General features: G+C 45.9%; 1 protein-coding gene across 1 annotated transcript; it reads left to right on the forward strand.

Moving 5' to 3' along the window:
• The first annotated feature begins 11,052 nt into the window (after positions 1–11,052).
• Positions 11,053–32,503, forward strand: LOC137358853 (probable G-protein coupled receptor 139). Its single transcript, XM_068025071.1, has 2 exons — positions 11,053–11,233; positions 31,584–32,503. The coding sequence occupies exons 1-2, from the start codon at positions 11,053–11,055 to the stop codon at positions 32,501–32,503; spliced, it is 1,101 nt and encodes a 366-aa protein (XP_067881172.1).
• Positions 32,504–72,089: the final 39,586 nt, after the last annotated feature.

Raw genomic sequence — 72,089 nt, forward strand, 5'->3', positions numbered from 1 at the left:
AAATCGTCTATCTTTATAGAAATGCTGTTTGCATTGAGATAAAAAGCCTTAAGCTTTGACTTTTTACCATTATTATTCATCCTGGTTCTAATTTTAGCTTAACGCTTCAGCTTATATTTTCTGCCCCTTCCTGTCACACTTTGATTACTTATCGCTTCCTCATGACCCTGCAGCTCTTCTCTCTCGCTTCTTCCTTGACTTATTTAAACTTCCCTTCAATTGAACCCTACCACGACCCTCCCCGCCCTCCACCTCCACCCCCCCTCCGCCCCCCAACTAATAATTTTAAAGTCGGATCTACAATCCGAGTTATACGATTCGCCAGGACACTGGTCCCAGATTGGTTCAAATTAAGCCTATCCTAACGGAACACCTCTCACCTTACCAGTACTGGTGCCATTGTCACATGAATCAGAACCTATTTCTCCCACAGCAATCTTGGAGCCACGTGTTTACCTCTTTAATCTTATTTTCAAAATACCATTGTGCATGTGGCTCAGGTAGTAATCCGGGTACCTTTGTGGTTCTGTTTCTTAATTTAGCCCCGAGCTGCACATAGTTCATTAGCAGAACCTCTTTCCTCGGCCTACATATGTCGTCGGTACCTAAATGGATTACAACAACTGGATCCTTCCCCTCCCACTCTAAGTTCCTCTCTGGCCCAGAAGAGATGTCCTTAACATTGGAACCAGGTAGACAACACCGCCTTCAGGACTCATTGTCTTTGCTGCAGAGAACCATATCTATTACCCTAACAATGCTACCCCCTATTACTACTATATTTCTCTTCTCACCCCTCACTTGAATGGCGCTCTGAACAACTGTGATGTGCTCAGTTCATTCATCCTCCCTGCAGTCTGTGCCCTCGTCCACACTGGGAACAAGAACCTCATACCTATTGACTCAGCGGACTGGCGAAGTCTCCTCCAAAGCTAAACTCGGGATCACCATACCTTCCTCAATCGCAGTCACACCCTCATGTCCCTGACCACGGTCCAAGTTTGATTTAATTAATCTAAGAGTGTGACTGTCTCCTGAAATACTGTGTCCAGGTAACTCTGTCCCTCCCTGATGGGTCGCACTGTCCGCAGCTCGGACTCCAGCTCATCAGATCTGAGTCGGAAGTACCTCGAGCAGCCAACACTTGCTGCAGATATGGTCACCGTGGATCGCACCAGCGTCCACCAACTCCCACATACTACAGCAACACATTGCCTTCCCAGCCTTTTCTATTCTATTTAATTAATTAACTTGGATGTTAAATATTATAAAAGTGAATTTCTTACCTGTACTCTTCAGCTGTAATAATTTCTTGATTTAAACCACTTGACTAATCAAAAGAGACACCGTCAAGATACCCACCAAACACCTACATGTTTTCCTGAGATGTCACACCTCGGCTCTGACAGGTGGAGAGAGGTAGAAGGGATTCTCTGCCGCCGCTTTTTATCTCCCACCGCCGCTGCCCTTCTCACGCAGGTCCGCTCTCCATGTCGTTCTCCCGACTGAGTAATGATTATGCTGTGCTGATGAATAACTGAAATATTTAGAATTAAAGTGCAAAAAACACTTTAATTTCTGATCAGATTCTCCTGCTCTCCCAACATACTCCGGAATCCACAGGGAAAGTCTGGCACAGCAAAACAACAATATATTGTATCGAGGAATTGGTGCATATTTAGTACTTGAAATACAATATAGGCATTAATATTGACAAAGGCACAAATTCCAGCTCAAACATTGAATAAATGTGTTATTATTATTTTACGTTATTTCCATTGTACAACAACACATACATTATATACTGCAGCGATTTGTCCACATTAACTATATGGCAGTGGCGGAAGCAGTTACAAGAAATGCAGATTAAAGAGACAGATTTGTTATTGGTCACCCGATGTATTCTAAACCTTCTTTAATAGGAGATGAAAATGTGAGGCGGTTACAAAAGGACCTTTGCATAAACTCTTCATTAATAAACAATGGTTTTAATCTCTGTAACAGTGTTGGTAATTGCATGTGGAGTAATATATCTCAGTATTTGTATCGACATAGAAATGGTCCGAAATCAATTCTGTTTGGAATTTTAATTAAACAGAAAACACACACTGTCAGACAAAATATAGAGAAAAAACAAATCTAGTTATTTCAACGCAAAGTAAAGTGACGGTTGATTAAAACAAAGTGATGTTTATATAGTAAATCAAAGCACAATCATCATGTTCACACTGTTGGGAAAGTTCATGCCATTCTCTCAGGTTTAACACGGAATATTTTCCACCAGTCTGTGATCCACCGCCTGCAAACATCATATGCAGGATTTGAGACTGAATTTTAACTTAAAAGAAAAAGAAAATTACTTGAAAGTTTTACAGCAATGCTAACCATCAAACAAACACATCAAATGCACTGTATGATTTCCTCAGAATATTCCTGCTTCAATCAGCCTCCTATTTCCTCAATAAATACAGCAAATGTTCTCTCTGATATTTTGGAATCAATGACCGTTGAAAACACCATTAATTATCATACTAATATCGGTCACAGCCGGGACTGCACATTGTCAGCACAAATACATGTAACAAATAATGAAGCATTGGTCTTACCTGGCTGATGGAGATGTAAGATATTGACCGATACAGTCACTGTCCATCGTTGGTGGAATGTCTGCTGTTGTGAACGTGTCACAGTGAACTTCCTCATTGTTTTCAGGAATGGAGGGAACCAGTGTTTACCGGGATCAGTGCGGGTCTGAGAGCTGTATACTGTGGAGAGAAAGTTTATGGATTAATGATTGGACTGAAAGTGGGTTCAGTGCGGGTCTGAGAGCTGTGTATTGTGGAGAGAGAAAAAATAAGAATTAATGATTGGACTGAAAGCGGATTAGTTGCGTGTCTGAGAGCTGTGTACTGTGGAGAGAACAAAATATGGATTAATGATTGGACTGAAAGCGGGTTCAGCGCGGGTCTTCGATATATGTGTCAGTCACATAAAGGGGACTGGAATTTGTTGGCCTTTGAATGTTTTCAAGCTTCATTCACCGTGTTGTTATATTTCCACTGGGTGATAGCAGATGAAGTGGATCTGCTTTGATTGAATCAGGGTGTTCAGTGTGAGCACTTGAAGGATTTGCAGTGGGAGTGTTAAGAAGAGAGATATCACACACAGAATAGCATCAGAATGTATTTTCTAAAATAAGTCAAGCTTTGTTTATTCTAATTTCCTTTAATCACAACATGAATTTAAATCAAGCAGCGGTCAGTGAGATCGCCGATTGGAATGAAATTCAAAGTAGTGACAGAGAGCTGGTGACTGTGGGAGTTTAACTCACCGAGCGTGGAGAGATCACTGCCGGCACTTGTCAGTGTGAAGAGATCATCAGGACCACTGTCCAGCAACAAGTGACCATCCGGAGTGTCAGTGGCTCCAGTCTCAATATCATCATAATCACCCGGAACCAGACCTGAGAGGAAATAATGATTTTCACAGAAATCAAATGGTAACACTGAATACTTAGAATGCTATTATTAAATGTTAATCTATTTGGGCCGGCCTGGGTAGATTGTGATCTTCAGCTGCAGCAAGATTAGATGAGAGCGAATGGTAGGACCATGTCATGTGGCGGTAGTTGAGTCTTCCTAGGCCATTGACGTGTTTAAAAGACAGCCAGCAATCGATTGAACGGCAGGAGCTCTGAAGGACATTGTGTGGGAGGACTGACAACTGGTGTGCTTGGCAGATGGCAGCAGCCAGATCAAGGGTGGCGCCCAGGTTTTCTCCTGCCACGCTGCAACTGCTCATCCAGGCAGGAAAGGCAAGGAGGGAAGCGCTTTGCGCTTGGGACAGGTGGAGGAGACCAGCTAGGCAGGCAGGGAGGGCATGGCAGGAGATTGAGCAGGAGGTGAGCAGCCGTGAGGTGGTCCCATGTAAGAGGCTTCAGTGCAGGAACAGGATCAATGCCATGATGTACTTAGGCAAGGTGAGTGAGGTATTGAACATTAGCTGGCAACCTTAAATGCCAGAGAAAAATGAAAATGAAACTGGAGAAGGGGTCTCCCCACTGAGTCTGCAACAATAACCAGGCAGCAGCATTGGCTGCCAGAGGTATATTAACCTCTATGTGCAGGACACTGGACAGTCACAGCTGAGCCCTGCACCTCCAACACTGAATGGCTGCATGCAGCAGGCATCGTTGTTGTGCCATGATGGACAGCGAGGCTTCCACGAACAAAGGTATGGTGCATGTCTATGACGAGTAAATGCCAATGTTAATCTGTGTGCTTGGAGGGGAACTGAGTTCGTAATGTGCACGAAAGAAGAAGGACTGGAGGTGGCGTTCCATACCTCATCGTCCTGATGCCAATGGAGGAAGAGGCTGTGGAGCGACGAGGCCTGGAGGCAGAGCAGCCTATGGCACAGATGTTGAGCTGTATGCGGAAACACCAGGTAGTGTGTGCCCTAATGGATGAGGGAAAAACAAATGCTGGTGAGCAATAAGCATAGCGTTGATGTGGTCATCATTGGCCTCCAGCAGCTCCAGAGAATGAGTAGTCAAAGAATGTATGCAGCACCCTCTCACCATTCCTCTCGCCCTCTCTCTCTCACAGATCAAATCGAAGCAGAGGCAGCCTTATGGACTGCTCAAATATCATTGGAATTGTTGCATGACAGCTGTTGCAACTCTCCTTTGCATTTGCGCTGGGACTTTGCGCAGGCATATGAGGCATGTCTTCAGTGGGTAGCCCTTCACACCCATTAACCAACCTTGAATTCTCATGGGAGGGCTGAAATTCTCGTGCACCTCAGACTGCCTTAGAATGAATGCATCGTGACAGCTTCCAGGGAACTTTACACAGACACATAAGAAGAACTTACAATGTTCCCAAACCTTGCGCACAGAGGGTAGAAGCTCATCCTATTGCTGCCTGGACTATGGAAGTCTTGATGGCCACATGCATGAATCGATGGCACCCTGCATGTAACGATTTCCCCAAATACCACAACAATTTCACTCTGGCTGTCCAGATTAGTGTGAAAGTGCATGTATTGGCTCGCCTTCTTGAACATGGCATTTGTGGCCATCTTGATGCACTGATGTGCCACAGACAGGGAAATCCCGCAAATGTTTCTCGAGGATCTCTGTGATGATCCTGAGGTGTAATAATTCAGTGCCACTGTGAGTATCAGTGTCGCAGGAAATGGGTGCCTACCACTTCTCATTGGGTTCAGATCCTCGTCCAGCATAGGACGCACCTCAGTGGCCGCCTCTCTGGAGAGGCACAACATTCACTGACACTGCTGCTCTGACTTGTGCAGGAAGCAGAACCTCTAATGGTAAACCCTCTCTGGTCGGCAGCATCTTCCTCAGTCAAGACACTGGCTGTGTGCTATATGCGCCCTGGTCATCCACACACTCTTGCAGCCACAAGATCATTTTCCCTCTCTGGTTGCTGCAGCCGAATTCCTGGGGACTGCAGCTCTCTCCATCTCGGATCTTCCTCCACAATGGAAGGCCTCAAAACTGGAGTCGATGAGACCTATTGTAAATTGTTGCCCTCATTTCGCAAGTCCTCTATTCTTTTTACTCTTTATACTTAAGTTGCAAGCCGGAGTGGAATCTCAACCTGAATATCTCCGATGTGCTCGCCAAGATTGGACAGCCTCCAGATAGTCCATACCGCGATTCAGTATCTCTCACCCTACCCATGCTGCCACGATGATTCTTACATCGAAAACTGACCTTCCACTGAGCTTCCCCCTCCTTACAGATGACCAGGCTCTGAAACGCCATTTTCTTCGCGCGAATTTCACTAAATTGTGAATAGCTTGGAAAATTACCTTGCATTTCCTGTTCTACAGGCTCAGTTACCAGCCCGTCGTCTTAGAGTGCGGCCTTGACCCACCAGCTCGGGCGACTCTGGGAATATCACCCAGCAGCAAAAAACGTTGGGATTCCTTCACACTGCTATCCACCAGCATTTTGCCTCCCAGACTGTCGCCACGGTGTGACAACATTCTGCCCTCCGTTTTAAAGTCACATGCATCCCATTGTATCACCCATCCAACATGCACACAAATTTCACATTTCACCGCCCAGACAAGTGTCAGAAAACATAATAATTGAATATTTCATTCCGTTATAGTACTGGGTGCAATCAGGATGATGTTTTAGAAATCCTAATTATTTCTCCATTTTTAAAAGCAAAAATCACTCTGAAAATCTCCATGTTTTCAGCAGCATCATTTTAAGTTCTGATATATTTAGTTGCTGATTTTAGATAGCAGACAGTGTGATGGATTAAAAAAGTGATGGTATTAAGTACAGATGTACCCACCCTGAATACTGGAAGAGTTCCCTTCAGGATTCTCTGATCCAGGATCCGTGTCACTCAAACTGTGACTGGTGTAATATTCAATCTGACTGAGGGACTCAATGGAATCAGTAACTGTTAAACACAAGCATGGATGGTTATTGGAGAGATTGAAAAGGACGTTCGAGCAAATTGCATAATACCGACATCATGTCGCTGGCAACAATTACTATTTTAAAGGGATAAGCAGAATTCGGAGCAGCTAACACTGGCTCTATGTCAAGATTTCCTTCAGCTTTTCAAAAGCTGTCTGGCATTCATTTGAGCATACTACATTGTTTTACCTTTTTTGCAGTAAATTTGTTAATGGAGCAGTCACAGTACTAAGAGACTGGATATTTTCTGTAAAAACGGCACATCCCTAAAAACCTCATTATTTCCCGCCTAGATTTCGCGATAGATAGCTCGAATAAGGCTTGTACCTTTGCCGTATCGGCAATAACTGTCCTTGCCCCGCGATGTGTCTGAGCTAAGTTACTCTTATTTTTCCCAGTTCGATTTTTACCAGATGTATCACTTGGTCCATGGCTTGTAACTTTTGAAACATAATTTCTGGATGGTTTAAGTGCTGTTGCCAAGTGTTGCTGTATATTCGTACATCATTGAGATACACTACATAGTCGGGAACACCTGAATCATTAAATATTGAAAAGTGGCTGAGGAGTTCGTTTAGCCTGAATGACATCAAGTGGCCTGATAAAGACCGTCAGGTGTCAGAAAAGCTGATAGCTCTGTCTCGAGGAGAGAAATAAACTTGATCGTATTCTTTTAACATGTCGATCTTGGGAGTACATCTAGTACTGCCGACCCTTTCAATACAGTCTTCTGAACGCGGAATTGGGTAGGAGTCTGCCATCATTACCTCATTGATTTTTCTGCAGTCCATACAAAATTGGGTTCACCCTTCAGGTATAGATACTCGCCCAAAATAAAACCAAAATACTGCTAAATGCTCGAAACCTGAAATAAAAACAAAAAGTGCTGGAAATAATCAGCAAGTCTGGCAGCACTATCAGTTTAGTCCCGTCACTCCACAGGTCGCAGCCCATTATTAAGCTTTCACACCCAATTGGAAAACAGCCAAAATAAACACCTTGGTAACCCCTGAATAAAAGAGACCAAGCCAAATACCTTTAGACACCAACAAATTAACTATTTATTTTTTAAAAATCTTAAGCACTATTAAGATAAACCTATGACTAAAGACCTTTTTATTTTAAACTCACTCCCCACATTAGCACAAAAGCATTCTAAACGAGCAGGAGTTAACTAGTTTTACAATTAGTGCGTTTGAAATTCAGCTGCTTCTCAAGTAGGAATGAAATAAGGAAGCCTGTGGATTACATTCCTGGTGGATGAGGCATTATTATGTGGAAATAGTTAAAGGCCATTCGAAGCCTTCATGAGGATTGGATGCAGTGGTTTATTCTTAACAGGCGTTAAACTTTTCGGCTGCGGTCGGCAACAACAGTTCCTTCAGCAATACAATTTCTTGAAAAAAGAAGGCATTTCTTCTTTAGGCAATTAATTCGGCTGGAGCTCTCTATTGAATTTTTGCCGAGACAGAATAAACTGCTCTTTTCTCTTCAGTACGTTTCGCTGGTGAGTCTGCTTTCAGCCGCTTTTTTTTTCAGTTTTACACACAGTTAAGTAGCAACATTATACCATGTGACCTTTCTCTCCTGTTGCCGCCCAGGTAACAAGAATGCAATATAAGCTGGGGATGTTGGCCGCCTCGAGGACTTCTGTGTTGGAGATATGGTCCTGCCACCTGATGCCAAGTATTCTCCGCAGGCAGCGAAGATGGAATGAATTGAGACATCGCTCTTGGCTGTCCCTATACCCTCTTTAAAATGGTACCTTTTAGTTTCTATTTCCTCCCCTCATTCTTGCTCTGAAATGTATCCCTCAAACTTCACCAATTTAAATTTCAGCTGCCACGTGCCTGCTCATGACATCATCTCTCTATGTCTCCCTGAAGTTTGCTGCTATTTTCCTCACTGTTATATTTCGACTTGTGTGTCATCTGAAAACTTTGAAATGAAGCCCTTTATAACTTGACATTCAACGGCATGATGATCGATTAATCCTCCACTATCAACATCCTGGAGGTTGCCATTGACCAGAAACAGAACTGGAGTCGCCATATAAATATCATCGCTACAAAAGCAGCTCAGAGGCTAGGAATCCTGTGGTGAGTGACTCACCTCCTGACTCCTCATAACCTGTACACTATCTAAAGGTACATTTCAGGAGTGTGGTGGAATCCTCTCCACTTGCCTGGATGGGTCCAACTCCAACAACACTCAAGAAGCTCGGCACCATCCAGGACAAAGCAGCCCGCTTGATTGGCACCCTATATATAAACCATCGACACACAGTGGCAGCAGCGTTTGCCATCTGCAAGACACATTGCAGCAACTCACCAAAGCTCCTTTGACAGCATCTGTCAAACCGGCGACCTCCGCCACATAGAAGGACAAAGGCAGCAGATGCATGGGAAGATCACAACTTGCAAGCTTCCCTCCAAGTCACACAACATCCTGGCTTGGAGTTTATTCGACGTTCCTTCACTGTCGCTGGGTCAAAATCCTGGAACTGCTTTCCTAACAGCACTGAGGGTACACCTACCCCACATAGACAGCAGGAGTTCAAGAAGATGGCTCACCATCACCTTCTCGACGGCAATTAAGGATGAGCAACAAATGCTGTCAAACCAGCGATGCCCACATCTCATGAACTAATAAAAGAAAACTGTATTTCAAAAGATCAGTGGCCCTAATACTGAAGCCTGTGGAACACGACTTCATACTTTCAATCTGAAGAACACTTGCCCCCACTTCTCTTTGCACTCTCTTCCTTAGCAAACATCATAACCAAAATGTCATTGACCCTTTACTCCATCGGTTTCATTTTACCAGACACGTTTCGTAAATGTTACTTCATCAAACACCTTTAGAAAGTCCATCTACATGACATCAACCTTGGGTTGTTCCTCAACCCTACCTGCTACTTCATCAAAGAACTTGATGAATCTGTTTATCATCGAATCATACAACAGCTCCAGCAGAGGGGCAGGCATTTATACCATTTTGTCCGTGCCAGCTCTTTGCAAGTACCACTCACCTAGTCCCACTCCTCTGGCTTTTCTCCGCAGCCCTGTTTATTTTTCTGCATAATTGCCCAATTCTCTTTTGAAAACCACGATTCAATCAGCCTGCAGCAGCCTCTCAGACGTTTATTACAGAACCTAATCACTCGCTATGCAAAGGTTTTCTCTCATGTTGCAGTCATTTCTTTTGTCAATCACCTTAAAACGGTGCCCTCTCGTTCTCGATCCTTCCAAGAATGAGAACAGTCTCTCCCTATCTACTCTGCCCAGACAACTCTTAATTTTGAACACCTCTATAAAATCATCTCTCAAATTTCACTTCTCTAAGGAGAGCAGAACCAACTTTTCCAATCAATTCACATAACGGCATTCCCTCATTCCTATAACTATTCTATTGAATCTTCTCTGCACCCGCTCTAATGCATTCAAATGCTTCTTAAAGTGCGTTGCCCAGAACTGGGCACAATACTTCAATTGAGGGGAACCAGTTTCTCATGCAGGTTTATCATCACTTCCTTGCTTTTCTACTTTATGCCCCAATTTATAAAGCTCGGGAGCTCGTATGCTTCCTTGAACATTTTCTCAGCCTGCCCTTTGAACTTCACTGACTTGTGCACATATAACCCCAGGTCCCTCTGCTCCTGCAGCCCCTTTAGAATTGTACCCTTCATTTTATATTACATGTTCTCGTTCTTCCTACCAGAATAAACCACTACACATTTCTCTGCATTAAGTCCATCCATTTTATATATATATATATATATGTATATATATATATATATAAAAGAAGGGCTGCTATCACTGACTCCTGAAGATCTCCACTGTATACTTTCCGACAGTCTGCACTGCTTTACGTTTCCTGTCACTCATCCAATTTCATATCCATTCCGCTGCTGCAATTTTTACAAATGTGTTCTAACTCCACCAACAAGCCTGTTATATGGCTCATTATCAAATGTTTTTTGGAAGTCCATGTATAGCACATAACCCCCATCAAACCTCTCTGTTACCCCATCAAAAGACTCAAGCATTTATTATGCCAGGATTTCCCAACCAGCCAATATGTCTTCCTGGAATATGGTCTCTGAAATTTCCCCCATCACTGACATTCTGCAGACTGACCTGTAGTTACAGGGTTTATCCCCCTCCTTTTTATTCTACAGGTTTTCATTTACAACCCTCCAGTCCACTGGCAATACTCCCATATCCAAGGAGGATCGAAGGATTCTGGCCAATGCTGCTGCTTTTTCCACATTTCCTTCCCTCAGCAACGCTCAAACATCTCCTCCAGACTGGGTAAATAGTCTACTTTATCGTTGTACAAACAGTGTTGAATTGAAAAGAGTTAACTGAACCTGCTTTTTCAGTCTATAATTAACATCAGTCTCCATGGACCCTAATTTTTCCACTGGAGAGTTTCCCTTTTCTATTAATAAGGCACTCTTATCAATGTGTTATCCCACAGTGTCAGCGGAGACATCACACCTGGCAGTAACAGGGATCAGCGGCCCTGGAGACAGGGAGAGGACAGAACAGAATCTGAGAACAACAGATTGAAGTGTTAGAAAAATGGGTCCGAATCTGAGAACAAGAGATTGGAATGTTACAACAATGGTCAGGAGTTTCTCCTGGGCCTTTGACTTTCTTTCTGCGTTTTCTTATTGGCTATCATTGGATCGCCGAATCTATTTCGTCCTTTTAACGATGCAAACGATTTATTATCCCGCCCTTGCTATTGTTGGTGTCCCTGGTAAGTGCCTTTCACAAGTAATTGATTCTATAAATTAAGCTTAACTTCAGTACTGTTCTTGTCATTTACTCCATCTTGCTTGTTGATATAATTGTTCCTGGCAACTCTCAGTATCCAGCTGTTAGATCTTTATATTTGGTTTAACTGTATTGGTTTCTTGGCACTTACATTTTGGGAAGACTACATCTATTGTCATCGATTTCCATCACAAATTCTGTTCCCGATCCATCCACTCCATCTCGCGCCCTGACCAAAGTCTGAGAATGAACCAGACTGTTAAAAACCTCAATGACCCTTTGTTCGAATCGCATAGCCTCTGTATCAGCAAACCTGCCAACTGCCACCTTCATAATATTGCACGTCTCCACCTTTCCGTCAGCTCATCTGCTGCATAAAACCTCATACTTGCCTTTGTCAAATCCAGTCGAATATTCCTCTGTTTTCTGACCACCATCACAATTAAAAGCCTCCTTAAATGTCAGCTCATCCAGAACAATGCTGCCTAAATCACACCAGGTACAGTTCACCCATCACCCCCATGCTCACTAACCTATCCTGGCTCCAGGTCGGGCAATGTTACAATCTTAATATACTCATTCTTGGGTGAAAATCTCTCAATGGCCTCCACCCTCCGATTAGGCCGATTCCCTTGCACATTTCCTATATTCCATCAACTTCTTGTATTTTGATTATTTATCATTCCCTTTTTAAAGTGAATTTCCTTCCCTGTGGATCTCTCTCTGGCCATGATTTTGGCCTCAGTAGAGCCACTGGTATCGGTGCTGTGGAATCCACGCTGGTGGTCATTTCTGTTGTGGCCTGCACGCTACCCATGATGGAGAGGGTGCTAGTCCCTGAGTAACCTGCATGGACCTGCAGCAGGAACATGGTCTGAATTTGACATCAATCAGGCGTTCTGGCAGCTTTCTAACTTGGTCTGCACTGACCACCTGTGTTCGTCACTCTCAGCTCAACAGACGATAGTTACAGTGTATCTCTGTCTGCAACATGACAAACAAATGGAGCACAGGCTGCAGTGAGGGGCTGATAAAAGTGGGAGGAGGGTGGGGGGGGGGTGCTCTGCCCTACCCAGCCGGGTTTCCCGAGATTACTTTTCCTACCTACATATAACCCAGGAGCAGTGTGTGAGGTGACTCTGATTCAATAAGGAGGTGGTTACAGAGCTGTGCCACCTGCTACATTATGACCTGAAGCCTCACACCAGGGTGAGGACAGAGCTGCCAGTGGCCATTACGTTCACATTTTCATTGAACTTCTGTGAATCTGGGTCTTTCCAGGGAGGAGCAGGCGGCATATTCAACATCTCCTAATATGTCATCCCTCGATGTACCCGGAAGGTGATGGAGGCATCCCATATGGTTTTTCAACTCAGTTGGGAGAAGCAGGATGAGAAGACCTGTAGTTTTAACAGGATGCCAGCATTCCCGCTGGGGTATGTGGCTCTGTGCAGCCTCCAAGTCAACAGGGAGAGGTACATAAACTGACATACTCTCAGTGCATGAATGTGCTGTTGGTGTGTGAACATGCCCAGTGCATCATGTTTGTGAATATCCACTAGCCTGGCAGCAGCCACAATTCCTTCATTGTGAAGTAGTCAGCCCTTCCCAGCGTCTTCAGCTCTCCTAGCAAAAAGGAGAAATTGTCTGCTCGGAGACAAATCCCTCTATACACGGTTCATTTTCCTCCCACCCACCATTGCCCCCACCCCATCACTCAAAATGCAAGGACATCAAGTATATAACGAGAGCAAAGCAGTCACTAAAAACATCATGGAGAAGACCATCGGCTTCCAATGCCTGAACGGTTCAGGGGAAGCCCTCCAGTACACATTGAAGCAGGTGCCCAAGTTCATTATATACATAAATGATTTGGAGGAAAGTGTAGGTGGTCTGATTAGCAAGTTTGCAGACGACACTAAGATTGGTGGAGTAGCAGATAGTGAAGGGGACTGTCAGAGAATACAGCAGAAGATAGATAGATTGGAGAGTTGGGCAGAGAAATGGCAGATGGAGTTCAATCAGGGCAAATGCGAGGTGATGCATGTTGGAAGATCCAATTCAAGAGTGAACGAGACAGTAAATGGAAAAGTCCGGGGGAAAACTGATGTACAGAGAGATTTGGGTGTTCAGGTCCATTGTTCCCTGAAGGTGGCAACGCAGGTCAATAGAGTGGTCAAAAAGGCATACGGCATGCTTTCCTTCATCGGACGGGGTATTGAGTAGAAGGGTTGGCAGGTCATGTTCCATTTGTATAAGACTTTGGTTCGGCCATAATTGGAATACTGCGTGCAATTCTGATCACCACATTACCAAAAGGATGTAGATGCTTTGGAGAGGGTGCAGAGGAGGTTCACCAGGATGTTGTCTGGTATGGAGGGCGCTAGCTATGAAGAGAGGTTGAAAAGATTAGGATTATTTTCATTAGAAAGACGGAGGTTGAGGTAGACCTGATTGAGGTGTACAAAATCATGAGAGGTATAGACAGGGTGGATAGCAAGAAGCTTTTTTTCCAGAGTGGGGGATTCAATTACTAGGAGTGACGAGTTCAAAGTGAGAGGGGAAAAGTTTAGGTGCGATATGCGTGGAAAGTTCTTTCCGCAGAGGGTGGCGGGTGCCTGGAACGCGTTGCCAGCGGAGGTGGTAGACGCGGGCATGATAACGTCTTTTAAGATGTATCTAGACAGATACATGAATGGGCAGGAAGCAAAGAGATACAGACCCTTACAAAATAGGTGACATGTTTAGATAGAGGATATGGATCGGCGCAGGCTTGGCGGGCCGAAGGGCCTGTTCCTGTGAGGTAATTTTCTTTGTTCTTTGTTCTTTGTTCATGGTGTTCTGCTGCACCATTCATATCATTGCCATCATGAGAATACAAGTATTGCCACCAGGAATTCAGAGGGCACCTCAGAAAGAGGAGGCAGAGAGGATTTTTTTCTGGAGACCTTCCACCCGAACTGTCTATCAGAGAATTCCTGATAAGATTCTGGTTCCAAAAGGATCATGCGTCCATATAACCATACAAATTAGGAGCAGAAGTCGGCTATTCATCCCATATAGCTTGCTCTGCCATTTAATGCTATTATATCTGATTTGTTTTCTATCTTAAATTCCACATTCCCATTTATCCCCGATAATCTTTCGTTCCCTTTCCAAACAAGAATCTATCTTCCTCAGCTTTAAACATATTCAATTACCCCACCCCCACCACCTTCTGAGGAAGAACATTCCAAAGTCACACGACTCTCTGAGAGAAAAAACATTCTCCTCGTCTCTGTCCTAAATGGACGGCACTTAATTTTCATCAGTGCATGCTAGTTCTGGACTCACCCACAAGAGGAAACATCCCCTCCACATTCACCCTGTCAAAACCGTTCAGGAGCTTATATACTTCAGTCAAGTCTCCCCTCACTCTTCTAAGTTCCAATGAAAACATGCCCAACCTGTCCAACATTTCCACATCAAACAACCCACTCATTCCAGGTATCAATCTAGTAAATATCCTCTGAACAGCCTCCAATGCATATGCATCCTTCCTTAAATAAGGAGACAAAAACTGTACGCAGTATTCTAACTGTTGTCTCACCAACGCCCTGCATAACGGAAGCATAACATTCTTACTTTTATTTCCTCCCGTAATAAAAGGTCGCATTCTATTAGCCTTCTTTATTAATTGCTAAAACTGCATACTAACCTTTTGTGACTCATGCACTAGAACACCTGGATCCCTCTGCACCTCGGAATTCTGCAATCATTCCCCCTTTAAGAAATACTCTGTTTTTTTTTTATTCTTCCTGCCAAAGTGAACAACTTCGCATTTTCCCACATTATAATTCATCTGCCAGATTTCTACCCACTCACCCAACCGATCTCTAACAGTCTGCAACCTCCTTATGTCGCTTCCCACCATGGATCCCCCAATTCACCACCATTACACCCATCTGAGATGCACCATCACAGCGTCTCCTTGGTCATAATCGCGCAATAATAAACCCCCACAAAACCCTTTATATTGAAATATTTATCCAACAACATTTTCAATTATACCAACAAAACTGAACTATTTACTCTTGTGTCTTCCCTCAGTGCCTGTTTTGCGGGTTCCCTCGACTTGCCGAGTGCTGCTACACAGTGCTTACCTAGTGGCTGCAGCATGGCTGGTGGAAGACAGACGACTTGCACTGTGGTAGACAGCAGATGGACTTGCAGGACGCTCTCGAGCAACTCTGGGCTTTGAGGGCTCGAATTCAGACTGCCCCACCTCGGCATGTGAAGCAGCAGCCTGGACTGGCTGATGGGAAACAGCAAGAACACTGGTGGAATAGCAGTGAAGGGAGAACAAATACTGACATCCTCAGAGAGGACAGCAGGTTTATGCTCCACGAAGCCCCTGCCAGTAACATGGGGCAACACACCAGCAGACCTAGTAATCTACTTGGTAACAGATTTCTCGACTGCTGTGAGAGCCTGCAAAAACCTTTGAGCACTGAGATCCACAGCCATGATGGCAGCAGTCTGATCCTGCATGGCAGCAAGCATGGATCTCATGACCTCAGTCTGAGCTTCCACTGTCGCACTGAAACGTTGGGTGTCTGCCGCCTGTGCTGCAGTGGAAGCTGAGACGATGGTTACCAGACGCTGTATCATGGCTGGGTTCGTGAGTGCTGTCATCGAGTTAGTGACCAATTCCACAGCAGAAAGAATGGGCTTCATGAGCCACATCCTCAGCGACATTGGAATTGGAATCCTCCATATTCCTTGATGGTGACAACAGACAGTTTGACAGGCCTGTCAATGGATAAAGTGTCTCAGTGCACAAGTCCATCAGCATTCTCCTGTCTGATGTTCCAACAATATTCTCAGCTGAGTCCTGTGTATTATAACTCGTTCGCGACCTTGCCTTCCTGTGAGTTGACACACGAGCTATCATTTAACCTGGCCTGGCTGCAGCCCACGCGTGTTTTGGTGACACACCAGGTGCAGATTCCGACTCAAGACCAGCCTCTAAGATAAACGCAGTGTCAGCATTTGAATTGGCAGCTGTGAGCAACAGTCCAAGTGATGGGGTGTCACCATCAGTGCTGTGCTGATTCTCTCTCTCGGTCTCCCGGAGCTGATGTGACTGGGAAGCTGGCAGTTTTGGGTTATCATTGGGAAGTATAAAATCAGAAGGGGATGGTTGGGGTGAGGAATTGGGGTGGGATGGAATGCTGAACGTCCATGGGCCCCACTATCTGCGACCTGTCCATCATCTCAGAGGGCAGGATGAGGGAGAGGTTGTGAGACCATAGCATCATCCTGAATGCTCTCATTAATGTCGGATGCTGGATGCTCTATCACAGCTGGTCACATGATGTGGAGAACCATCTCCTCCATCAGGCTCCGGGGATGAAGGTAAGCCGAGATAGTGTTGCACTGTGTTTGCGATGATTTGCCTGCCATAGCTGAATAGCTAGAAGTATGTGGGTGCCGTGAAAGGTGTGTGCCCTTTAGTTAAGCAAATCTGCTGTCCGAACCTGGTCTGGCCTTCATGTGACTCCAGATGCACAGCAATGTGCTTGACTCTTAACTGTCCTGCGAAATGGCCGAGCAAGGCATTGAATTGTCAAGTGAAAGCAGGGATTGGCAACAAATGCTGGCTTCGACAACGACACCCATATCCTATGAATTTCATTTACAAAGGTCTGGGAATAGTGTTTCAGAGTTTTTCACAAGTGTCGTTGTCTCGAAGACATTCCTGGTCATGATAATGTGCAGCTGCATGTTCACATATTTAAAGAACTGTTACTTATAAATTGTAATCTTCTACCCTTGACTGGTTTATTCTATGGTTCGAACATAAGAATGGTGAGAAATAAGGAGACAACACTCAAAGGTCAATTTCAATGCCAATGACTTTACTAGATTCGGCAGGTATACAAATGTTAAAAACAAAACAAAACATTAGTCAGCAATACACCTGTTGACAAGACACCCATTCGTCACAAATAGGTTGCAGCGAGTCATACATAGATGAGCAACCAGTAGGCGGTCACTTCCCTGCTGATTGTTCAGTAGCTGACCAAACTATGTCCATGTTTGGAACAAGGTTGGAACGAGTTCAGGAGCTGAGTGGCCCTGACGGAAGCTAAACTGAGCATCAGCGAGCAGATAATTGCTAAGCAAGTGCTGCTTGATAGCACTGTTGACGACCCCTTCCATCACTTACTGATGACTGAGAGTCGACAGATAGAACATTAACCTGGGCCTCTAGGTTACTAGTCTAGTGACATTACCGCGATGCCACTGCCTGCGCTGCATTTTCCAGTGCACGTGAAGTTTGTCAAAAGTTCTAACTTGACATCAAAGTGAAACATAACTTTAAAGTCAGTCTTTATTGGTAATTTTCATTGCAGCAGCTTTTTCGGGAGCAGAGTGTGAGCGAGTGAGCAGCTGGGAAGGTCAGTTTGAAAGTAAATTTAATTTCCTTTTGTTTTTCGGCAGAGGCCAGGGGGCTGCTGGGTAAGTAAAACACTATATATTTGGGCGGTTTAAAATAACTTTCCTTTCATTGCAGCAGCTTTTTCGGGAGCAGAGTGTGAGCGAGTGAGCAGCTGGGAAGGTCAGTTTGAAAGTAAATTTAATTTCCTTTTGTTTTTCGGTGGAGGCCAGGGGGCTGCTGGGTAAGTAAAACACTATATATTTGGGCGGTTTCTGAACCCGAGACACCACACTTGTCGTGTCTCCCACCCGCCCTCCTCCTCTAACCAAAAAAAAAAGGACTCGGTGGGGTGTTTATAAGGTAAGGCTTTTTCGATTTCTCTGGTTTTATTGTGATTGGTAAAAACTTTTCGTTCCTTTTTCATTTAACTAAGTTAAGCTTAAGATTAAAAATGGCAGGAGATCTCAGACCCGTGTCATGCTCCTCTTGCTCAATGTGGGAGCTCAGGGACATGGCTGATGTCCCTGACTCCTTCACGTGCAGGAAGTGTGTCCAACTGCAGCTCTTGTTAGACCGCATGACGGCTCTCGAGCTGCGGATGGACTCACTTTGGAGCATGCGCGATGCTGAGGAGGTCGTGGATAGCACGTTTAGTGAATTGGTCACACTGCAGATTAGGATTGCTGAGGGAGAAAGGGAATGGGTGACCAAAAGGCAGAGAAAGAGCAGGAAGGCAGCGCAGGAGTCCCCTGCGGTCATCTCCCTCCAAAACAAGTATACCGTTTTGGATACTGTTGAGGGAGATGGCTCACCAGGGGAAGGCAGCAGTAGCCAGGTCCATGGCACCGTGGCTGGCTCTGCTGTTCAGTAGGGCGGGAAAAAGAGTGGAAGGGCTATAGTCGTAGGGGATTCGATTGTAAGGGGAGTAGATAGGCGGTTCTGTGGTCGAAAACGAGGCTCCCGAATGGTATGTTGCCTCCCAGGTGCACGGGTCAGGGATGTCTCAGATCGGCTGCAGAACATTCTAAAGGGGGAGGGTGAACAGCCAGTTGTCATTGTGCACATAGGCACTAATGATATAGGTAAAAAACGGGATGAGGTCCTACAAGCAGAGTTTAGGTAGTTAGGAGCCAAGTTAAAAAGTAGGACCTCAGAGGTAGTAATCTCAGGGTTACTACCAGTGCCACGTGATAGTCAGAGTAAAAATGAAAGAATAGTCAGGATGAATGCGTGGCTTGAGAGATGGTGCAGGAAGGAGGGGTTCAGATTTTTGGGACATTGGGACCGGTTCTGGGGGAGGTGGGACTATTACAAATTGGACGGTCTACACCTGGGCCGGACTGGAACCAATGTCCTTGGAGGTGCTTTTGCTAACGCTGTTGGGGAGGGTTTAAACTAATGTGGCAGGGGGATGGGAACCAATTGAGGTCAGTTGACAGTAAGGAGGTAGTAACAAAAGCCTGTAAGGAACCAGATAATGAAGTCAGTGTGACTAAGGGGAAGAGCAGGCAGGGAGCAGATGATGAATATAAAGGGCCTGGTGGTCTGAGGTGCATTTGTTTTAATGCAAGAAGTGTAGTAGGTAAGGCAGATGAACTTAGGGCTTGGATTAGTACCTGGGAGTATGATGTTATTGCTATTACTGAGACTTGGTTGAGGGAAGGGCATGATTGGCAACTAAATATCCCAGGATATCGATGCTTCAGGCGGGATAGAGAGGGAGGTAAAAGGGGTGGAGGAGTTGCATTACTGGTCAAAGAGGATATCACAGCTGTGCTGAAGGAGGGCACTATGGAGGACTCGAGCAGTGAGGCAATACGGACAGAACTCAGAAATAGGAAGTGTGCGGTAACAATGTTGGGGCTGTACTACAGGCCTCCCAACAGCGAGCGTGAGATAGAGGTACAAATATGTAAACAGATTATGGAAAGATGTAGGAGCAACAGGGTGGTGGTGATAGGAGATTTTAATTTTCCCAACATTGACTGGGATTCGCTTAGTGTTAGAGATCCAGATGGAGCAGAATTTGTAAGGAGCATCCAGGAGGGTTTTCTAGAGCAGTATGTAAATAGTCCAACTCGGGAAGGGGCCATACTGGACCTGGTGTTGGGGAATGAGCCCGGCCAGGTTGTTGAAGTTTCAGTAGGGGACTACTTTGGGAATAGTGATCACAATTCCGTAAGCTTTAAAATACTCATGGACAAAGACGAGAGTGGTCCTAAAGGAAGAGTGCTAAATTGGGGGAAGGCCAACTATACCAAAATTCGGCAGGAGCTGGTGAATGTAGATTGGGAGCAGCTGTTTGAAGGTAAATCCACATGTGATATGTGGGAGGCTTTTAAAGAGAGGTTGATTAGCGTGCAGGAGAGACATGTTCCGGTGAAAATGAGGGATAGAAATGGCAAGATTAGGGAACCATGGATGACAGGTGAAATTGTGAGACTAGCTAAGAGGAAAAAGGAAGCATACATAAGGTCTAGGCGGCTGATGAAAGACGAAGCTTTGAAAGAATATGGGGAATGTAGGACCAATCTGAAACGAGGAATTAAGAGGGCTAAAAGGGGTCATGAAATACCTTTAGCAAACAGGGTTAAGGAAAATCCCAAAGCCTTTTATTCATATATAAGGAGAAAGAGGGTATCTAGAGAAAGGATTGGCCCACTAAAGGACAAAGGAGGAATGTTATGCTTGGACTCAGAGAAAATGGGTGAGATTCTAAACGAGTACTTTGCATCGGTATTCACCGAGGAGAGGGACATGACGGATGTTGAGGTTAGGAACAGATGCTTGATTACTCTAGGTCAAGTCGGCATAAGGAGGGAGGAATTGTTGGGTATTCTAAAGGGCATTAAGGTGGACAAGTCCCCAGGTCCGGATGGGATCTATCCCAGGTTACTGAGGGAAGCGAGAGAGGAAATAGCTGGGGCCTTAACAGATATCTTTGCAGCATCCTTAAACACGGGTGAGGTCCCGGAGGACTGGAGAATTGCTAATGTTGTCCCCTTGTTTAAGAAGGGTAGCAGGGATAATCCAGGTAATTATAGACCGGTGAGCCTGACGTCAGTGGCAGGGAAGCTGCTGGAGAAGATACTGAGGGACAGGATCTATTCCCATTTGGAAGAAAATGGGCTCATCAGTGATAGGCAACATGGTTTTGTGCAGGGAAGGTCATGTCTTACCAACTTAATAGAATTCTTTGAGGAAGTGACAAAGTTGATTGATGATGGAAGGGCTGTCGATGTCATATACATGGACTTCAGTAAGGCGTTTGATAAGGTTCCCCATGGCAGGCTGATGGAGAAAGTGAAGGCGCTTGGGGTCCAAGGTGTACTAGCTAGATGGATAAAGAACTGGCTGGGCAACAGGAGACAGAGAGTAGCAGTAGAGGGGAGTTTCTCAAAATGGAGACGTGTGACCAGTGGTGTTCCACAGGGATCCGTGCTGGGACCACTGTTGTTTGTGATATACATTAATGATTTGGAGGAAAGTATAGGTGGACTGATTAGCAAATTTGCAGACGACACTAAGATTGGTGGAGTAGCAGATAGTGAAGGGGACTGTCAGAGAATACAGCAGAATATAGATAGATTGGAGAGTTGGGCAGAGAAATGGCAGATGGAGTTCAATCAGGGCAAATGCGAGGTGATGCATTTTGGAAGATCCAATTCAAGAGTGAACTATACAGTAAATGGAAAAGTCCTGGGGAAAATTGATGTCCAGAGAGATTTGGGTGTTCAGGTCCACTGTTCCCTGAAGGTGGCAACGCAGGTAAATAGAGTGGTCAAGAAGGCATACGGCATGCTTTCCTTCATCGGACGGGGCATTGAGTACAAGAGTTGGCAGGTCATGTTACAGTTGTATAGGACTTTGGTTCGGCCACATTTGGAATACTGCGTACAGTTCTGGTCGCCACATTATCACAAGGATGTGGATGCTTTGGAGAGGGTGCAGAGGAGGTTCACCAGGATGTTGCCTGGTTTGGAGGGCGCTAGCTATGAAGAGAGGTTGAGTAGATTAGGATTATTTTCATTAGAAAGACGGAGGTTGAGGGGGGACCTGATTGAGGTGTACAAAATCATGAGAGGTATAGACAGGGTGGATAGCAAGAAGCTTTTTCCCAGAGTGGGGGTTTCAATTACTAGAGGACACGAGTTCAAAGTGAAAGGGGAAAAGTTTAGGGGGGATATGCGTGGAAAGTTCTTTACGCAGAGGGTGGTGGGCACCTGGAACGCATTGCCAGCGGAGGTGGTAGATGCGGGCACGATGGAGTCTTTTAAGATGTATCTAGACAGATACATGAATGGGCAGGAAGAAAAGAGATTCAGAAGCTTGGAAAATAGGCGACATGTTTAGAGAGAGGATCTGGATCGGCGCAGGCTTGGAGGGCCGAAGGGCCTGTTCCTGTGCTGTAATTATCTTTGTTCTTTGTTCTTTGTTCTCTGCAATCTTTCAGCATTTAGATAATATGGTTCTTTGACATTCTTCCTACCAAAGTGGACATTTTTGCACTTTCCCATATTATACTCCATTTGCCAGTTCTGTGCCCACTCATTAACCTATCTATGTCTCTTTGCAGCCACCTTGTGTCTTTTCCACAATGTACTTTACTCCCTATCTTTGTGTCATCTGCAAATTTAACAACCATACCTTTGGCCCCTTCATCTGAGTAATTTATATAAATCGTAAAAAGTTGATGCCCCAGCACAGACCCCCATGGCACACCACTCGTTATATCTTTCCAACCAGAAAATGACCTATTTATGCCTACTCTCTTTTAACTGTTAGCTACCCAAAATTCTATCCATGGCAATATGTTACCCCCTGCAACATGACCTTTTCCCCCCATGCAGTAGCATTTGATGTGGCACCTTTTCAAATGCGTTCTGGAAAGCTGAGGACAATACATCACAGGTTCCACTTTATCCACAGCACATGTAACACTCAGTTTTCACAAAACCATGTTGAGTCTGCCTGATAAGCTTGAATTTTCCAAAATACCCTTCGCTTACTTATTTAATAATACCTTCTGACATTTTCCCTAAGGAAGATGTTAAGCTACCTGGCCTTTAGGTTCCTGCTTTCTGCCTCCATCCCTTTTTGAATAAAGGAGCTACATTCACTATTTTCCAATCTAAAGGAACCTTCCCCGAATATAAGTAATTTTGGAAAATTAAAACCAACGCATAAATCATTCTCCCCTGACACAGACCAGGCAGCAGAGTCCAGGTCATTCCATCCATTCAATCCGGGGACAGAAAACGCATTCTCACCTGTTTCAGTTCAGACAGCAGATACCAGGCCATTCCATCCATCAGATCCTGTATAGAAGACCATTCTCACCTGTCACAGGTCAGAAAGCAGAGACCAGACCACTGACTCCTGACTTGTGCCTTGCTGATGGTGGACACGATTTGGGGAGTCAGGAGGTGAGTTACTCGCCACAGTATTCCTTGCGTCTGACTTGCTCGTGTAGCCAAAGTATTTAATGGCTACTCCAGTTCAGTTTCTGGTTAAGGGTAACCCCCAGGATCTTGATAGTGGGGGATTCAGCGATAGTAATGCCTTTGAATGTCAAGGGGACATGGTTAGATTCTCTCTTGCTGGAGTTGCTCATTGCCTGGTACTTTTGTGGTGCGAATATTACTGGACAGTTATCAAACACACCTGCATATTGTACAGGTCTTGTTGCATTTCTACACGGACTGATGAAGCAGCAGAGGATGGTTGAGCCCAGGGTACTACCCTGAGGAACTCCTGCAGCGATGTCCTGGAGCTGAGATGATTGAACTGCAACAACCACAAACATCTTTCTTTGTGCTCGGACCGACACAAACCGTTGCAGAGTTTTCCCCTTGATTCCCATTGACTCCAGTTTTGCTCGGGCTCCTTCATGCCGTACTCAGTCCCAACAGTAACCCCTAGGGAACTCCAATAAAATCCTTACCATAGGCCGCAAAAGATCCATTAACCAATACTTTTTGTTTCCTGTCAGTTTTCCAATCCCTTTTATTCCATGAGCTATATCTTTGTTCACATGTCTGTTGTGTGGCACTGTATCAAATGCCTTTTGGAAGTCCAGGTACACCACATCAACTGCATTGCCTTCATAAACCCACTCTCTTTCCTCCTAAAAAAAAACTCTTGCAAGTTACTTAAAATGGTTTTCCCTAAAGAATTCCATACTGTCTTTCCTTAGGTATCTCTCATTTGTCCATGCGACTATTCATTTTTTCACAAATTATTGTTTCAATAAATTTCCCCTCTACCAATGTTAAACTGACTGACTGCAGTTCCTGGGCTTATCTTGTTACGACTGACCGCTCAAGTATATATATATCCAATCAAATTAGACTGTTCTCATTGCGTGAGCAATACACTGTTAAATCATTCCCGGCGTTCTGCAGATCACCTAACATATCACTTTAAACTTTCTAAATTAAAGACATCTAAAGCCGAATTGAACTATCTGGCAAACTCCGAATGAGGCAAATCAAACCAGATATCTTTAGACCAACAAATTAACTGTTTATCAGAAAAACTAAACTCTTAAACACTACTAACATATAAACAGCATTAGAAAACAGCTTTCTTTGTGATTTGCACTTCCCGATTATTAATTCTCTGATTAAAGTCCACTTGCAGTATTCCAGGTTCCAATGAGGAAAGAAAAATGACCAACATCCAAAACTTCAACTCCTCCTTCATCCAGCGAGGACATCTACAGATTAACAAATTGCAAATACTTTGATGAATTAATTTTGCTTTCGAATATTGAGGGGTGAAAAAGTGATCAGTCTAAAATTCACCTTCCTTCAGTTTAAATTATCAGTGATCTCTGTTCCTTTCATGCTCATGCTGTCTGTCTCTGTGTCTCTCAAAAGCTGGTTTTTCAGCTAGTTTCAAAAATTAATCGTCATATATTATCTCGATTCTACAGTCTCTGAATGGCTGTTGCAAAACCTACTCGGAAACAGGCTATTTTAGATCTAGTAATATGCAATGTGGTAGGATTAATAAGAAATATCATAATTATCGTCCTCCAGGGGGTAGCAGTCACAACATGGTAGAAATTCTAATGCAGTTTGAGGACGAGCAATTTGGGTTTCAGACCAGTGTCCCCAACTTAAACAAGAGCAATTACAGAGGTATGAAGAAAGATTTGTCTAAAACAGGCTGGGAAAATAGACTAAGGGAAAGATAAGTGGATGAGAAGTGGCAGACATTTTACCAGATATGTCATAACGCTCAGCAAAAAATAATCAAGGTCAAAAAGAAGACTCGATGAGAAGGATGAACCACCCGTGGTTAACAAAGGCGGTCAAGGAGAGTATCCCATCAAAAACTAAGGCATACAAAGTGGCAACAACTAGTGGTACGCAAGAGGATTGGGAATCTTTTAAAGAACCAGCAGCGGATGCCTAAAAAGCTAATTAAGACGGAGAAAATTGATTATGAAAGCAAATTGGCAATAAATATAAAAAAACAAACAACAAGAGCTTCTATATAAGAAGAAAGGGAGTCGCTAAAGTGAGCGTGGGACCCTTGGAGGATGTGACTGGTGAATTGATAATGGGGAACAGGGAAATGGCAGAATATTTAAACCAATATTTTGCATTGGAATTGACGATGGGGGACACTACAAACACCCCACAGATATCAGATAAGCAAACAGCTAATGGGAGTAAAGATATTATAACAGTCTCTTTCACGACGGCAAAGTATTTAACTAACTAATTGGACTAAAGGCAAACAAGTCGCCAGGACCTGATGTGCTTCATCCAAGGGTTTTAAAGGAAGGAACTGCAATGGAAGAGGAGGCAGTGGTCGAAATATTCCAGAACTCACTGGATTCCAGGAGGGTCCCAGTGGATTGGAAAACCGCTAATGTGACGCGCCTGTTCAAGAAGGGAGGGAGACAAAAAGCAGGAAACTATAGGCCAGTCAGCCTAACATCGGTCATTGGGAAAATGCTAGAGTTCATTATTAAGGAAGAAATTGCAGACATTTAGAAAAGCTTAAAGCAATCAAACAGAGTCAACATGGTTTGAGAAAGGGAAATCATGTTTGACACTTTTGTTAGAGTGGTTTGAGGATATAACAAGCAGAATTTATAAAGGGAACCAGGAGATGTAGTGTATTTGGATTTGCAGAAGGCATCCGATAATGTGCCACAGAAAAGATTATTGCACAAGAGAGGAACTCACGGTATTGGGCGTCATATATTAGCATGAACTGAGGATTTGTTAACGCACAGTAGACAGAGAGTGGGGATTAATGGGTCTTTTTCAAGTTGGAAAGACGTAAGTAGTGGAGGGCAGCAAGGATCAGTCCTAAGGTCTCAATTATTCACTATTTGTATTAATGACTTGGAGGAGGGGTCAGAGTGTAATACATCCAAATTTGCTGATGATACAAAAACAGGTGGGAGGGCATCTTGTGATGCAGACATAAGGAATTTGCAAGGGGATATAGTTAGGTAGAGTGAGTGGGCAAAAACTTGGCAGATGCTTTAGAAAGCTTTCCAGAACATACTCGAGGAACTCCTTCCCCTTTCTGACCTCTACACTACTGCTCCTCCAGTCTACATTCGGATAATTAAAGTCTTCCTTGATAACTACTCCATAATCCCTGCATCTCTCTGTAAAACAGACACAACAAATATCTTTTCATGAACACTTTTATTCAACGACACGTTGAATTCACACTTGTGTATTCCATAGTGCCTGTATTAAGGGTTCCCTCAAATTGCCTAGTGCTCCTGCACGGTGCTACCCCAGTGGCTGCAGAATGGTTGGTGTAAGGCTGCTGACTTTCACTGAGGGAGGTTGTAGATGGTCTTGCATGACTCCCTCGAGCAGCTCTGGGTCTTGACGTCTCGCATTCGGACGACATTAGTTCCCCATGGTCAGCAGCAGCCTGAGCTGGTTTATGGGTATCAGCAAAAACACTGGTGGAGTATCAGTGAAGGAAGACAAATTCTGCCAGCCTAAGAGTGGACAGCAGGTTCGTGCTCCACGGAGCCACTGCCTGTCGCACGGAGCGATACCTCAGAAATCCGATTAATCCTCTGGATCTCTGAGTGCTGGACTGCGGTGAGAGCCTTAAAACCCCTTTGACAACTGAGATCCACTGCCATAATGGAAGCAGTAAGATCCTGCGTGGCAGCAAGCATGGATCTTATGACCTCGGTCTGACATTCCACTGCAACACCGAGACGTTGAGTGTCTGCCACCTGTGCTGCAGTGGAAACTGCGACAATGATCACCAGACGCTGTATCAAGGCTGGGCCCGCTAGTGCTGTCATGGACTTAGTGACAACTTCCACTAGGGAAAGAATGGGCTTCAAGCTCTGTGCAATGTCCTGTGCCCTGTTGGAGTCGGACTCCTCTAAGTTCCTAGACAGTGACAACAGACTGTCTGACAGGACTGTCAATGGACAAAGTATCTCAGTGGACATGTCTATCAGCATTTTCCTGTCTGTTGCCCCATTAAATTTCTCATCTTAAGTGAGCTGGCACATGCAATCACCACGTGCAGGTCCCGACTCTATTCCAGCCTCGACGGTACACGCAGTGTAAATATTTTAGCAGGTGGTTGTGAGTCCCGGACCTGCTAATGGATATTCACCATCAGTGCTGTACTGCTGCTCTCTCTTTCCCTCTCTCTCTCTGTCCCTGAGAGCTGCTGTGACTGGGAAGCTGGCAGTTTTAGGTTATTATTGGGAAGTATATCATCAGAAGGGGAGGATTGGGGTGAGGTTTTGGGGATTGGATGGAAAGCAGGAGATCCAGGTACCGCCAACTGCAGCTTGTACATCATATCAGACAGCAAGATGAGGGGGAGCTAGGAGTTAAGAGACGTCATAAGGAAAGAACGTTGCATCACCCTTGAAGCTACCAGCCAGCTTCACACACAGTTAGGATCCTGTTAAGCTTACAGTCACCCAGCTTACAGTGCGGGTCACCCTGGGCGGCATGTATAATTCATGGCAATGAGGAGGCAGCAGGAAGTTTTGTGTGTCACCAGGAACAGGCACGGGCAGATCATGAATCACAAACCCTAGGCCTGAAAAGAAGGACAAATCTGATTTTTCCTGTTTCTCACCTTTTTCATTGTTTTCCATTTTCTCTTTCACCCTGTCTCACACTCTCACCTTTTCAGTTTCGGTCTGGCTCATAGGATCAGAGACAATGCAGCATAGAAGGAGGCTATTCGGCCCATTGTGTCAGTGTTGTCGCTTGGAAATATTATCTAATCAATTCTGCTCCCCTGCTCTTTCCCCAGACTCCTGCATTTTTATCCTTTTCAAGTTTTTGCCAAATTCACTTTTGCAAGATATGTTTGAATCTGTTTCCACCATATAGCCTGACAATGAATTCCAAACCCAATAACTCAGCGTAAGAACATTTTCCTCATTTCCCCTCAGTTTCTTTGCCAATTAACATCAAACTGTGTCTTAATATTGCACTTTCTGACACTGGAAACCTCTTCACCTTAATTACACAATCAAGACTCTTCGTGATTTTGAATTTCTATATGTAATCTCCCTTTATCCTTCACTGCTCCACAGAGGACAAAGAATAAAACAACAGAAAATGTCGGAAATAGTACTGATGATAGGTCACATATCTGAAACAATAACTCTGTTTAAGTCACCACAGATGCTGCCAGAACTGCTGAGTATTTCCAGCACTTTCTGTTTTACCTTATGTATTTTCTGTGCGAATTAAAATTTTAGAAGATTGAAGCCATTGTTTTCAGTCCCCATTGCACACACCATTAACAGCTACCGACTTTATCCCTCTCCCTGACTACTGTGTGAGACTAAAGCAGACTGTTTACAAACTTGGTGTCATATTTGACCCCAAGATGATCTTCCGACCACGTATATGCACTTTCACTAAAATGGCCTATCCCCACCTCAGTTACATCGCCTGACTTTGTTTCTCTCGCAGCTCCTCTGCTTAAAACCCTCATTCAAGTATTCGTTACCACCAAGACGTCTGCAGTACTGAAAGTGACCACCTCTCCTGGTGCTAGTGCCAATACTGATGAGCTGCCAGTTCTCTGATTGGCCAGCAGCTGTTGGAGGTGGGATCCTCATCTTGAAAGGGACTTGGATCCCAGCAAAAGACATTTAGACAAAAAAACCGCACGATCGCTTTGGGGCGAGGTGGGGGTGGGTGGCACGAAAAGGCCGAGGTTCTGTTAACCCCGCCTGTCAGGCCCGCTGCTAAGAGCCACGCCTGCTACACATGTCCAGCCCCATATCACGGAAATAGCCTCCTGTCCCACAACACACTAACATACCTATGTTAATCCTATATTGGCCTCTTGTGCATCCCTGATTTTAATCTTGTCACCACTGGTGGTAGTACCTTCAGTTGTATGGGCCCTAAGCTCTGTAATACCATCTCCGCGCCTCTCCAGCTAACTTTATGTCTTTAAAACACTCCTTGAAGCATATTTCTTTGATCCAGCTTTTGGTCATCTTATCTACAATCTCCTTATGTAACTCGGTATCTTATTTTGTTATATAATGCGCCTATGAAACATCTTGGGACTTTTTACGACATTAAAGGTGCTAAAAAAAAACAAAGAACAAAGATAATTACAGCACAGGAACAGGCCCTTCGGCCCTCCAAGTCTGCGCCGATCCAGATCCTCTCTCTAAACATGTCGCCTATTTTCTAAGGTTCTGTATCTCTTTTCTTCCTGCCCATTCATGTATCTGTCTAGATACATCTTAAAAGACTCCATCGTGCCAGCGTCTACCACCTCCGCTGGCAACGCGTTCCAGGTGCCCACCACCCTCTGCGTAAAGAACTTTCCACGCATATCCCCCCTAAACATTTCCCCTTTCACTTTGAACTCGTGTCCTCTAGTAATTGAAACCCCCACTCTGGGAAAAAGCCTCTTGCTGTCCACCCTGTCTATACCTCTCATGATTTTGTACACCTCAATCAGGTCCCCCCTCAACCTCCGTCTTTCTAATGAAAATAATCCTAATCTACTCAACCTCTCTTCATAGCTAGCGCCCTCCATACCAGGCAACATCCTGGTGAACCTCCTCTGCACCCTCTCCAAAGCATCCACATCCTTTTGATAATGTGGCGAACAGAACTGTACGCAGTATTCCAAATGTGGCCGAACCAAAGTCCTATACAACTGTAACATGACCTGCCAACTCTTGTACTCAATGCCCCTTCCGATGAAGGAAAGCATGCCGTATGCCTTCTTGACCACTCTATTTACCTGCGTTGCCACCTTCAGGGAACAGTGGACCTGAACACCCAAATCTCTCTGGACATCAATTTTCCCCAGGACTTTTCCATTTACTGTATAGTTCACTCTCGAATTGGATCTTCCAAAATGCATCACCTCGCAGTAGTGCTGTAGAAATACAATTTGTGGTTATTGTTTCTGCCCAGTCCATCACCCTGTTTGTGCCCTCATGAATTCTATTACTATCTTGCTCGCTCATCACTAGACTTCCACACTTCATGAGTTCTGAAAATTGCAACTTTGTGAACTGTAGCCTGCTCCCTCGGTAACCTGTGGCCCATGGATGGGCCCTGGCAGCAAAGATGATTCTCCCTGAAACACCCCCAAACTAAGCGAGTACCATCACCCATTTTCCAAGGGTTACCACACTGGCACTGGCAATACCAGCCAACTCACCTGGGGTATGGGTCTCCAAGGCTGCTCCTGTCCCAGGTCTGGTGTAATAGCAACAGTGGTCCCTGCTCCCTGGCTATCCCCTGCTGCAACACTTGATTTACGTCGGGTCCGGGACTCTAACAATGGGCCTGGTCCCAGACCTGTTGTGTTACCGGCACTGGCTCCGATCAGCTGACTGTGCGTGGTGTCATCGCCAGACTTACCTATGTGTCTCGGGCACTATGGGTCAAGGGTGTAATACTGGCAGTTCCACTGCTCTCAGTGGCGTTGCCGATACTAGTGAGCAGCTGGCCATGATTGTTCAGCAGCTTTGGCAGATGGGATTCCCATCCTTTAAGGGATGTGGACCACGACACCAGGCAGTTAATTGCTGAAGAGCCACACGGAGTGTAGGCTCTGAATTTCTATGACAGGGGACGCTCATATTTTCTGCCCGCCGTCAGGAACCCCACTGGCTCCACTAAATTCAGCTCCCTGTCTCCAGCAGCAATTCCTGTCACTGGGAAGATAATTCACTGCATACTGAATACAACAACAAATGTGCAATTGTCATCCTAAACTCCTTGAAACTGCTGTTTTCACTCCCAACCTGGAGTAAAATATCCTGACAAATTCCCTTGTTTAGCTTTATCTTCGTGACGATCGAGATTATTTGTTTCATTGATTTTTCAGTCGACACATTCCCAATTATTGCTTTGAAATAATTGAATTCCGTGCTGCCCGCCACAGTTGAGGGAATCTCTCAGGCAGTCCAACATTTAATTTCCTGCTCAAGAGCGATGTGCAACAGACGTTGCAAATATGAAATAAAAACCGAAAATGCTGGATATATTCATCAGGTCTGGCAGCACCTGTGGAGAGAGAAACACAGTTAATGTTTCAGGTCAATGACCCTTCATCAGAACTGGGAGAGAATAGAAATGGATCAGATTTTAAACCAGACAGGGACGTGAGGGAGGGGAAGGATTATGATTAACATTGATTTTAACATTTTAGTCTCATCCGGAACAGTTTCAGTTCCTGTATTCCATCCCCGTGTGTAATTTTCATTTAATTTCTCCTGCCTTCCACCCTATTACAACACTTCTCTTGTTCTTTCAGCTTCGATCATTTCAGTACATCACTGGATACAGGAACATACTTTAAATCTCAATAAGGCCTCAAGCAAACAGGTAACTTTGCTCCTAGACTGATGTATAATTTCTCTATTTATTCCCCTACCTTACAGTTAACTTGCTGACGATTGGGATCTTATCTCGGGGAAAATGCGGGCTCTCCAAATGTGTCACTCGCTACCTGGTAGCCTTGGCAGCGGCGGATCTACTGGTCATTTTCCTGGATGTGATATTGAGACACATTCCCATTGTTTATCCGGAACAGTTTCAGTTCCTGTATTCCATCCCCCTGTGTAATATTCACGCCATCCTGCTTTATGCAGCCACAGACTGTTCTGTCTGGTTCACCGTCACTTTCACCTTTGATCGATTTGTGGCGATTTGTTGCCAGAAGCTGAAAAGGAAATATTGCAGCGAGAAAACGGCGGCTGTGGTTCTGGGAACAGTGATTGTGCTGAGCTGTTTAAAGAACATCTTCTGGTATTTTATGTTCACAGGTCGGTATTTGCTGTGGAACATCCCATGGTTTTGTGATGCAGCAGAGCATGCTCGGAATTCTCGTATCTGGGGAACAATCGAGTTCCTCCATTACATTCTAACACCGTTTGTCCCATTTATGGTGATTCTATTGCTCAATGCTGTCACCGTCAGACACATTTTAGTGAGCAGTAGAGGACGCAGGAGACTCCGGGATCATAGCAGTGGGGAGAGACGCAAAGACCCAGAGATGGATAGCCGAAGAAAATCCATCATTTTACTGTTAATTATCTCGGCAAATTTCATTCTGTTATGGGCAGTGTTAATGGTGTTTTCGATATGGAGCCGGATGTGGTATTTAGGTTATCAGTCTATATTTCTACCGGCGTTTCTGCGGGAATTGGGCTTCATGCTACAGCTGCTGAGCTGCTGCACAAACACTGCGTTTTATGTCGTGACCCAGACTCAGTTCAGAGTGCAGTTGAAGAATGTGCTGAAATATCCCTTTACTCCAATTTTTAAATTCATTCAATGTTGTGATGAGCGCATGAGATAGAGACAGACCCGTTGTCGGTTCGAGAGAGAAATACAGGGTGTGTGTGAGAGAGAATCGGGCAGGGAGTGGGTGAGAGAGAGACAGACAGGGAGCGTGTGCGAAAGAGACAGACAGAGAGTTTGTGAGAGAGACCGTTTGGGAATGTGTGTGAGAGAGAGAGACAGACAGGGATGCAGTGTGAGGGAGAAAGACAAGGTGTGTGTGTGAGAGAGACAGACAGGGAGTGTAGGTGAGCGAGACAGTCGGGGAGTGTGTGAGAAATAGACAGCCAGGAAGTGAGTTTGAAGGAGAAAGACAGGGTGTGTGTGAGAAAGAGATAGTCAGACAGGGAGTAGTGTGAGAGTGACAGAGAGGGAGTAACTGTGAATAAGAAAGACAGGGTGTCTCTGTGAGAGAGACAGACAGAGACATTAGGTGAGGGAGACAGACAGTGAGTGTTTGTGTGTGAGAGAGAGAGACAGACAGGGAGTGTGTGTGAGAGGCAGAGACAGACAGGGAGAGTGTGAGAGAGACAGATAGGAAGTGTGTGAGAGAGGGAAACAGACAGGGAGTGCGTGAGAGACTGATAGTGAGAGTGTGGGAGAGACAGACAGGGACTGTGCGTGTGAGAGTGAGGTACAGTGTGTGTGAGAGAGACTGACATGTTTTGTGTGTGAGAGAGAGCCTGTGAGGCAGTGTGTGTGAGAGACAGACAGGGTGTGTGTGTGACAGATGCAGACAGGCAGTAATTGAGACAGAGGCAGGCAGGCATTGTATGTGGGAGAGACAGAGGTTGTGTGTGTGTGTGATAGAGGCAGTCAGGCCGTGAGTGAGAGACAGACAGTACATGTGAGAGATTTAGGCAAGGAGTGTGTGTGACTGAGGCAGAGGTGTGTGTGAGAGAGAGACAGACAGGGTGTGTGTGTGACAGATGCAGACAGGCAGTAATTGAGACAGAGGCAGACAGGCATTGTATGTGGGAGAGACAGAGGTTGTGTGTGTGTGTGTGATAGAGGCAGTCAGGCCGTGCGTGAGAGACAGACAGTACATGTGAGAGATTTAGGCAAGGAGTGTGTGTGACTGAGGCAGAGGTGTGTGTGAGAGAGAGACAGACAGGCAGTGTGTTTAAGAAAACAGGCAGGTCGTGTTTATGAGCGCGACAGGCATGGAGTGTGGGACACACAGGGATTGTCTGTGAGAGAGAAAAGGAGGAAGTCTGCGCAAGTAAGGCAGACAAGGAGTGTATTTGAGATGCAGACAGGAAGGGTGCATGAGAGACAGTCAGCGATTTAGTATGAGAGATACGGACACACAGTACGTGCGCCAGAGAGAGCGACAGGGTGTGTGTGTGTGTGTGTGTGTGTGTGTGTGTGTGCGTATGTGCCAGACAAAGCATGAGATAGAGAGAAAGAGAGAGAAAACAGGGACTGGGCTAGAGAGGGAGACAGAGAGGGACTGAGGGAGATGAGAACATGGAGTGAGAGAGTGACTGGGAATGGGAGAGAGAGAGACAGGGATTTTAAATGAGAGAGAGAGGGAGTGTAGAGAAATGTAGGTAAACAGGGAGTTAGATGGGGCGGAGTGTGAGAGAGACTGAGACAGAGAGAGAATGAAAGACAAAGAGAGTGACAGGAGTGAGGGAACGAGACAGAGCGGGACCAGTCGTGGGAAGGAGAGACACGGAATCGAGAGAGTGAGTGTTTGAGACAGGCAAGGAGTGACAGAGAAAGAGATGGGATTGAGGGACTGATAAAAGGAGTGGCAGAAAGTGAGAGACAGACATGAAGTGTGAGATATAAAGGGAAACGGAGTGGTGGCACAGTGGTGCAGTGGCTGGCACCACAGCCTCATAGCTCCACGAACCCGCGTTCGATTTTCGGTACTGTCTGTGTGGAGTTTGCAAGTTCTGCCTGTGGCCCCGTGGGCTTTCGCCAGGTGCTCCGGTTCCCTCCCACAGCCAAAGACTTGCAAAGGTTGAAAGGAAAATTGGCCAACTGAAATTGCTCCTAGTGTAGGTAGGAAATGTGAGATTACTGCAGGGTCAGTATAAATGGGTGGTTGCTGGTCGGCACTGGCTCAGTGGACCAAAGGGCCTGTATCAGTGTTGCATCTCGAAACAAATAAAAATGAGAGTCAGAGGGAAATAAACAGTAATAGAGTGAGAGGGGAGTCGAATACTGAGAGATAGGGACAAAGAGATCGTGACAGGGATTGGGAGAAACAAACAGACAGATTGTCTGTGGGTCGGTCACACAGACAGTGTAAGAGAGAATTACAGGGAGTTGGCGACTAAAAGTGATGCTTAATATTCTCAGCCCTCACGATCCGCTGACCACTCAGAGAAGTGGACGCTGTTGAGGCTCCAGAGCTGCTGGCCTTCTGATCTAACAGCAGCGGGAACATGCTCTGTGCCCTTCATTGGACAGGGAGCTCAGAGCGGAAATTTAGGAAGCTATGTACCGGGAATGTTGTTCTACCAATCTCATTGCTGGGTAGAGCAGTCTCAGGTTCCCCCCATGTGGTCCTGACATCAGGTTTCTGAAACCGCAAGAAGATCCAATGCAGAAGTGCAGACATGGAGAAAGGGAACGACAGACAGAACATACTGCGTTTAATATTAAGTATGAGCTGTATGTGGAATTGACCAGTGTCACTGGTTCATTTCCCAGTCCCGGTGTGGGGTCTGTGAATGGAATCAGATATTTGAAAATCGCAGTAATATTTCTGACAAGGACTTGGAGTTAAAGATATCAAATCAATAAAACAGATCTCCTGATCATAATAATAAAAGCAAAATACTGCGGATGCTGGAAATCTGAAATAACAGCAAGAAATGCTGGAAATACTCAGCAGGTCTGGCAGCATCTGTGGAGAAAGAAGCAGAGATAACGTTTCAGGTCAGTGACCCTTCTTCAGAACGAGCAAATATTCGAAATGTAAAAGGTTATAAGCAAGTAAGGCGGGGGTGGACAAGAGATAACAAAGGTGAAGGTGTAAATAGGAAAAGGTCACAGAAAAGCTGACCAGAAGGTCGGTGAGCAAAGGCAAACAATATGTTAATGGTGTGTTGAAAGACAAAGCATTAGTACAGATCGGGTGTTGACAGACTGAAAATTGAACAGCCGCAAGTGCAAACATGAAAAAACAGTGGGCAAGCAAAATGAATAAACTAGGATGAAATAATAGAAACACGAAAAAATATTTGAAAAAGGAAAAAGAAAATGTAACTGAAAATAAAAGTAAAATGGAGCCTGTCATCTTCTGAAATTGTTCAACTCAATGTTCAGTCCGGCAGGCTGTAGTGTGCTTAATCAATAAATGAGATGCTGTTCCTCGAGCTTGCGTTGATGTTCACTGGAACCTGCAGAAATCCCAGGACATTGATGCGAGCATGAGAGCATGGGGGAGTGTTGAATTGGCAAGCAACCAGAAGCTCAGGGTCCAGCTTGCGGACTGAGCGGAGGTGTTCCGCAAAGCGTTCACCTAGTTTGCGTTTTTTTAAATTCATTCATGGGATGTGGGCGTCACTGGTTATGCCAGCATTTATTGCCCATCCCTAATTGCCCTTGAGAACGTGGTCGTGAGCTACCTTCTTGAACCGCTGCAGTCCATTTGGCGTAGGTGGGCCCACATTGCTGTTACAAAGGGAGTACCTGGCTTTTGACCCAGCGATATTGAAGTTCCAAGTCAGGATGGTGTGTGTCTTGGAGGGGAACTTACAGGTGGGGATCTTACCATGTATTTGCTGCCCTTGTCCTTTCTAGCTGGTAGAGGTCGCGGGTTTGGAAGGTGCTGTCTAAGGAGCCTTGGTGCATTGCTGCAGTGCATCTTGTAGATGGTACACACTGCTGCCACTGTGCGTCGGTGGTGGAGGGAGCGAATGTTTGGAGATGGTGTGCCAATCAAGCGGGCTGCTTTGTCCTGGATGGTGTCGAGCTTCGATTGGGTTGTTGGAGCTGCACCCATCCAGGCAAGTGGAGAGTATTCCATCACACTCCTGACTTGTGCTTTGCAGATGGTGGACAGGCTTTGGCGAGTCAGGAGGTGAGTTACTCGCCTCGGGATTCCTGGCCTCTAAACTGTTGTTGTAGCCACGGTATTTATATGGCTACACCAGTTCAGTTTCTGGTCAATGGTAGCCCCTAGGATGTTGATAGTGCGGGATTCAGCGATGGTAATGCCGTTGAATGTCACGTTGAGATGGTTAGATTCTCTCTTGTTGGAGATGGTCATTGCCTGGCACTTGTGTGGCGCGAATGTTACTTGCCACTTAACAGCCCAAGCTTGAATATCGTCCAGGCCTTGCTGCATTTCTACACGGACTGATTAAGTATCTGAGGAGTCACGAATGGTGCTGAACATTGTGCAATCATCAGCGAACATCCCCACTTCTGACCTTATGATTGAAGGAAGGTAATTGATGAAGCAGCTGAAGATGGTCGGGCCGAGGACACTACCCTGAGGAACTCCTGCATTGATGTCATGGAGCTCAGATGATTGACCTCCAACAACCACAACCATCTTCCTTTGTGCTCGGTATGACTCCAGCCAGCGGAGGGTTATCCTCCTGATTCCCATTGTCCTCAGTTTTGCTAGGGCTCCTTGATGCCATACTCGGTCAAATGCTGCCTCGATGTCAAGGGCAGTCACTCTCACCTCACATCATGAGTTCAGCTCTTTTGTCCATGTTTGAGCCAAGGCTGTCATGAGGTCAGGAGCTGAGTGGCCCTGGCGGAACCAAAACTGAGCGTCACTGAGCAGGTTATTGCTAAGCAAGTGCCGCTTGATGGCACTGTTGATGACACCTTCCATCATTTTACTGATGATTGAGAGTAGGCTGAAGGGGTGGTAATTTTCCACATTGCAGGGTAGATGCCAGTGTTGTAGCTGTACTGGAAGAGCTTGTCTGGGGGTGCGGCAAGTTCTGGAGCACAGGTCTTCGGTACTATGGCCGGAATATTGTCAGGACCCATAGCTTTTGCAGTATCCAGTGCTTTCAGTCATTTCTTGATATCACGTGGAGTGAATCGAATTGGCTGCACTCTGGCATCTGTGATGCTGGGGACTTCAGGAGGAGGCCGAGATGGATCATCAACTCGGCACTTCAGGTTAAAGATTGTTGCAAATGCTTCAACCTTATGTTAATGCTTCAACCATTGGTCTTCCCAATGTAGAGGACACCACATTGTGAGCAGCGATCCCCATCTGCAAAATTGAAAGAAGTGTAAGTAATTCGCTGCTTCACCTGAAAGTGGCGTTTGGGGCCAGGAATAGTGATGAGAGAAGAGGTAAATCGGCAGGTATTACACCTCCTGCGATTGCAGAGGAATGTGCCATGGGAAGGGGACGAGGTGTTGGGGGCAATGGAGGAGTGGACCAGGATGTCACGGAGAGAAAGATCCCTTCGGAATGCTGACATGGGAACGGAGGGGAAGATGCATTTGGTACTGGCATCAAGCTGGAGGTGGCGAAAATGGTGGAGGATGATCCTTTGGATATGGAGGCTGATGGGATGTAAAATGAGGACAAGGGGACACCTGTCGCGGTTCTGGGAGGGAGGGGAAGGAGTGATGGTAGAGGTGCAGGAAATGGACCAAACATGGTTGAGGGCCCTGTCAACCACAGTGGTGGGGCAGGGGTGGGGGGGGGGGGGCGACACTCGGTTAAGGAAAAAGGAAGACGTATCAGAAGCGCTGTCATGGAGGTTAGCATCATCGGAGAATATGCGTCGGAGATGGAGAAAGTGTGAGAATGGAACGGAGTCCTTACAGGACGCAGCGTGTGAAGAAGTGCAGTCGAGGTAGTTGTGGGAGTCAGGGGGCTTATCATGGATATTAGTAGACAGCCTATCCCCAGAGATGGAGATAGAGAAGTCGAAGAGGGGAAGGGAAGTGTCGGAGATGGACCATGTGAAGGTGAGAGAAGGTTGGAAATTAGAAATAAAGTTGATAAAGTTTTCCACTTCGGGCAGGAGCAAGCAACTGCACCGATACAGTCATCAGTGTACCAGAAAAAAGATTTGGGGGAGGGGGACTGAGGAGGACTGGAACAAGGAATGTTGGACATCTCCGACAAAAAGACAGGCATAACTAGGACCCATGCGGGTACCCACAGTGGCACCTTTAACTTGAAGGAATTGCGTGGAGTTGAAGGAGCAGTTGTTCAATGTGAGAACAAGTTCAGCCAAGCGGTGGAGGATGGTGGTGGATGGGGACTGGTTGGGCCTCTGTTCAAGGAAGAAGCGAAGAGCCCTCAACCCGTCATGGTGGGGGATGGAGGTGTAGAGAGATTGGACGTCCATAGTGAAGAGGGGGCGGTTCGGAACAGGAAACTGGAAATTGTCAAATGAGGTCGGGCGCCTGAAGTATCACGGATGTAGGTGGGAAGAGACTGGACCAGAGGAGAAAAGATAGAGTCAAGATTGGACGAAATAAGTTCAGTGGGGCAGGAACAGGTTAACACAATGGGTCTGCCGGGACAGTCCAGTTTGTGGATTTTGGGAAGGAGAAGATGTAATCAGTCAAGCAAGTTCTATCCTGTGTCAATGGACAGGACACAAAGGGAACAGATTGCGAGACATCGTAACGTGTTACACTCAGAGGGTGGACGCAAACTGCTTACCTGGTGTTTTTCTAGGTGGGAAGGGAGCCAGTCCCAATCCCAAACCCTCTCCCCTCCATCTCTGCCGGGGAATGGACCTCTCTCTCAGTCTGGTGTGTGTGGGTTGTGTGTTCTCAGTATCCCTGTTTCAATCTTGATCACTTTCAATCCTCTGTTTTCTAAGCGGCATTTGTTTGTCATGGGATGTTTCTGAGAATGTCGGTGCAACAGACAGGATGCTCTGGAATCTTTCCATATCTCTTCTTAAGAAACCCTTGTTTTGATTCATCCAATTTTCGTTTTCCCTTGCCTCCTGGGAACATTTGTTCTTACTTCGAAAAATGTCATGACAAGATGTAAAGAGAGAGAGAGCTTTGGGATGAGGAATTTTGTTGGACAGTATCTTTCTCTTCCTTGGACAGAGGCCTTCATTCTGAAGCAGCATCGTATGGGTCTCTATGCGTTTGTGTCTGTTTATTACACTGAGAGTGAATTTCCTCTCCAGGAGCTCAACTTTGGTGCCACGGTTAAACGTGTTCCTGTTGGATTTCGGCACTTGAGTTGTGAAACTGGTTTAACCCTTTGGTTAATTTCGAACTGGCCTTTCAATGTGACACAGACAGGTTAATTCACGATGCAGAATAGGGAGTGTCCACCCCTACAGAGAAAATGTTGAAGCCATCAAGTAGACCCTATGCGAAAATTTCTTATGAGTCCAGAATAATGCTTCTGTTTCCGGGCAGTGGAATTTAATCAATGGTTAGGTGATATGCACGACAGCCATTTTAAAATAAGAGCACATCGTGGTGGTCATTTGAAGTATTAACTTTCGGTGGCAGTGATTTTAACTGACATGCAGTGCTGCCATTTCAAGTGAAGTGCAGTGACCATTTAAGTGTTATGCACTGTGACCATTTTAAGTTACAGGCAGTGTGGCATTCTTAATATGAATGTGTGCAACCATTTTATGTGACAGGCAGTGCGACCATTTTACGTGATATGACAGGTCAGAGGCTAGGAATTCTGCGGTGACTAACCCACATCCATTCTCCCCAATGTCTGTCCGCTATCTACAAGGCAAATGTCAGGAGTGTGTTGGAATACTCCCTACTTGCCTGGATGGGTGCAGCTCCAACAACACAGAAGAAGCTCGACACCATCCAGGACAAAGCAGCCCACTTGATTGTCACCCCATAGGCAAACATACACTCCCTCCATCACCGACCCACAGTGTCAACAAAGTATCCCATCTGCAAGAGGCACTGCAACCAAGGCTCCTTAGACAGCATCTTCCAAACGGTGAATTCTTCCACCTAGTAGAACAAGGGCAGCAGATGCATGGGAGCACCAGCACCTGTAAGTTCCCCTCCAAGTCACACACCATCCTGACTTGGAACTATATCGCCGTTCCTTCACTGTCGCTGTGCCAACATCCTGGAACTCCCTTCCTCACAACATTCTGGGTGCCCCTGCACCCCACACGGACTGCAGCAGTTCAAGATGGCAGCTCACCGCCACCTTTTCAAGGGTAATTTGGGATGGGCAATAATTGCTGGTCTATCCAGCGATGACCACATCCCAAGAATAAATAACAAGAAGACAACTTAAGTGACACTCATTGTGGTCATTTTAACTGACATTTGTTATTGCCATTTTAAATGATGTGCACTATGGCATATTTAAGTGATGCGCATACGACCATTTTAAGTGACATGCACTGCGGCCGTATTAAGTGATATGTAATGCGACCATTTAAAGTGATATATAGTGCAACCATTTAAGTGAGGTGCAGTATGGCCATTTTGAAGGATATTCAGTGCGACAGTTTTCACTGATATGCAGCGCGATCATTGTATGCCATTTGCGATGCGACCACTTTAAATGATCTGCATTTTGACTATTGCAGGTGATATGTGGTGCAACCATTTTAAGTGATATTTGTTGTAACAATTTTAAATGATGTGCACTGTGGCGCTTTTAAGTGGTATGCATGCAGCCATTCAAGTGAGATGCAGTGTGGCAATTTGAAATGACTTGCCCTGCAGCCATCTTAAATGATATGAATTGCGACCATTTTAGGTGACATGCTGTGCAGCAATTTTAAGTGACATGCACTGCAGCCATTTTAAGTGAAATGAAGTGCGACCATTTGAAGTGATATGCACTGCGGCCGTTTCAAAGGATATGCACCGCGATAATTTTAAGTGACATGCCATGTGGCCATTTCAATAGATATGCAGTGCAACCATTTTAAGCGAGCTGCAGAGTGACCATTTTAAATGGCATGTACTGCCGCCATTTTGCGTGATATGCACTACCGCCATTTTGAGTGATATGCACTGCGACCATTAATGTGGCATGCAGTGTGACTATTTTAACTGGCGTGCATTGCAGCCATTTTAAGTGACACGCATTGTGGCCATTTTAAGTGGAATGCAGTGAGACTATTTGAAGTGATATGCCCGCTGGCTCTTGTAAATGACATGCACGGGAGCCATTTTGAGTGACATGCTCTGCCAGCATTTGCAATGCCATGCGCTTCCGCCATTTTAAATGATTTGCACTATGGCCATTTTAAGTGATATGCTCTGTGGCTATTTCATTGTCATACACTGCGACCATTATAAAACGAGAGCATTCCACGGCGATCATTTTCAGGGTTTTCTGTCCACGGCAGTGAAGAAATGAGATGTAGCTGGTTGTAAATTAGTATAATGGTTCATACAGGGTAATAAACGGTTAGCAAGGGTTATAAAGGATTGTAAACAGTTACAAACGATTATACACGGAAATATACAACCGTAAACGATTATAAAGTGCTATAAATAATTAAAAAGGATTATGAACGGTTAAAAAGCTTATGGAAGATTCTACAAGTTACAAGGGATTATATAGTGCTACAAAGGATTAACTAAGTTACAAATCGTCATAGCGTATTATAAAGGGTTTACACGGGTGTAACGGTTTAGAATGATTATAAATGGTAATTAAAAATTGTAAAGGGTTCTGAGTAATATAAAGAGATTTTCAAGATTACAAATGATGATGCAAAATTCTGACTGTCGTTTCCCTGTCACCATGAGAACAGACCCGGCCTCCATACACTCTTCACCAAGGGAACAGGCTCCACCCCCATTCTCCCGTCACAATGGGTAACGAGCTCCGCCTTCATTTCCCCGCCACCATGGGAGACAGGTATCGCTCCCACTCCCCCGTCATCATGGGGCAGAGAACCTGCCCCCACTCTTCCATCACCTTGGCTTCAGGCCCCAGCCTTCGGCTGTCACCATAGCGACAGACCCTGCCCCCGTTCAGTGAACACAGCGACAGGCTGAGCCACACCCCTCCATCCCCGCTCTTTCACTGTACCGAGATCCGTGCCATCCACTTTGCCACCGTCACATAAGGCACCGCCACCCTGCCCTGTCACCATAGCGACAAGCCCCACCCCCGCTTTGTCACCATAGCTTCAGCTCCCTCCCCCGCTCAGTCAGCATAGTGACAGGCCCCACCCCGCTCTGTCTCCATATCGGCAGAACCGTCCCCGCTATGTCACCATAGCGACAGGTCCGACATCCGCTCTGTCTCGACAGACAATCCCCGTTCCCCGCTCAGTCAGCATAGTGTCCGGCCCCGCCCCTGATCTGTATCCATAGTGATAGCCCCCCCCCCAGCTGCTGGAAATAGTGATTCAGTGCTTCTCATCTTTGAATGAGTTTACCAATTGCAGTAAGGGAATATTTCAGCATATTCTTCAACTGCTCTCTGAACTGAGTCTGGGTCACGGCGCAAATCGCAGTGTTTGTGCAGCAACTCAGGAGCTGCAACATGAAGCCCGATTCCTGCAGAAACACAGCTAGATTAGCAGACACAGACCCCAAATGCTCCATCCGGTTCCATATCGAGTTCACCATTAACAGGGTCCATATCAGAATGATTCCCCGAGATAACTAACAGTAAAATTATGGATTTCCTTCGACTCTCCATCTCTGGGTCTCTGCGACTCTCCCCACTGCTGTGAGCCCGGAATCTTCTGCGTCCTCTGCGGTTCAGTAAAATTTGCCTGACTGTGAGAGCGTTGAGCAGCAGAATCACCACAAATGGGAGCCCCGGTGTTAGAAAGTAATGTAGGAACTCGATTGTTCCCCAGACACGAGATTCCGCAACATCCTCAGTTACATTACAAACCCAGGGGAGGTTCCCCAGCCGATACTGACTTGTTAATATAAAATACCAGCAGATGTTATTTAAACAACTTATCACAGTCACTGTTCCCAGCACCACAGCAGCCGTTTTCTCGCTGCAATATTTACTTTTCAAATTCTGGCAATGAATGGCCACAAATCGATCAAAGGTGAAAGTGACGGTGCACCAAACAGAACAGTCTGTGGCTGCATTAAGCAGGATGGCGTGGATATTACACACGGGAATGAACAACAGGAACTGAAACAGTTCCCAAAGAAGAATGGGAATGTGTCTCAATATCAGGTGGAGGATAATGACCAGTAGATCCGCCACTGACATGGCCACCAGGTAGCGTGTGACACATTTGGTGAGACCAGGCTGTTTAAAAACCGTTCCTTCGCTCATCTCTCCCAGTTCTGATGAAGGGTCACTGACCTGAAACATTAACTCTGTTTCTCTCTCCACAGATGCTGCCAGACCTGCTGAATATTTCCAGAATTTTCTGATGTTATTTCAGATTTCCAGCATCTGCAGCACTTTGCTCTTGAATGGAAAGTTAAATGTTGGACTGATTGAGAGATTCCCTCACCGGTGACAGGCAGTACGGAATTCAAATATTTAAAAGCAATAATTGGGGATGAGTCCACTGAAAAATCAATTAAACAAAGTATCTCAATCGTCACTAGGTTAACTGTAAACAAGGGAAATTATCAGGAAATTATGCATCAGTTAGGAGTAAAAAAACACAGCTTGAAGGATTTCGGGTGAGTTTTGTACATTTGTTACCACGTTCTGTATGTCTATAAGTATTGCACCAGTGACAGGGATTTCTGCTCGAAACAGAGAGTTATGATTGGCGGAGCCAGCAGAGTTTGTAACAGCGGACTGAAAATAAGAGGTGAGCCCGACTTGGCAATTTGGAGCTCACACAGTGCAATTCAGTGGCGCCCAGGAAGTTAACTGCCTGGTGCCCTTGTCCGCATCACTTTTAGGATGGGGATCCCACCTGCCAAAGTTACTGAACAATCAGAGGGCCAGTGGCTCAGTGGTATTGGCAACACCACCAGGAGCAGTGGAACTGCTAGCACTATACAAGGCCTGTGTTCACGACCATCACTGGGGACCTAGACCCCAGGCAAATGTGGCGAGGACCCCAGGGCCAGTCAGATAGACGGGGCCACTGCCAGTAATATACCAGGCAGAGGACTAGGAGCATGTCTGGAGAGCCTGGACCCCATATAAGTGTTTATGGTCCTCTGGGTCTGGTCAGGGAGTGGGTGTCACTGCCAGAACTACTCCAATCCTGAAACCCGGAATATTACTGGAGTCCCAAATCCCAGATAGGTTCAGGGGTTTCGTGGGGACCCGTCAGAGTCTGGGGCCCAATATCGGTACTACACCAGACCTGGAACTAGTTGGCATGCTGGACCCCGACACTAAAGGTAAGTGTTGCGGGGTTTCAGGGCCCGTCAATGACCGGGTGCCACAGACAGTACTACACAGGTCCAGGGACAAGGAATGTCACTCGAGGTTGGACTTCCGATAAGGCTGATAAGATAGCCAGGATCAGTCAGGGAACGCGGTGACTGCCAGTACTACAGCTGGCCTGGGACCAGGACCATTCTTGGACATCCATAGCCAAGGTATATGTGAGACTGTCGCCTCGGAACTATAAGGAAATAGAGGGAGGGAGGGCCACTGCTCAGTACAAGACCAATGCCTATCCTGGAGACACCAGAGCCAAGTCTGTGTGGTGGGGATGTTGGGGCTGGCTACGGAGGAGGGATAACTGCTGACAGTGCACCAGCCCTGGGAGCAGCACCATAGCCAGAACCAGGGACCTCAGATAAATTATGTGGGATGGCTGCGGCCAGCCAAGGAGCATGGGCCACTGCTGATACTGCACCAGGCGTAGGATCAGAGCAGCCTTGGAGTCCCATTCACCAGGTAAGTGCGGTGGGGAATCAGGGTCCAGTCTGATAGCTCCTGGAAGGTGGTGAGGGGGCTGGCTGATTGCGGAGGGGTTTAATGCAGAAGAAGACTTTGCTGTTGGATGCCGGTCCATGGGCCACGTATTACCCTTCGGAGGAGGCCTCCCCCAATTCTGCAGAGGGGCTGTCTTGTTTTGCTGGGCGTCCTGCACAAGTTGCGGGGCTCCCATCAACCGATCGTGTAGTTCCACTTAGAGACCTCAGGTGATCTCTGGGTAGGAATGTTGTCTACATCACCACTGTCTGGGTCCCTCCGCCTTCTATCCTGGCTCCTGAAAAGCCATTTAATTCCAGGGTTTAAATTATACAATCATGATTGGATTGGGAAATAGAATTTTTTAACCAACGGATTTCAACTGGAATCAGGAGTGGATCAAGAAGTTATTAAAATAAGAGGATTAAATCAAACATGAGTACTAGAAGGTTTATAATAAAGCAGACCCCAGTAAATATTGACGAGGTGAGTAACAGATTACAGGAGGTCTTTTATCAACATTGTGGTGAATGAATGTTTTTCAGACTGGAGGGAGGTATACAGTGCAGTACTCAAGGGTTCCACTAGTACCACTGCTGCTTCTGACAGACAATAATGCCTCAGACTTCCGGCTTCAGGTCACGGTGTTGACATTTGCCGAAGTCATGAACCGTTGAAGAGCAGTGAAGGGTGAGGAAGATATTAATAGAGTTCAAGAGGGCATAGACAGGGAGGTGGAATGGGCAGTTGTTTTTGTTGTTTCTGCTCATTCCACCACCCTGTCTATGCCCTCTTGAATAAGTCACATAACGAGAGTGAAGGTATGATGGCAAAAAGCTGGATCAGAAAAGGAGGTTTTAAGGAGTGTCTTAAAGGCAGAACGTGAGGTGGAGAAGTGTGGAGAGAGTATTTAAGAGTTTAGGGCCCAGGCAACTGAAGGTACAACCACCAATGATGAAAAGACTAAAATCAGAGTCCACGAATAGACGAACACAGACCTGGTGTTGGGGAATAAGCCCGGCCAGGTGGTTGAAGATTCAGTAGGGGACTACTTTGGGAATAGTGATCACAATTCCGTAAGTTTTAAAATACTCATGGACAAAGACGAGAGTGGTCCTAAAGGAAGAGTGCTAAATTGGGGGAAGGCCAACTATTCCAAAATTCGGCAGGAGCTGGGGAATGTAGATTGGGAGCAGCTGTTTGAAGGTAAATCCACATGTGATATGTGGGAGGCTTTTAAAGAGAGGTTGATCAGCGTGCAGGAGAGACATGTTCCTGTTAAAATGAGGGATAGAAATGGCAAGATTAGGGAACAATGGATGACAGGTGAAATTGTGAGACTAGCAAAGAGGAAAAAGGAAGCTTACAGAAGGTCTAGGTGGCTGAAGAAAGACGAAGCTTTGAAAGAATATCGGGAATGTAGGACCAATCTGAAACGAGGAATTAAGAGGGCTAAAAGGGGTCATGAAATATCTTTAGCAAACAGGGTTAAGGAACATCCCAAAGCCTTTTATTCATATAGAAGGAGCAAGAGGGTAACTAGAGAAAGGATTGGCCCACTCAAGGACAAAGGAGGAAAGTTATGCGTGGAGTCAGAGATAATGGGTGAGATTCTAAATGAGTACTTTGCATCGGTATTCACCGAGGAGAGGGACATGACGGATGTTGAGGTTAGGGACAGATGTTTGATTACTCTAGGTCAAGTCGGCATAAGGATGGAGGAAGTGTTGGGTATTCTAAAAGGCATTAAGGTGGACAAGTCCCCAGGTCCGGATGGGATCTAGCCCAGGTTACTGTGGGAAGCGAGAGAGGAAATAGCTGGGGCTTTAACAGATATCTTTGCAGCATCCTTAAACACGGGTGAGGTCCTGGAGGACTGGAGAATTACTAATGTTGTCCCCTTGTTTAAGAAGGGAAGCAGGGATAATCCAGGTAATTATAGACCGGTGAGCCTGACGTCAGTGGTAGGGAAGCAGCTGGAGAAGTTACTGAGGGATAGGATCTATTCCCATTTGGAAGAAAATGGACTTATCAGTGATAGGCAACATGGTTGTGTGCAGGGAAGGTCATGTCTTACCAACTTAATAGAATTCTTCGAGGAAGTGACAAAGTTGATTGATGAGGGAAGGGCTGTAGATGTCATATACATGGTCTTCAGTAAGGCGTTTGATAAGGTTCCCCATGGTAGGCTGATGGAGAAAGTGAAGGCGTATGGAGTCCAAGGTGTACTAGCTAGATGGATAAAGAACTGGCTGGGCAACAGGAGACAGAGAGTAGCAGTGGAAGGGAGTTTCTCAAAATGGAGACGTGTGACCAGTGGTGTTCCACAGGGATCCGTGCTTTCCTTCATCGGACGGGGTATTGAGTACAAGAGTTGGCAGGTCATGTTACAGTTGCATAGGACTTTGGTTCGGCCACATTTGGAATACTGCGTGATGTTCTGGTCGCCACATTACCAAAAGCATGTGGATGCTTTGGAGAGGGTGCAGAGGAGGTTCACCAGGATGGTGTGGAGGGCGCTAGCTATGAAGAGAGGTTGAGTAGATTAGGATTATTTTCATTAGAAAGACGGAGGTTGAGGGGGGACCTGATTGAGGTGTGCAAAATCATGAGAGGTATCGATAGGCTGGATAGCAAGAAGCTTTTTCCCAGAGTGGGGGATTCAATTACCCGGGGTCACGAATTCAAAGTGAGAGGGGAAAAGTTTAGGGGGGATATGTGTGGAAAGTTCTTTACGCAGAGCGTGGTGGGTGCCTGGAACGCGTTGCCAGTGGAGGTAGTAGACGCGGGCACGATAGCGTCTTTTAAGATGTGTCTAGACATATACATGAATGGGCAGGAAGTGAAGAGATACAGACCCTCAGAAAATAGGCGTCATGTTTAGATAGAGGATCTGGTTCGGCGCAGGCTTGGAGGGCCGAAGGGCGTGTTCCTGTGCTGTAATTTTTTTTCTTCTTTGTTCTTTATAACGTGCCAGGGCCGGATAAGATGCATCCATGGATACTGAGGGAAGTGAGAGTGGAATATGCTGAGGCACTGGCCATAATTTTCCAGTCTTTGTTAGATTCTGGAGTGGTGCCAGCAGACTGGAGAATTCCAAACGTTACCCCCTTGTTCAAAAAAGGGTGCAACGATAAACCTAGAAACTGCAGGCCAGTCAGTTAAACTTCGGTGGTGGGGGAAATTCGAGACAGAATGATGTGGGCCAAAATGAATAGTTACAGGATCAAATGCCGATTAATTAAGTAAAGCCAGCACAGATTTAATGAAGGAAAATCATGATTGCTGGAGTTTTTAAAGAGGTAACAAAGAGGCTTGTTGAGGGCAATGCTGTTGATGTGGTATACAAGGACCTTCAAAAGGTGTTTGATGCAGTGCCATACAACAGACAAGTGAGTAAATTTATAGCTCCTGGACTAAAGGGGATAGTAGCAATACGGATACGAAATTGTCTGCATAACAGAAAACGGAGAGTGTTGGTTAATGGATGTTTTTCGAGTTGGACGAATGCTCATAGTGGAGTGCCCCAGGTACTCTTGCTTTTCCTAATATATATTTATGATCTAAACCTTGTTGTACAGGGCACAATTCCAAAATTTCCAGATTATTCGAAACTTGAAAGTACTGTGAATTGTAATTGATAGAACTTCAAAAGGACATAGACAGATTAATGGAATGGGTGGACACGTGGCAGATGAAGATCAGTGCAGAAAAATGAAAAGTGATCCATTTAGGAAGGAAGAACAGGGAGAGACAATATAAAGTCTAGGGAACAGTTCTAAGGGGGTTCAGGAGCAGAAGGAGCTGGTTGTATATGTATATATTTCATTGAAGGTTGCAGGACAGGTTGAGGGAGTGGTGAATGAAGCATACAGTATCCTGGACTTTATTAATAGAGGCATCGAGTACAAGAGCAGGGAAGTTATGTAAGACACTAGTCCTTCCTCAGATGGAGTGTTGTGTCCAGTTCTGGGCGTCACACTTTAGGAATGATGTGAGGGCATTGGAGAGAGTGCAGAAAAGGTTCACGAGAATGGTTCCAGGGATCAGGAATTTTGTTATAAAGATGGATTGGAGAAGTTAGGAATGTTTTCCTTGGAGAATGGAAGGCTGAGAGGTGATTTGATAAAGGTGCTCAAAATCATGAAGAGAGCGGACAGAGTAGATAAAGATAACTGATTCCACTTGTGACAGGGTCCAAAACGAGAGCAGAAAAGTTTAAAGTGATTGGCAAACGAAGCAAAGGCAACATGAGGGAAAACTTTTGCACACAGCGAGTGGTTGGGATCTGGAATGCACTGCCTGAGAGTGTGACGGAGGCAGATTTAATCGAGGCGTTCAAAAGGGAATTAGACAGTTGTCTGAAACAGAAGAATGTGCAGTGTTACAGGGAGACGATGGGAGAATGAAATTAGGTGAACTGCTCATTTGGAAAACTGGTGTGGCTAGGATGGGCAGAATAGCCTCCTTCTGTGTTTTCATCATTCTGTAATTCTGTGATTCATTTATTGCAGGGTTGTGGACCAGGGGACACGGTGATGGGGCGTCTCAGATGGACGTAACGGTGGGAAATAGGGCTCCATGATGGTAAATGGAGGTTGCCTTTTTGGAACCCAAGTCTTAGCAGACACTGTCCTGTCCTGGCTGAAGGCATCCAGGAAATATCTTCCATTCATCCTCTTCCTCCCCATCATCCTCCTCCTGGTACTCATGAGGTGGCCTCCAGATTCCTGTTGGCAATGCCTGTGTCCCCATGATGGTGATGATTGGAAGGATGCAGAAGAACATCATGAATCGGACACCTGCTCCAGTGTGTACTGGAAGGATCCCCCCGAGCGGTTCAGACATCGGAAGCATTGCTTCATCACACCGATGGTCTGCTCCACGATGTTCCTGGTGGTTTCGTTGCTTACGTTATTCACGGATTATTTGATGACGTTAGTGGGTGGCAGTGGTGGGGATTGGTTGTTTCTGGGGTGTAGAATCATGAGCCGTGTATGGAGGGGTAAACATCTGCCTCCGAGGAGCCATATTCCGGTTCTGCATGAAGGCCCAGAAATGTTGGGACCAGCTGACTGCTTCCGACTGAAGGTATCGTGGCTGCTGCCAGGGGAGTGGACATTCACCAACATTATATACTGGGCCTGCTCACACAACAACTGTATATTAATGGAGTCAGGGTTTTTTTTTCAGTTCCTGCACCGCTCCCCGTTGATATGGGGGCTCGGCAGAGCCAAGTACACCATCAGGAATCCCGCTGTCCTAATAAAGCCACGGGACCTCTCATCCTGATCCTCCCTTCTGCGTGAGAAAATAATGATGTAGACAGCCACCCCCACTTCACAGGTGCATCGATGGATAACACACAGTCCTAGCAACGGCAGGATCGTTATTCTAGCACTGGGGATGAAGTGCATCGCCTGGGACAGAACATGGATAGGCCAGCATTGTGGGCAGAGAGGTATCAGATGGAATTTAATACTGGCAAGTGCGAAGTGATTCATTTTAGCCGAAGGAATCCGGACAGGCAATATATAATGAATGGCACCGTTCTAAAGAGTGTGTCGGAACAGAAGGACCCGGGGTGCATGTTCAACGATCTTTGTAGGTGGCAGGACATGTTGAGAAAGTGGTGAGTAAAGTATATGGGATCTTGAAATTCATAAACAGACACATTGAGTACAAAAGCAGGGACGTTATAATGGACCTATGTCGAGCTCTGGTTAGGCTGCAGCAGGAGTATTGCATCCAGTTCTGGTAACTACACTTGAGGAAGGAAGTGAAGATCCTTGAGACGGTGCAGAGGAGATTTAACAGAATGGTTGCAGGGATGGAGGACATTAGCTACAAGGTTAGGTTGGAACATCTGGGGTTGAACTCCCTCAAGCAAAGGAGATTAATGGGAGATATAGTAGCGGAGTACAAGATTATGACAAATTTAGAACAGTTAGATAAGTAAAAACCGTTTCCATTAACTGATGGAGCAACGACTAGAGAAACAATCTGCAGGTTGTATCGTTCATGGGATGGGGGCGTCGCTGGCCAGGCCAGCATTTATTCCCCATCCCTAATTGCCCTTGAGGAGGTGGTGGTGAGCTGCCTTCTTGAACCGCTGCAGTCCATGTGGGGTAGGTACACCATCAGTGTGTTAGGAAGGGAGTTCCAGGATTTTGACCCAGTGACAGTAAAGGAACGGCGATATAGTTCCAAGTCATGATGGTTTGTGGCTTGGAGGGGAACCTGCAAGTGGTTTTGTTCCCATGCATCTGCTGCCCTTGTCCTTCTAAGTGACGGAGGTCAGGGGTTTGGAAGATGCTCTGTAAGGAGCCTTGGTGAGTTGCTGCAGTGCATCTCAGAGATGGTACACACTGCTGCCACTGTGCGTCGGTGGTAGAGAGAGTGAATGTTTGTGGATGGTGTGTCAGGCAAGCGGGCTGCTTTATCCTGGATGGTGTCGAGCTTCTTGAGTGTTTTTGGAAATGCAGCCATCCAGGCAACTTGAGAGTATTCCATCACACTCCTGACTTGTGCCTTCAAGATGGTGGACAGGCTTTGGGGAATCAGGAGGTCAGTTACTCACAGCAGGAATCCGAGCCTCTGACCTGCTCTTGTAGAGACTGTATTTATATAATTACCTCCGTTCAGTTTCTGGTCAATGGTAACTCCTGGGATGTTGATAGTGGATGATTCAGCGATCGTACTGCTATTGAATGCCAAGGGGAGATGTTCAGATTCTCTCTTGCCTGAGTAAGAGATGCAGGGGAATATGTGGAAGATCTTTTTTTATGCAGTGTGTAGTAATAACCTTCAACTCACTGCCCACGAGTGTGGTGGAAGTGTAGACAATCAATGATTTTGAAAAGAAACTCGATGGGCACTTGATGGAAATGGACTGGCAGGGCTATGGAGATCGGGCGGGGGAGTGAGACTGAACGGGCTATTCGCCAGATAACCTGCATGCACTCGCTGGGAGTAATGGCCTCCTTGTGTCCAATTTAGGACTATTCCCCTACCACTCTCTGTGACTCTATGTTGGATATAACGACCGCTAGAAGATTCGGATGCATAGAAATTCAATGAAACTGTGACCTGAACGGCCACTGACAGCTCCGTCCTCACACTGATGTGAGGCTCCAGGTCGTGTTACAGAAGGTGACATAGCTCTGTGACAACCTCCTTATTGAATTGGAGTCACCTCAGACAATCCTCCTGGGTTCGGTGCAGGTAGGAAAAGTGCTATTGGAAAACCCCTGGTGAGTAGGGCAGAGACCACCCCTCCCCCTTTGCAGCAACATCCCATCTCTGCAGCCTCTGCTCCATTTGTTGCTCATGTTACAGACCCAGACACACTGCAACTATAGTCCCTATAGCTCGTCCAGAGTTGGCTCACCAACTCATGTGTCCTTCCTGAATGTCTGCAGTAGTTCACAACACAACCTACAGAAAAATATCCACAGCACCTCCACTAACTTTACAATTGCAGAAGTAAGTCAAAATCCCTCACCTGTAAGTTCGATGTCTGGTCCTTTTAAATCAAACTAGAGGGGGTCCCTTGCGCTGCTTGCTTAATGTATGTTCAGCTGAGAGTAACAAACACAGGCGGTCAGTGGACATGCACAGACCAAGTTTCAAAGACGTACATCAAAGCTGTCGGAATGGTAGATTGATGTCTCATTCAAACTCCTCCTAACACTGACACCGCATGCTCGGTATGTCCAGGCTGGAGCCATTCCCAGCATGGTGACTGCGCAGGCCGAGATCGAATTGTCTTTTTTCGCAGATTCCATTATTTTATGGACCAAGGCTTCCATAGTTTTGGTGCCAACGGTGCTATGGAGCCAAAATCACAATCGGGGAAGATAGAGAGGGGGAAAAACACTTTAAAAACGGCCAGGGCAGAAGGGCCCGACTGCTCATCTTGCACTGTTTTATTGATCCAGGCTTCCACAGTGTCAGCAGCAGTGATGCTATTGAACCGAAATTCAGGGCCAGTGTTGGATACAGAGGGAAAGAGATTCGCCAGGCATAACAAAAGCAACAAGCAAGGCATATAAGGACAGTAATGCAGTTAAACATGGTTCAAGCAGGGACACCAATCATAGCCAGCATAGGATAGTAAATGAATTGAATCAACAGAAGTGTGAGCTTGATCCGAGTGTCTAGTGATAGCAGATCATAAAATGTAGAAAGAATGTAAAGATTCCAGGAGAAACTCCTGCCCATCGTTGTAACATTCCAGTCTATTGTTCTCAAATTTTGATACATTGTCATAACATTACAACCTATTGTTCTCACATTTCGACCCATAGTTGTAACATTACAACCTATTGCTCTCAGATTCTGATCTTTACTATCCCTCCCTCTGGAGCTGTTGATCCCTGTTAGTGCAGGGGTGATATTCTTGCTGACATTATGGGACAACACACTGAACGTATGTCCTTATTAATAGAAGAAGGACATCCTCCAGTGATACAATTAGGGTCCATGGAGACTGACATTAATTGCAGTCACTGAACAAACAAGTTCAGTTGACCCTTTTCCATCCATAATAACATACAATATTTTGTACCATAATTATGTAGAACACTTACCCAGTCCGGATGGAATGTATGAGAGAAATCATAGTGGAAATAGTGGAGGCACTGGCCAGAATCTTTCAATCCTCCTGGAATATGTGATGGGATTGGAGGAGTGGAGGGTTACAAATGTTTTTTAAAAAGAGAGATGTGGTAAACCCTGGAACTTCGAACCAATCAGTCCAACGTCACTGCTGGGTAAATTTCCGGAGGTCACAACCCAGGAGAAAATAATTCATTGTTTGGATAAACATGGGATAATTACTGCAAAGCAGCAAAGATATGTTAATGTCATAACATGTCTGCAAACTTTAACAAGCACCACTTATACGTATGTAGTGCATTTAAAATAACAAAACATCGCAAGGCATTTTTCACAGGAGCATTATAAAACAAAGTATAACACTGAGACACAACAGGAGATTGGGCAGCACAGTGGCGCAGTGGTTAGCATCGCAGCCTCATAGCTCCAGCGACCCGAGTTCAATTCTGGGTACTGCCTGTGTGGAGTTTGCAAGTTCTCCCTGTGTCTGCGTGGGTTACCCCCGGGTGCTCCGGTTTCCTCCCACATGCGAAAGACCAGCAGGTTGATAGGTAAATTGGCCATTATAAATTGCCCCTAGTATAGGTCGGTGGTAGGGAAGTATAGGGACAGGTGGGGATGTGGTAGGAATATGGAATTAGTGTAGGATTAGTATAAATGGGTGGTTGATGGTCGGCACAGACTCGGTGGGCCGAAGGGCCTGTTTTAGTGCTGTATCTCTAAACTAAAAGGAGATATTAGGTTAGATGACAAGAAGCTTGGTCAAAGAGGTAGGGTTTAAGGAGTGCCTGAAACGAGGACAGCGAGGCAGAGAGGAGCAGAGAGGATATTATAGAACTTGGGGCCGAGGCAGCTGAATGCAAAGCTGCCAATGATGCAGCATTTCGGATGCACAAGAGGCCAGAATTGGAGGAGCACAGGTATTTCGGGGGTTTGTCGGGCTGGAGGAGAGATCGGGAGGTGCGAAATCATGGAGGGAGTTGTAAACAAGGATGATAATTTTCAAATCAAGACATTGCTTGCCTGGGAGCCAATGTAGGTCAATGATCGGGAAAAGAGATTTGGTGTGAGTTAAGACAAGATCAGCACAGTTTGGATGACCTCAAGTTTACAAAGAGTCGCATGTGTGAGAAGAGCCAGGAGTGTGTTAAATTCTTGAATGGAAAGCTACTCTTAGTAATGGTGCCATGAAACCTTCATTGATTGTTGTAAAACACTATCTTGTTCACTAATGTCCTTTAGGAAGGAAATCTGCTGGTCTTGCCTCCCTGTGACTCCAGACCCACTGCAATGTGAATCACTCTTAACTGCCCTTTGAAATGACCTAACACTTCATTCAGTTCTCAAGGAATATTAGGAATGGGCAACAAATGCTGGCCTTCCCAGCGACGCCCATATCCCATTAGAGAATAAAAATGAAAGAAAATTTTCAAGTCTCAAGGAAAGAAAAGCATGAATGAGGGTTTCAGTAGCAGATGAGCTGAAACAGGCGCGAGATCGGGCGCTATTACAGAGGTGAAAATGGGCAGTTGTAGTGATGGCACGAAGATGTCTTTGGAAGCTCATTCCCTCGTCAGATATGACACTGAAGTTGCAAACAGACTAGCTTATTGTCAGACTATTACAAGGGAGAGGGATGGCATCGGGAACAAGGGAATGGAGTTTTGAGTGGGAAGTGAAAATAATAGCTACAGTATTCCCAATATTTAATTTGAGGAAATTTCTGCTCCCCAGCACTGGATGTCGGATAAGCAGTCTAATAGAAACATAGACCTATAGAAAATAGGAGCAGGGATAGGCCATTCGGCCCTTCTAGCCTACTCCGCCATTCATCATAATCATGGCTGATCATCCAACTCAGTCACCTGTTCCCATTTTCGCCCCTTTACCCTTTGATCTCTTTGGAACCAAGAGCTATATCTAACTCCTTCTTGAAAACACACAATGTTTTGGCCTCAACTGTTTTCTGTGGTCGCGAATTCCACAGGCTCACCACTCTCTGGGTGAAGAAATTTCTCCTCATATCAGTCCTGAATGGTTTACCCCGTATCCTTAGACTATGACCCCTGGTTCTGGACTCCCCCACAATCGGGAACATCCTTCCTGCATCTACCCTGTCAAGTCCTGTTATAATTTTATGAGATCCCCCCTCATTCTTCTGAACTCCAGGGAAAATAATCCTAACTGACACAATCTCTCCTCATACGACTGTCCCCCCATCCAGTCTCGTAAACCTTCGCTGCACTCCCTCTACAGTAAGAACATCCTTTTTCAGATAAAGAGACCAAAACTGCGCACAATATTCCAGGTGTAGCCTCTCCAAGGCAGTATATAATAATGATAATTTAACGACAGTGGAGGAGGTTCTGAGTTAAACTTGATGGATTTCTTTGATAAAACAATGGAGAGCGTTGATGAGGGTGGTGTGATTGAAGTTATATACATATGGACATTCAAAAGGCGTTTGATCAAGTGACATTCAATAGACAGGTTAGGAAAACTGAACCCCATGTATTAAAGTGGCCAATCCCGCCATTGCACACCAAGCAGCATCTATATCGACACACTTCTGAAGAATTGTATCTCTTTAAATTAGATCACCTCTAATCCTTCAACATTCTAGGGAATGCTGTAAGAAATGGTCGTTGTAATCGTGTTATAGAATTCCAAAACAAACGGCAGAAAAGTGGTAGTTTTACAACAATGGACTCTCTCTCACTCTGAATATTTCTTCAGCAGCCCGTGTGAGCTAACACAAACACCGAACAGCAGAGTCAGGCAGATTACATTTTTCTGAAGGGTTTTTCATTATTCAGCGACATAACGCTGGACATAGGTCTTTGTGTGGGCTTTCCTGGGCTTGTCATTTCCACATATCTAAACAACTGTTAGTTATCAGTTGTAATATTTTACCTTTGACTTGTTATTCTATGTTTCAAAAGTGAGAGTTATGAGAAATATGGAGACAACACTCAAAGCTTTAATTAACCACTTGACAGGGCAGGAATACTACTCGTTAACAATACAAAACACCCAGTGCATCAATCTTCAGCCAGAAGTTCCGAGATGATGATCCATCTCAGCGTCCTCCTGAACTCGCTAGCATCATAGATGCCAGTCTTCACCAATTCGAGTCACTCCGGGTTATATCAAGAATCAACTGAAGGCACTGGATATTGCAAAGATTATAAGGTCCTGACAACATTCCAGTAATAGTTTTCAGTTTAGTTTAGTTTAGTTTAGTTTAGGGATACAGCACTGAAACAGGCCCTTCGGCCCACCGAGTCTGTGCCGACCATTAACCACCCATTTATACTAATCCTACACTAATCCCATATTCCTACCACATCCCCACCTGTACCTATATTTCCCTACCACCTACCTATACTAGGGGCAATTCATAATGGCCAATTTACCTACCAACCTGCAAGTCTTGTGGCTTGTGGGAGGAAACCGGAGCACCCGGAGACAACCCATGCAGACACAGGGAGAACTTGCAAACTCCACACAGACAGTGCCCAGAATTGATGCTGGGCCACTGGAGCTGTGAGGCTGCGGTGCTAAGCACTGAAGTACTGAAGACCTGTGCACCAGGATATGCTGCGCCCCTAGCCAAGATGTTCCTGTACAGCTACAACACTGGCATCTCCCGGCATTGTGGAAAATTGTCCAGGTATATCCTGAACACAAAAAGCAAGACAAGTCCAACCCGGCCAATACCGCCCCATCAGCCTACTCTCAATCATCAGTAAAGCGATGGAAGGTGTCATTGACAGTGCTGTCAAGCGGCGCTTGCTCAGCAATAACCTGCTCAGTGACGCTCAGTTTGGGTTCCGCCAGTGCCACTCAGCTCCTGACCTCATTACAGCCTTGGTTCAAACATGGACAAAAGAGCTGAACACAAGATGTGAGATGTGAGTGACTGCCGTTGACATCAAGGCAGCATTTGAACGAGTATGGCATCAAAGAACCCTTGCAAAACTGGAGTCAATAGGAATCTTGGTGGGGGGGGGTGGGGGCGGGGGAAAGCTCTCCGCTGGTTGGAGTCATATCTAGCATAAAGGAAGATGGTTTTAGTGGTTGGAGGTCAATCATCTCATCTCCAGGACATCACTGCAGGTGTTCCTCGGGGTTGTGCCCCAGGCCCAACCATCTTCAGCTGCTTCATCAATGACATTCCTTCAGTCATAAGGTCAGAAGTGGGGATGTTCGCTGATGATTGCACAATGTTCAGCACCATTCACGATTCTTCGTATACTGAAGCAGTCCATGTAGAAATGCAGCAAGACCTGGACAATATCCAGGCTTGGGCTGATAAGTGTCAAGTAAAATTAGCACCACACAAGTGCCAGGCAAGGACCATCTGCAACAACAGAGAATCTAAACTTCTCCCCTTGACATTCAATGGCATTACCATTGCTGAATTCCGACAGTATCAACTTTCTGGGGGTTACCATTGAACAGAAACTGAACTGGAGTAAACACATAAATACCTTGGTGACAAGTGCAAGTCAAAGGCTAGGAATCCTGTGACGAGTAGCTCACCTCCTGACTCCCCAAAGCCTGTCCACCTTCTACGAGGCACAAGTCAGGCGTGTGAGGGAATACTGTCAACTTGCCTGGACGGGTGCAGCTCCAACAACACTCAAGAAGCTCGGCACCACCCAGGACAATGCAGCCCGCTTGACTGGCACCCCATCGACAAACATTCACTCCCTCCACCACCGACGCACCGTGGCAGCAGTGTGTACCATCTACAAGATGCACTGCAGCAACATGCCAAGGCTACTCAGACAGCACCTTCCAAACCTGCGATATCTGCCAGCTAGGCGGACAAGCGCAGCAGATCCATGGGAGTACTACCACTTGCAAATTCCCCTCCAAGCCACACACTATCCTCACTTGGAGCTATATTTTCCTTTAGAAACTCCCTTCCAGCCATCACTGTGCGTGTACCTACCTCACATGGATTGCAATGGTTCAAGAAGGCAGCTCACTACAATCCTCTCAATGGCAATTAGGGATGGGCATAAATGCTGGCCTAGACAGTAACGCACACAACACAGGTAACAAAAAAAGCAATGCACCTGTTAGCAATACTACCATTACTCACAGATGCATTGCAAGGAGTCATATCTACATGATCACACAGTGAGAAGTCCCCTCCCTGCGGATCATTATCTTCAGTTACAGACCAAGTTACCCGATTAAGCACAGAATCACTATTTTGAGAACGTTCTTTCCAAGGTGGGCTGGATGCTTCATTGACAAGATCACACTGTCCCATCAAAATTCACCGAAAGCTACAATTCTTCAATGAATAGTTTAATTCTTTCTGCTAACTATGATATGAGAGACTGAAATGAGAACAGGAAGTGTCAGAAACACTCAGCAGGTCTGGAAGCATCGTGAAGAGTGAAGCAGTGTGATTGTTTCAGGTCTGTGACGTTTCATCAGATAAGTTCTGCTCCGCCTCCTCCATCCATGGACGGCTTGATGACTGGAAAATGCCAGGGTTTCTGGTAATCTGGGCCTCAGCCGCAGGCCAGCCTAAGAACAAGACTGACATTGATGGGATCGGTCAACAACCATCCACAGTCACTGACGGTGAGGGAGATAGCAACATCACAACCACACAGAGGTCCCTCACCCCCGTCGTTGAGGCCAGGACTCTAAAGCAGGAACTGGGAAAGGTGGATACGAACAGAATCTCCCTCGATCTCACACCAAAGTGGAACTTTTTAAAGTCACTTATTCTGAATTAGAAGGCAACGACCTTAAACAGGTTCTCCTGGTCGTGTGTTCCCTGGAGTTAAAGAAAAAATGATGGATCAGATTGCTCTTGTGGAGAGCACGATGGACGATGTGGAGACTGACCAGTGGAGGACACTGGGGACAGGGAACATTGGCGTCCATAAGGTCCTGGCCAATGCCAAGCAGGGCCATACCGAGAGTCTGAGTGTCTTCACAGATAGGTTCAGTGACATCTTGAGGCACAACAGAGAGGATGGGGCTAAAGCATTTTAAGTCCCAAGGTTTAAAATCCGTCTTTCTGATCGGCTTCCAACCATTAGTCCACTTAGCCTTGAATTTACATCAACTAAGTTCACATCCATTCCTGAACTGCTTGAGAGCAGACTCGTGTCAATATTCCCCAAGCGCCATCAACGTTAAGGTAACGCTATCGAAGCTATTACCCAATCAGATATCAGGTCTGGAACTCCAATGCCAAAAGAGTGCCCCAATCCCCCGTTTTACTTATTATTACATGGGGCATTGTGCGGTTTTACTTATTACCACCTGTGACTGCTGCAATCGAAGCATTGGTAAGGCTGACAGTAGCAGTGATTCAAGCGATCCTCCAGGCTGAGCCTCTGTCTCTGTGACTTCTGCAATAAGGACATTGTTGAGGCTTACAGGAACAGTAGTTCCCTCTATCCTCCGAGACAGACGACTTCACACCCTGTTGAGCAGCAGCTACAGAGGATGGAGGCAGCAATAGAGGCCGTGCAGATCAGTAATGGAGCTCGAATGCTTGTTGCAATGCATCCGACCAGGCAAACAGATCAAGATCTACAGTGAGTCTACCAGAGCTCCCAGGGACAGCTGGTCTCTCCACTGCAATGCGATGGCAGTGGGTGACCGGTACTCCACACTGCTGATACTGGAGGCCATCAACAATGCATGTTAGTCGAGTCTGGCTCCTCCAGCATCACCAATCCTGCTCCACACTTGGACCTAATGGATAGTGCACGCTAATTTCTATCAGGCTTTGCTAATTCGACCTATCCAACTGTACAAAGATCCTTTCCCCTCCAGTGAAACGTAAATTACATTCAAATAAAAACCTTGGCTCCATTTCAATGCAACATGCATAGTGGACAGGGACTAATGGGCAGTAATGTGCTCAAAGGTTATCATCAGTAATTGATTATCGCTATATTTGTATATTCTAAAACCTTAAAACGTACCCCTCCTCTGCTGTCCAGTGCACTCTCAATATTCATGATTAAAATATCAGAGTAATGTGAACCTGACACCTCTGATGACCCTGTGGTGAAGGCGATTATCGAGTCGGCGCTGAGTTTATTCACAACCCAGAAAGATGACTGTGGAAACATAAGGAGAACCGAATGAATTAACTGACAATTGCATGTTCCATGAAGCAGTATTCTTACCGAGCTGAGATGATATCATATATTCAAGACAACATCAGGTCACTGTTATACCAGGGTGCAGTTCACAAAGACACATTCACGACTAACTGCCCGATTTGGCTGGTTAGAAAACCGGATGGAAGTTGGTGACTGACGATTGACTGCCACAAACTCAACTCAGTCACCCCTGTGTGAATCCGTTTCTCGAAGAGACACCCATCCTACTCTCCCTAATTCCCAGTTTCAGGGCTGTCTTTTCCACCCTGAATATCTCCAATGGTTATTGGAGTATCCCAGGAAAACTAGCGAAACAATTTACATTCACATTGACTTCTGAGGACCAGAGAGACCCCTGGGCATGTCTGTCACAAGGGGTTCCATAATATCCACACTATTTTCAACAGATGTATGACCGGGGCCCTTAAGAGCTTTTCACAGCCTTCCTGCTTGCTGCAATGTGTTGATGATCGCGTCCTCATCACCACAGACAGTGTCCATACATTTAACCTTTTTACAGGAACTGCTGTAGTTACTTTGGTGGCTGGAATAAAAGACCAGCCCACGTAAGGCCCAGATGGTGCAAGATCGTGGCACCTTTCCAGGTGTCCGGATTGGGTCATACAGCATCAGCCCAGAGGAACATCAGGTCGAGACCGTCCAGCATCTGCCCCTGTACACCTCAAAATCTGCCCTGTGTCCTATCCTCAGGCAGTGGGATATCAGCGAAACTCCAGCCAGTATCTATCTCTTTCCACCTGAAAGACTGCCCTGTATCCTATCCTCAAGGTGGTGGGGTATGAGTAGACCCTCATCCTTCGATTTGCAGAGAATGTGGCTCCTCGATATGATCCACTTAATTGTGGCAATGACCAGGTTCAATCCGGTTGCACCGGAGAGAGCAGGGAAGCAGTAACACGATTGATAGCAGAGAACATAAAGAAAAATCACATAATTGCACAAAGGTGGCAGGTCATAAGATTGGATAGAATATGAGAAAACAACAAAGAATGACTTTAAAATGGATAAGGTGGGAAAGTTAGATTAGGAGAGAAAGCTCGTGCGAAATATAAAGATAGGTAGTAAGTATTTCTGTAGATATGTAAAAAGAAGTTAACAAAGTGTGCATCGGTCCTACAGGAACTGAGACTTTGGAATTAATAATTGATAATAAAAAGATGACAAATTAAATGAACATATATTTTGCATCGGTCTATAGAGGACACAAGTAACATCCCAGTATTAGCTGCACGTCAGGAAATACAAGGGAGAGTAACTTAAGATAATCACAATCACCAGGGAAGTGGTACTGAACAAATTGTCGGAGCTGTGGGCTGACAAGTTCCGGTTCCTGATGTACTTTACCCTAGGGTCTTAAGAGAAGTGGCTAGTGAGATAGTTGATGTGTTGGTTTTAATTTTCCAAAATTCCTTAGATTCTGTGGAGTATCCATGAGATTGGAAAATAGCCAGTGTACCTCCTTTATTCAAATAGGGAGGGAGACAAAAAGCAGGAAACTACAGGAAAGTTAGTTTAATAGCTACCTGAGGGAAAATGTTAGAAGCTATTGTTAAAGACGTTAAAGTAGAGTGTATAGTAAAATTTAAGGTGATTAGGCATAGTAAACAGGCTTATGAAAGGGAAATCATGTTTAACCAATTTATTGGAGTTCTTTGAGGGAGTTGCATGTGCTGTGGATAAAGGGGAACGGGTGGCTGTATTGTCCTCAGATTTTCAGAAGGCATTTGATAAGGTGCCACATTAAATGTTACCATAAAAACATAAAAGCTCATGGTGTAGGGGGTAATATATTGGCAAAGGTAGAAGATTATCTAGCTAACAGGAAACAGAGAGTAGGCATAAATGCATCAATTTCTGGTTGGCAAGATATAATGAGTGGTGTGCCACAGGGATTTGTGCGGGGACCGTAATGTTTTAAAATGTATATAAATGATTTGCATGAAGGGACCGAAGGTATGGTTGCTAAATTTGCTGATGACACAAAGATAGGTTGTACAAGAAGTTCTGAAGAGGGCTTAAAGAGGCGACAAGGGGAAATAGATAGGTTAAGTAAGTGGGAAAACTTCTGGCAAATGGAGAATAATGTGGGAAAATGTGAAATTGTCCATTTTGGCAGGAGGAATAAATAGTGAGAGATGGCAGAGTTCTGAGATGCAGATGGATTTGAGTGTCCTGCTGCATGAATGGCAAAAATGTGTGTATGTAGTTACAGCAAGTAATTAACAAAGCAAGTATAATATTACTGTTTACTGCGAGGGGAATTGAATACAAAATTAAAGATGTCATGCCCAGTTATACAGGGCATTGGTGAGAGCACATCTGGAGTACTGGGTAAAGTATTGGTTTCCTTATTTACGCAAGGATGTATAAGCGTTGGAAGCAGTTCAGAGAAGTTTTACCAGAATAATGGCTGGAATTGGCGGGTTGTCTTATGAGGAAAGATTAGACAGGCTCGGCTTGTATCAGCTGGAGTTTTGAAGAGTAAGAGGCGACTTGATTGAAACTTGTCAGATTCTGAGGGATCTTAGCAGGGTGGTTGTGGGAAGGATATTTCCCCTTGTGGGAGGATCCAGAACTAGGGGTCACTGTTTGAAAATATGGGGTCGCCCATTTTAGACAGAGATGATGAGAATTTATTTTCTCTCAGAGGTCCGTGAAACGTTGGAACTCTCTTCCTCAAAAGGTTGTGGAAGCAGAGTATTTAAATATTTTAAGGCAGAGGTCGATATATTCTTGATAAGGATGGGTGTGAAAGGCTATTTGCGGTAGGCAGGATTGTGGAGTTGAGGTTACAATGAGATCAGCCATGATATTATTGAATGATGGAGCAGACTCGAGGCATCAAATGGCCTACACCTGATCCTAATTCACATGTTTTATGTATGTTGCTGCAATGCTGAACTGCCTCTACATTCGGCTGACCTAGATATCTATCATCACCATCAACCTCTCCTCGTGTAGGTACAATACAGAACACCCTCTATAGTACCCTGGCAGTGAAACCACACTTTCGGCCAAGTGTCAGCATCGAGCACTCCCTAGCTCGGCACAATACAGTGCTCCCTCTACAATACCCTGAAAATGAACCCCAAGTATATACCCAGTGTCAGCATTGAACACTGCCCGTGTCGGAACAATGCAGAGCTCCCTCTACATTTCCCTGACAGTGAAACGCCACTATATACCTAGTGTCAGCAATGAACACTCCAGTGAATGTTGATAGGGAATGTGAGCACCGTGAGAATGCTGAAAGGGAATGTGAGCGCCGTGTGAATGCTGACAGGGAATGTGAGCACCGTGTGAATACCGACTGGGAATGTGAGCACCGTGTGAATGCTGACAGGGAATGTGAGCACCGTGTGAATTCTGACAGGGAATGTGAGCACCATGTGAATGCTGACAGGGAATGTGAGCACCGTGTGAATGCTGACAGGGAATGTGAGCACCGTGTGAATTCTGACAGGGAATGTGAGCACCGTGTGAATGCTGACAGGGAATGTGAGCACCGTGTGAATACTGACAGGGAATGTGTGCACCGTGTGAATGCTGACAGGGAATGTGAGCACCGTGTGAATTCTGACAGGGAATGTGAGCACCATGTGAATGCTGACAGGGAATGTGAGCACCGTGTGAATGCTGACAGGGAATGTGAGCACCGTGTGAATGCTGACAGGGAATGTGAGCACCGTGTGAATACTGACAGGGAATGTGTGCACCGTGTGAATGCTGACAGGGAATGTGAGCACCGTGTGAATACTGACAGGGAATGTGTGCACCGTGTGAAGGCTGACAGGGAATGTGAGCACCGTGTGAATGCTAACAGGGAACGTGAGCACATGTAAATACTGACAGGGAATGTGAGCACCGTGTGAATGCTGCAGGGAATATGGGCACCGTGTGAATGCTGACACGAATATGGGCACCGTGTGAATGCTGACAGGGAATGTGAGCACCGTGTGAATGCTGCAGGGATTATGGGCACCGTGTGAATGCTGACAGGAATATGGGCACCGTGTGAATTCTGACAGGGAATGTGAGCACCGTGTGAATTCTGACAGGGAATGTGAGCACCGTGTGAATTCTGACAGGGAATGTGAGCACCGTGTGAATACTGCAGGGAATGTGAGCACCGTGTGAATTCTGACAGGGAATGTGAGCACCGTGTGAATTCTGACAGGGAATGTGAGCACCGTGTGAATACTGTAGGGAATGTGAGCAGCGTGTGAATGCTGACAGGGAATGTGAGCACCGTGTGAATACTGCAGGGAATGTGAGCACCGTGTGAATGCTGACAGGGAATATGAGCACTGTGTGAATACTGACAGGGAATGTGAGCACCATGTGAATACTGACAGGGAATGTGAGCACCGTGTAAATACTGACAGGGAATATGAGCACCGTGTGAATGCTGACAGGGAATGTGAGCACCGTGTGAATACTGACAGGGAATGTGAGCACTGTGTGAATGCTGACAGGGAATGTGAGCACCGTGTGAATACTGACAGGGAATGTGAGCACCGTGTGAATGCTGACAGGGAATCTGAGCACCGTGTGATTGCTGCAGGGAATATGAGCACCGTGTGAATACTGACAGGGAATGTGAGCACCGTGTGAATACTGACAGGGAATGTGAGCACCGTGTGAATACTGACAGGGAATGTGAGCACCGTGTGAATGCTGACAGGGAATGTGAGCACCGTGTGAATGCTGACAGGAATATGGGCACCGTGTGAATACTGACAGGGAATGTGAGCACCGTGTGAATGCTGCACGGAATGTGAGCACCTTGTGAATGCTGACAGGGAATGTGAGCACCGTGTGAATACTGACAGGAAATGTGAGCAACGTGTGAATGCTGACAGGGAATGTGAGCACCGTGTGAATGCTGACAGGGAATGTGAGCATCGTGTGAATGCTGCACGGAATGTGAGCACCTTGTGAATGCTGACAGGGAATGTGAGCACCGTGTGAATACTGACAGGAAATGTGAGCAACGTGTGAATGCTGACATGGAATGTGAGCACCGTGTGAATGCTGACAGGGAATGTGAGCATCGTGTGAATGCTGACAGGGAATGTGAGCACCGTGTGAATGCTGACAGGGAATGTGAGCATTGTGTGAATGCTGACAGGGAATGTGAGGATCCTGTGAATGCTGACAGGGAATGTAAGCACCTTGTGAATACTGACAGGGAATATGAGCACCGTGTGAATGCTGACAGGAATATGGGCACCGTGTGAATGCTGACAGGGAATGTGAGCACCGTGAGAATGCTGCACAGAATGTGAGCACCGTGTGAATACTGACAGGGAATGTGAGCACCGTGTGAATGCTGACAGGGAATGTGAGCACCGTGTGAATACTGACAGGGAATATGAGCGCCGTGTGAATGCTGACAGGGAATGTGAGCACCGTGTAAATACTGACAGGGAATATGAGCACCGTGTGAATGCTGACAGGGAATGTGAGCACCGTGTGAATGCTGACAGTGAATGTGAGCAGCGTGTGAATACTGACAGGGAATATGAGCACCGTGTGAATACTGACAGGGAATGTGAGCACCGTGTGAATACTGACAGGGAATGTGAGCACCGTGTGAATGCTGACAGGGAATGTACGCACCGTGTGAATTCTGACAGGGAATGTGAGCACCGTGTGAATGCTGACAGGGAATGTGAGCACCGTGTGAATGCTGACAGGAAATGTGAGCACCGTGTGAATGCTGACAGGGAATGTGAGCACCGTGTGAATTCTGACAGGGAATGTGTGCACCGTGTGAATGCTGACAGGGAATGAGAGCACCGTGTGAATGCTGACAGGGAATGCGTGCACCGTGTGAATGCTGACAGGGAATGTGAGCACCGTGTGAATGCTGACAGGGAATGTGAGCACCGTGTGAATACTGACAGGGAATGTGTGCACCGTGTGAAGGCTGACAGGGAATGTGAGCACCGTGTAAATGCTAACAGGGAATGTGATAACATGTTAATACTGACAGGGAATGTGAGCACCGTGTGAATGCTGCAGGGAATATGGGCACCGTGTGAATGCTGACACGAATATGGGCACCGTGTGAATGCTGACAGGGAATGTGAGCACCGTGTGAATGCTGCAGGGATTATGGGCACCGTGTGAATGCTGACAGGAATATGGGCACCGTGTGAATTCTGACAGGGCATGTGAGCACCGTGTGAATTCTGACAGGGAATGTGAGCACCGTGTGAATTCTGACAGGGCATGTGAGCACCGTGTGAATACTGACAGGGAATGTGAGCACCGTGTGAATTCTGACAGGGCATGTGAGCACCGTGTGAATACTGACAGGGAATGTGAGCACCGTGTGAATTCTGACAGGGAATGTGAGCACCGTGTGAATTCTGACAGGGAATGTGAGCACCGTGTGAATTCTGACAGGGAATGTGAGCACCGTTTGAATTCTGACAGGGAATGTGAGAACGGTGTGAATACTGCAGGGAATGTGAGCACCGTGTGAATACTGCAGGGAATGTGAGCACCGTGTGAATGCTGACAGGGAATGTGAGCACCGTGTGAATGCTGACAGGGAATGTGAGCACCGTGTGAATACTGCAGGGAATGTGAGCACCGTGTGAATACTGACATGGAATGTGAGCACCGTGTAAATACTGACAGGGAATGTGAGCACCGTGTGAATGCTGACAGGGAATGTGAGCACCGTGTGAATGCTGACAGGGAATGTGAGCACTGTGTGAATGCTGCAGGGAATGTGAGCACCGTGTGAATGCTGACAGGAATAGGGGCACCATGTGAATTCTGACAGGGAATATGGGCGCCGTGTGAATGCTGCAGGGAACATGGGCACCGTGTGAATGCTGACAGGAATATGGGCACCATGTGAATGCTGACAGAGAGCGTCATGTGAATGCTGAGAGTAAATGCTGCTTCTCAAAGCTCTCCCATTGAGTGGCGGGAGAGATAAAAATGCAGCTATATGTGTCACAGGGTTAGAACCTATGAATTAGTGTCTCAAACAATACCCAGTTAAAGGAAGAACCATCACCTTGTGTCAGAGCGAGAGTGCAAGGGTAGCTGGGTAATAATCACATGACGTGTCCCTCCGTGGCGCGCTTTCAAACCAGTAGCCTTCCGACACAGGAGCTCAATTAAATAGTGAAGGCGGAGCGGCCACCCCCGATGATGTGAAGGCCGGCCGCCAAATCCCCGTCAACGGCATCCAGCGCCACCACACAGGCCCTGGCACCATTTTTAATGAGCTTCAATCTTTGTGCCGGAATGGAATATATTGGTATGGTTCTGAATGAATACTTTGTGTCTGTCTTTAAAAAAGAGGTGGGGGGGGGGGGGCGGGGGGAGGCGGGTGATGCAGATCCTCTAGTTAAGGAGAAAGACTGTAAATTATTGGAGGTGATGAACATAGGGAGAGAGGAAATGTTAATGGGATTAGCATCCTTGAAGGTTGATAAATCCCCAGGGTCAGATGAAATGCCACCGAGGCTGTTAAAAGAAGCAAGGGAGGAAATATCAGAGAGACTGACTATCCTGTCCTCACTGGATACAGGTGTGGTGCTGGAGGATTGGAGAACTGGTAATGTGTACCTCTGTTTAAAAATGGAGTGAACAACAGACCAAATAATTACAGGCCAGTCAGTCTAACCTCAGTAGTGGACAAATTATTGGAATCTATTCTGAGACAGGATAAACTGTTACTGAGAAAGGCTAACCTTAATCAAGGATAGTCAGCATGGCTTTGTTAAGGGTAGATCTTTTTGAGCTACTTGATTGAATTTTTTGAAGAAATTCGAAGGAAGATAAATGAGGGTAGTGCAGTTGATATAGTCTACATGTATTTTAGCAATGCTTTTGACAAGGTCCCACATGGCAGACTGGTTAAAAAAGTAAAATTCCATGGGATCCATGGAAATGCAGCAAGGTGGATACAAAATTGACTCAGTGGCAGGAAACAAAGGTTAATTTTTGATGGCTGTTTTAGCTGTTTGCAGTGGCTTTCCATAAGGCTCAGTACTGGGTCACCTGATTTTTGTGGTGTACATTAACGATTTGGAAGTAAATATAGGGGGCATGATCAAGAACTTTGCAGACGGTACAATGATTGGCTGTGTGGTAGATAGCGATGAGGATAGCTGTAGGCTGCAGGAAGATATTGGTGGCCTGGTCAGATTGGCAGAAAAGTGTCAAATGGAATTAAACTTGGAGTACTGTGAGGTGTTGCATTTGGGGAGGTCAAACAAGACAAAGGAATACACGATAAATGGGGTAATGCTGAGGGAGTGTACAGGAAGTAAGCAACCTTGTAGTGAATGTCCACATATCCCTGAAGGTAGCAGGACAGGGTGATAATGTGGTTAAGAAGGCATATGGAATCCCTTCCTTCATTAGCCTAGGCATAGAATGCATGAATAGGGAAGTTATGCTAAAACTGTATAACTCATTGGTTAAGCCACAACTTGACTACTGTGTGCAGGTCTGGTCAGCTCATTACAGAAAAAATGTAATTGCACTAGAGCGGGTACAGAGGAGATTTACAAAGATGTTGCCAGGATAGTAAAATGATACTATAGGGAGAGAATGGATCGGCTGCGGTTGTTCCCCTTGGATCAAGACTGAGGGGAGATCTGATTGAAATGTACAAAATTGTGAGAGGCCTGGACAGAGTGGAGGTAAAGGGTCTATTCACCTTAGCAGAGAGTTCAGTGACGAGGGTGCATAGATTTAAAGTGATTGGTAGAACAATTAGAGGGGAGCTGAGGAAAACCCTTTGCACCAAGAGGGTGGTGGGGGTCTGGAACCCACTGCCTGAAAAGATAGTTGAGGCAGAAACCCTCAACACATTCAAAAGGAGTCTGGATAGGCACCGCAAATGCCATAATCTGCAGGGCTATGGACCAAATGCTGGAAGGTGACATTAGAATGTGTGGATCGTTTTTCGGCTGGCACAGACACGATCGGCCAAGTGGCCGCTTTCTGTGCTTTTAACTGTACTAAACTCTGGTGAGACCGCACCTGGAGTATTGCATGCAGTTCTGGTCACCGCATTATAGGAAGGATGTGGAAGCTTTGGAAAGGGTGCAGAGGAGATTTACTAGGATGTTGCCTGGTATGGAGGGAAGGTCTTACGAGGAAAGGCTGAGGGACTTGAGGTTGTTTTCGTTAGAGAGAAGGAGGAGGAGAGGTGACTTAATAGAGACATATAAGATAATCAGAGGGTTAGATAGGGTGGATAGTGAGAGTCTTTTTCCTCGGATGGTGATGGCAAACACGAGGGGACATAGCTTTAAGTTGAGGGGTGATAGATATAGGACAGATGTTAAATGTAGTTTCTTTACTCAGAGGGTAGTAGGGGCGTGGAATGCCCTGCTTGCAACAGTAGTAGACTCGCCAACTTTAAGGGCATTTAAGTGGTCATTGGATAGACATATGGATGAAAATGGAATAATGTAGCTCTGATGGTTTCACAGGTCGGCGCAACATCGAGGGCCGAAGGGCCTGTACTGTGCTGTAATGTTCTTAAAAAAAACCTTCTTTGATTCTAAGCCCTTCAGTTACATTGTAAATTTTAAAGGTTCCGATCTCCAGGAATTGAAAATAAAATTTTATGTCAGTTGTCAATCACGTAACCCACCCTCAATGGGTAAATCATACATTGATTGCCCTCTACCGCCATGATCACATTTTATTCGTATCACGAACTTTCCCCCCCACCGCCATTTATTCACTTTGACACTCAACATCTTCCCACCGTTCCCATAGCCGATAATAAATGTTTTCCCTTCTCCTCGACCCCTCCGCCTGAAGGTACGTGAAGGCTGAACGGAGGTGGTAAAATTTCCGTGGGACGTCCGCCACCTGCAGGTGAGTTTATTAACATCTCATTGATGGTCATTTGAATATGGAAATGAAGGACCAGCCACCAGGAGGCGGGGAAGGAGGGGGTCGCACCAAGTTTCCCGTCTGCCAGTAATATTTGGCGGGCCCTTCTCGATGCCATAGCTCTAGTTGGCCCTCGCCCCACAACATTTTACCAGCCTCCGCACCTGACCCACAGTGTCCAGGGACCGGTACAAATCAGCCCCAGATTTCAGTTCAGAACATCCTGGGCTGGATTTTGTTCCCAGTCTGACAACGGTTTCCATGGTGGGTGAGGTGGGAGGGCGAGTGGAAGGGTTGAACGGAGAATGAGAGTGGTTTCATCCCCCACGGATCCTGACACTGCGATTGTCAAGACCGATCTTCCAGGTAGTGGAGAAGGTCCATGGCGTCCCCTCTGTGGCTCTGTGATGGGACAGATTTAGCATGTTTCAATTCTTTTTCTACATTCATTTAAATGGAATTTCCCACGTTCCTACCAGCCGTTTAAATCTTCAGCTCGACGTGTGAAACCCACGTGCCTTCACTTCCCTGGTGCCACTGAGGCGAGTGTTCTCGGTACATGGAGAGGCTGGTCAGTAACGTTCAGTTCTTATTCTTTTCTGTAGTGAACACAGACATTTACAGTGAAGTGAAATCACCAGGGATGAGGGGAGTTTGAATTCTGTAACTGCTTTTTGTCTATCGGCAAGGTCAGGGGGAAATGATCCAATTTGCATTTGTCTCTTTGCAAGGGGATGGAGAAAGGATCGACTCTGCATTTTTCTGTCAGGATGGTCAGGGGTAAAGGGGACACTCTGCATTTGTCTATCCAGCAAGGGGACGGGGAAAGGGGACCTCGTGCAATTGTCGATCACCAAAAGGAGGGGAAAACAATCCACTGCAGTTGTCAATGGACAAAGGGGAGAGGGAAAGGATCCAGTCTGCATTTGTCTGTTTGCAAGGGGAGGGGGAAGAATCTACTCTGCATTTGTCTGTCGGAAGGGGGAGAGGGAAAGGATCCACTCTGCATTTAACTATCAGCAAGGGGGGAGAAAGGTTCCACTCCGCATTTAACTATCAGCAAGGGGGGAGTAAGGATCCCCTCTGCATTTGTCTGTAGTCAAGGTGAGGGGGAAAGGATCCACTCTGCATTTGTCAGTCGGGAGGGGGAGTGTGAAAGGATTGCGGTCTGCATT

The sequence above is a fragment of the Heterodontus francisci genome, unplaced genomic scaffold (assembly GCF_036365525.1).
Source record: "Heterodontus francisci isolate sHetFra1 unplaced genomic scaffold, sHetFra1.hap1 HAP1_SCAFFOLD_157, whole genome shotgun sequence".
Taxonomy (NCBI): Eukaryota; Metazoa; Chordata; class Chondrichthyes; order Heterodontiformes; family Heterodontidae; genus Heterodontus; species Heterodontus francisci.

Bases quoted from the DNA above. Each gene is read 5' to 3' on its own strand.
- LOC137358853 (XM_068025071.1), top strand. From the start codon at position 11,053: ATGGGTCCGAATCTGAGAACAAGAGATTGGAATGTTACAACAATGGTC. The intron at 11,234-31,583 runs GTAAGTGCCTTT...CCTACCTTACAG, and splicing joins TGCTATTGTTGGTGTCCCTG to TTAACTTGCTGACGATTGGG.